We start from the raw sequence: 58,605 nt of genomic DNA, 5'->3' as shown, positions 1-58,605 counted from the left end.
CCCCCCCCCCCCCACAGCCCTGATGGGGGAGCTTCCCCTCGCCCCCTCCAGCCTGGGCACCGCCCCCACACACTCCCCTGATCTGGGAGCCTCCCCCCAACCCCTCCAGCCTGGGCACCGCCCCCCCACGCCCCCTCCAGCACGGGCGCCACCGCCCCCCACCCCCCCTGCCTGGGCAAAGCTGAGTCTGGCCACCGTCAGGCCTCCGCGAGGCTCGGGGCCGTTGGCCAGTGTGCCGGGGCCGGGAAGGGCGGCTTGGCATCGGGACCGGAACCCGAGGCCGGAGCTACTCTGGGCTCGGCAGCCTTGCTCTCCGCCCAGGTCGCACCCTCCCTGGTCTGAGGCTTCGCTTCTGAAAACGCGCTTTACCGGATTTGCGGGGTGTTTTTCATTTAAGGAGCTCGAGCTGCCGACGGTGAGCGGCAGGGACTGCTCCGGCAGGGCGAGCAAGCAGAGCAGCACTTTGGGGGGAAGGAGGAGGGTGGGGAGTGTGCAGCTCCCTCAGCCCTTCTCTCTCACATTTTTCTCTGAACGCAGGGAAAGATAGGCCTGGGTCCTGCTTGGTGAAGCCTGGCTGCTGGGGGAGTGCCCAGGGTCCCCAGAGAGAATAACCTGGGCCCCCAGCATCCGTGACTCGCCCCCCTCACCCACACTCTGGGCCAGCCTGTCTCCTGAGTACCCAGGAGTGAGGCTGCCCATTCCTGGCCTAAGCCTTAAGAAGGCCAGTAGGATTTCACTTTTGTGTTTGGGGGACCCCTACATTGGCCAGCAAGAAGTGAGAAGTCCAGCTGCCCTGCGGGAGAGGCCCAGCCATCCCGGCGCCCTGAGCCCACTTCCGGCTGGCCCTGGGGACACCAGGCCGTAAGGGAAGCTATCCTGGATGGTCCAGCCCCTCACACAGCCATGTGTGGGGCTCAGGATGTCTCCAGATGGGGACTGATGCTCAAATGCAGGCAGGAAGGGCAACGGAGTCTCTGCAAGAGAAACAGCACCACCGCTGAGTATGTGCGTATGCTTAGCACACATTGTTGAGCCCGAACGTGTCGTGTCTCTGAACCAGAGCCATGATATTCCCAGTGCCCAGGAGACTATCCTACTACACACCCTCTCAAGGAACCATGGGACATATGAGAAAACATGCTGGATTTTCCCACAATATGTGGCCTGGAGACCTGACCCGTTTTATGTGACCATCTAAAAGGGGTAACGCCTGAAACTGAGAGGAGAGCATCTGTTACTGAAACAATCAGATCTAGTGTGATGAACATGATGATAGAAATCAGCACTGGGGGGCGCCTGGGTGGCTCAGTCGTTGGGCGTCTGCCTTCGGCTCGGGTCGTGATCCCAGGGTCCTGGGATTGAGCCCCACATCGGGCTCCCAGCTCAGCGGGAAGCCTGCTTCTCCCTCTCCCACTCGCCCTGCTTGTGTTCCCTCTCTTGCTGTGTCTCTCTCTCTCTGTCGGATGAATAAAATCTTTAAAAAAAAAAAAAAAAAAAAGAAATCAGCACTGGGGGCTGGGGACCCGGGATTAGGCACAGGTCATGGAAAATTGACTTTCTCCTTGGGGACCCCCCATTACATGAAAATATTCAAACGTGCAGAAGAATATGTACAGTGCACACCGTGTACCCACCACCGAGATTCTACAATCGACATCTCGCCATGTTTATCACCTGTCCCTCCATTTCTACAGCCCTCCCTCTCCACCCCTACACAGGGCAGTGTGCATGTCATGAACGAGGTCCAGCGTTTGTTTCTCAGGGAACATTTCCACGATGAGCACGTGTGAAATGCACACATCTGAAGGATACCATCCAGCTGACATGTGTCCCTGAAGCCCTATCAAGAAGTGGACTGCTGACCCCTCCCTCACACCCCTTCGCGGTCAGTCCCCCAAGCACTGTTTTGTTGCTCTCTTTTGCTTACTGTAGTTTAGTTTTGCCTGCTCTGGCGTTTCAGAGAAAGAGAATCCCACAGTGTGTGCCTTTTGTGGCCGGCACCTGTCACTCAGCCTGCAGGGTTTGTGCTCCCCCCATGCTGCCGCCCCCCGTAGATGCTCCCACTCTGGTTAACAGGAACAAAGCTGACCTGAGCTCTCTTGCCCTAGTCTCTGGGAAACATGCGTTTCCCGGTGAATACCTAGAAATGGGGCTGCTATCCACCAGATACGTGGATGTTTCATTTTATCAGAGACTTCCAGTCCTCTTCCCGTTTTCCGCCCCGGCAGTGATGCAGGAGCATTCCGCACGTGGCAGCTTGCTGTGTGAACATCCTTGAAGAGATGGCCTGCCACAAGGGACAGTCAGCGCCTCCGCTCCCAAGGCTCCCGAGCAGGCAGGAATGGGAGAGGCTCGGAGAGTTGCCTCTCAGCAGCTGGGGCAGGGATGCCACCCCCTGATTACAGAGATGGTTGCTGGGAGGCTGGAAGCTTCCCGTTAGGAAGGGACATACTTCCTCAGTGACAGCCCAGCCCCCGAGGTGCAAAAGCTCTTCCTAAGACATCCTGAAAAGCAATGATTCTGCTGTTCACAAATGATTTAAAATGTTGGACTACGTGCTCCAAATCTGCAGCAAGCAGAGATGTGGTGGAGACTGAGGAGGACACAAAGCTGCCGTCTTTGGAGAGAAGACAGGGAACGGGTGGGTGGACTTAGGACAGATGCTCCAGCAGGGACAGCTCAAATGCTCTGCACTCCTGTGGCAGATGACACCTTCCAAAGTAGCCACGTCAATCAGCATCTTCCATCCCACACTCTGGGAAACATTTCCCAGAGACTAGGGCAAGAGAGCTCAGGTCAGCTTTGTTCCTGTTAACCAGAGTGGGAGCATCTACGGGGGGCGGCAGCATGGGGGGAGCACAAACCCTGCAGGCTGAGTGACAGGTGCCGGCCACAAAAGGCACACACTGTGGGATTCTCTTTCTCTGAAACGCCAGAGCAGGCAAAACTAAACTGCAGATGACACCTTCCAAAGTAGCCACGTCAATCAGCATCTTCCATCCCACACATTCTTCTTACAATGTGGCTTTGACACTCCTCCCATGGAGAGGTGCAGTCTCTGCCCCCTTCCTTTGAATCTGGGGAAGCCTGCCCTACAGCGCAAGTGACACTGTGTGACTCTGGGACCGCCTCCAGCTGGTTCTCTGGGGAAGCTCACTCTTGGGAGCCAGTCGCCATGCTGCTGGGAGGAAGCCCACGCAACCACATGGGGAGACCACGTGAAGACCACTTGTGCAGATGTTCCAGCTGACAGATAGTGTCACCGTCAGACTCCGTTGCCCCCAGCCTTTGAGACAGAGGAGGAGGGATGAGCCGTCCTTGATATGCCCACTCCCAATCCTTGACCACCCAGTCTGAGCATAACAGAATGGCTGACATAAGCCACTGGCTTTGGGGTGGTTTGTCCCGCAGCTGTACTAACTGGCACATTCTCAGACATTCTCGGTTCCCCCAGCACGATCCCAGCACATGGCTCTGGGGGCGGAGGGGCACAAATTAGGAATTCAAATAACCCTGTCGCACCCCCCAGCACCTTCGACCTCACATCACTGCCAAAGGACGCAGCACCTCCCTCCCCGCCACAGCCGAGGGGAGGCTGATCTCTGCGTCTCCTATCTCGAGGGGTGCAGTGGTGGGCACAGGCGGCATTAAAGGAAAAGAGAAAGAGGAAGGAACCGAATTCCGTCCTGAATTAGGGCCCATGAGGAGCCACACTTGGCTGGAATCAGATCGGGCCCCAGCCCTAATCCTCCACGGTGTGATCTCAGTCTGTTCCCCTGTAAAGTGGGGGTGATCACCCTGTCCACTTGCCTCCCAGGAACATCATGAGGGGCTGTGGGCGGGAACTGGCTTGTGTCCCACCCCAATCCCTGGGGGACACCTGTGCCAGTGGGTGAGACTTGGGGGTGCCTTCTGGGGAGAGGGGCTCCGCTGGAAGCTGGAGTCTCCTATGGCCACCGCACCACTGGGGCAGGCTGGGGCCACTCTTCTCTCTTTCTAGGGGCCCAGAGCCCAAGGACTACAGAAGGTTCCAAGGCCTAGGCTTTTGCCCCAACTGCCCTGTACCCCTCACCTCAGAGGTCACAGATGGATTCACGGGCCTCACTGTGTTGGGTCCTCTCCCCTCCCTGCCCCTATTTATCTCCTCCAGGCAGCCCCCCAGTCCTTCTCTCTCCCAGGGACCCTGCTAGCCTCAGCTCTGCACTCCCCACAGGAGGGCACCCCAGAGGGGGGTCACCAAGCCTTTCCAGGGATGAGTCTGTCACTCACCAGGAGCTCCACGGGCCCTGCTTCTGCAGAACTCTGGAGCCTAGGGCCCCACAATATGTTAGCCACCCCCCTTTCCACCTTAGATGGCTGTGATTCCAGAAGGGGCAGTATCTGCTCAAGGACACAGATATGGGGCTCTTCAGACAGGCAGATGGAGAGCTCCTTCCAGTTTGTAGACAAAAATAGCCATGCAGGTGCCAAGTCTGTCCCCAAATCAGCACAGCCTGCTCCTGGCTGGGCTGCAATCCCCCTCTATGAGTAGGAAACTTCTGGGGGACTTTAATCCCTGGGTCCCTGACAGCTGCTGACCACAGGGCTCCTGGATGCTCCCTCCACAGAACACAGCCTCCTCCCTGCTCCTCATGGTCCTCGGCCTCATCCACCAAGACTGGACTCGCCTCACAGCTGTTGAGCATTCTGGGGCATAGACCCCACCTACATGCCTTTGCCATCTCCTGCCCCAACCCCAGGACCTAGTGCAGGTTCTCAATAAATGGAGCTTAACTGAGTGAATCAGGAAACAACACCCCAGGTGATAGATTTCACACGTCCCTGTCCTCAGTGGAAATCCTGGTCTTCATCTGCCTCACCCCTCCCCAATTCCACCTGCAGGCGACCTTGGACTTCTGGATCCTGCCTTGGGGGTGGGGGGCTCTGTGTCCTGTGGCTTTCTTCCCTCTGCCTCTAGCTGGGATATAATCAAGTCTCAGCCTGGGTCCCTTTGTAGGAGGAGAAATTGCTACAGGAGTTCCAGCACTGCACCTTTGCACCTCACCGCCCAGAAGCAAAGAGGCTCGCACCCCCCCACCCATCGATCAATGTCCCAGGTCAGAAGCCCACCAGGACCCCCGCCTGGCCAGGAGCACACCTTGCACTGCCCGGCTTAGCTGATGGGGGCCCACCCTGGGAAGGTGCTGCTGAAGGGTGGGGGACAGGGAGCGGAGGCTGGGGGCAGCCACAGTCCTCCCTACAGGTGGCTTTCTGAGCTCACCCAGCCCTGTTCCCTTGGGCAGCACCCGGGGCGGGGGAGGGACGGGTTGCAGTGGGGCACCTCCAAGCCCAGACTGTCCGTGACAACACTGGTCTGGCTCGCCCAATCAGGTTGTTAAAGCTCCCTGGGGCCTGTGTCCCACCCTCTGAGCGGGCTTCCTCCTTCCCTCCCCCCAGCTCCCAGCTGTGCCCGTCAGGCCTGTCTACATAGGAAGTGCAATTATCAACATTGTTCACACTGGTTTCTTCTCTTAGTAGATGTCCTGGTCCCCGTATGATCTGGTGGATTCACAATCATGTTTGGAAGAAGAGGGTCCTCCCGCCAGAATCACGTCTGTGTTGGCCCAGCCGGGGGCCACATGACTCCAGAAATGCTCAGGAGAAAGGGGACCTGGGGGCAGGAGGCCAGCCAAAGATGGGCTTCGAGGGTCACCTTGGGAGCAGTGGACTCCCAGCCCACCCAGGCAGCCATGGCACCCATCCCCTGTGCGGAGGTAAAGGCCAGGCCTGGGGAGACCTGCAAGCCAGGCAGACCCAGGCCCACCCGCCCCCAGAGAAGGCTCTCAGCCCTGCCTGCATTCGGTGCCCTAGGATGAGTTCTGCCAGGCTCTGCTCAGCTCTGCAGGGTAGAAGGGGGGAGGAGGAAGAAAATCCACAAATGCATATATCATCACACCAGGCTAAAAAGGAAAAATGCCAGCCTTCAGAGTATCTGGGGGTGAGCCTGCCTCGGCTGGGCTGTGCCTGGGTCCCTATCCACTTCCCGTATACAGAAGCTCCGCGCAGACGACCCTGGTCCCATGTGTTCACACCCTTTCTCCATGAGCACCATCCCATTTTACAGATGGAGAAACTGAGGCCAGGAGAGGGGAGACCAGTCACTGACCAAAGTCGAGGGCCCACGTCCATGCTTCAGGAAGATTAAAGCATTTCGGGCACCTGGGTGGCTCAGTTGGTTAGGCGACTGCCTTCGGCTCGGGTCATGATCCTGGGGTCCCGGGATCGAGTCCCACATCGGGCTCCCTGCTCAGCGGGGAGTCTGCTTCTCCCTCTGACCCTCTTCCCTCTCGTGCTCTCTCTCATTCTCTCTTTCTCTCAAATAAAAAATAAAATCTTTTAAAAAAAAAAAAAAGGTTAAAGCATTTCCCCACGTTCTCAGCTCCGGAGGCGAGATTCAGGAAGAGATTTGGCAGGGCCTGCGGAAATTTTCATCTACTGATTCCTTCTAGAAGCTGCTGATCCATCAGACATAAATCTCATTCCCCTTTTGCAGGACTCCACATCGACTCCACCTTGTTCCAAACGCTGTGAGTTCCCTCACCGCGCTCATTAGCGCTAAGTTGGGAACCCGTCAGAGTATGTTTGCCGGAGCTGCTGTGACAGATGGCCACAAATGGGTGACCAAACAACAGCAGGCTATTACCTCACAGCTCTGGAGGCCAGAGGTCAGAGACTAAGGTGCAAGCAGGGCTGGTTCCCTCTGAATGAGGAGCGTTCCAGGCCTGTCCAGCTCCTGGTGGTGCCACCAGGAAGAAGGCTGCTTGGCTCGAAGACACAGCAGTCCAGCCTCTCTCCTCGTCACATGGCCTTCCATGGGCCTGTGTCACAAATCTCCCTCTCCTTTCTAAGGACACCTGTCGTTGGATGTAGCACCCCTCCTAAATCCAGGATGATCTCAGCCCGATATCCTTAATTACACCTGCAGAGTCCCTGTTTCCCAATGAGGGCACGCTCCTGGGTACAAGGGCTTAGGACAGGGACACATCTGGGAGCCACACTACGGTCAGCCCGTCTCCAGGAAGCAGACTGCTGATGCTCCATTCTACAGATGAGGCAAATCAAGTGCAGAAGGGGTCTCAGTGTGGATGCGTCCTAGGACCTGTTGAGGGGAGAAAGGATGTGCCCCATGCCCGGCTTGTCCTGGCAGATGCTGTGTTGGGGACAGCCAATACGGATCAGATGCTGCCTCGCCCGCTCCCGGAAGGTGAGCCAAGGGCCACTTTTCCTGTATTGGCAAGGCGCGTGGAGTAAACTCCTAAGAGAAACAGGGAGAATGGCAGGTGCTAGGGGCTGGGGTGGGGGACTTACTCAGAAAATGTTCACTGACTGGAACTTTTGAACAGGCAAAGCAGCTCACCTGCCAAAGGCCAGCTGGAATGTCATTCTGGGAGGCTGAGCCCATCCCACCAGCACAGTCCTGGCATCCGGGAGGGCTCTTTGCGCTGGGTCACACTCGCCCAGCCCCCGACTCCGACCGCGTAGACCTCTGGGGCCTGTGCCCACTGCAGCAGCACTGCCCAGTGGGAAACTAATGTGAGCCACAATGTCATTTAAAATGGTCTGGTAGCGGGGTGCCTGGGTGGCTCAGTTGGTTAAGCGACTGCCTTCGGCTCAGGTCATGATCCTGGAGTCCCGGGATCGAGTCCCACATCGGGCTCCCTGCTCAGCAGGGAGTCTGCTTCTCCCTCTGACCCTCTTCCCTCTCGTGCTCTCTATCTCTCATTCTCTCTCTCTCAAATAAATAAATAAAATCTTTAAAAAAAATAAAATAAAATGGTCTGGTAGCCACAGTAGAAAAGGTACAGAGAAGCAAGTGAAATTAACTTTAGAAATATATATACACATATTGTTGCTGTTTCTTCAGCAAATTTTATCAGATTTTTTTTTTAAGTAAGCTCCATGCCCAGCATGGAGCCAAACGCGAGGCTTGAATTCACAACCCTGAGACCAAGACCTGAGCTGAGATCAAGAGTCGGCCACCTAACCGACTGAGCCACCCAGGTGGCCCCCTGCCCTTTTAAAGTCAGCTCTATGCCCAACGTGGGGCTTGAACTCATAGCCCTGAGATCTAGTCGCATGCTCTGTCAACTGAGCCAGCCAGGCACCCCAGAGCCTTGATTCCAAGCTGCAGCTAGATGGAGGGGCCTGGCCAGGGGCCCTGTGCTGTGTGGAGAGGCCCCCAGGACGCCTGCAGGGATTCTGAGGATGCCCCGAATCCATGTAAATAAAGCTCTGAGAACCATGCCTGGCGGATATCAACATTTGCTTCCTGTTACCATGATTTGGTAAAAGGGCCAGGGGCCACAACTGCATTCGTTGAGCACATCAAATGGCCAAGGTCCACTGCACCAGGCAGCTTGGTGAGGCCCGGGTGGTGGAGGGGAGACAGAGACGAAAATGGACACAACTCTGCCCCCACAGGGGCCGTGTTCTTCGGGCTGGGCTCCTCCATGACCAGATGGTCAGATTCTGGAGGTTGCAGCCAGAGGCAGCAGGACCCTGTGCTGACAGGAGGTCCCACTTTCTGTCCACGCTGCAGGAGCTGGGTCGGTGCGGGTGGCTCTGAGAGGTGTCCTGCCATGTTCCTGCCAGAGTGGACATCCCGAGCACCAAAGCCAGGCTTGCAGAGGCACTGAGGACACACTGGGGTGCTGCTTTCTAAAATAAAAACCTTGGGGCACCTGGGTGGCTCAGTCAGTTGATTTGGTTTCAGCTCAGGTCATGATCTCATAGGTCCTAGGATGGAGACCCACATCGGGCTCTGCACTTAGCGGAGTCTGATGGAGATTCTCCCTCTCCCTCTCCCCCTGCATGCTCTCTCTCTCTCTCTCAATATTTATTTATTGTGGGAGAGAAAGAGAGAGAGTTCTGAGTGAGAGTGTGAGCAGGGGAGGAGCAGTGGAGAGGGAGATAGTCTCCAGCAGACTCCTTGCTGAGCTCGGAGCCTGACAAGGGGCTTGATCCCAGGACTCTGTGATCATGACCTGAGCCAAAATCAAGTGTCAGCCACTTAACCAACTGAGCCACCCAGGCATCCTAAATAAAATCCTATAAATACATATATATATATACACATAAATAAAATAAAAATCTTGTTTGCCCTCTGGTTTTCCTGGCAAATGGACTAACCTTTCACAAACCAGTGCCCACTGCCTACAGCTCTGGCCCTGTATTCATCTTCCCACTCTGCCCCAAACCGTGGATCTGTTTTGATGGCAAATTCATCTTTGGGTGTGTGTTGGGGTGGGGGCAGGGCTTATAACCCCCAAATACCTAGATAGAAACCGCGTCTGGAAGCTCCTGACCCCTCATCCATCCCTCTCACCCCCCCTCTGGGGCTCTTCCTGTACTTTTCCACCCCAGGACTGACTCTGGACAAAGTAGACAATCATCACTGCAAATCAATAGCCGAGTAGCTACAAATGCAGCTTGAAACAGCCTGAACATTTTTGGAAGATTGATCAATTCATTTTCCATGGCATGAAAGGAAAGAAATGACTTTCCTGAAGACTAAGAAGGGGCACTGCTCAGCAGGGAGGGTGGCTGTCCCCACCACCACGTGGGCGATCTCATCCACTGCTCTGCTCCCAGGGCTGAGCACAGGGCCCAGCATGCAGGAGGTGCTCTTGAGCATTTGCTGAATAAATGAGGAAGCGAAGACCGTGCCGTCCTCACAGAACTCGGAGCGGAATGTCTGAGGCTCGGAGGTTTAGGTGCCAGAGCAGAGACTGGGGCTGGTTTATCCGTAGACAAACCTGTCTGCACATGCTAGAGCACAGGTAAACTGAGGACATCATGCTAAGTGAAATAAGCCAGCCCTGAAAGAACAAATACTGGGGGCGCCTGGCTGGCTCAGTCAGAAGAGCACGCAACTCTTGATCTCAGGGTCTTGAGTTCAAGCCCCGTGTTGGGCGTAGAGCTTACTTAAAAAAAAAAAAAAAAAAGAACAGCACAAATACTGTGTGATTCCACTCACATGAGGTCCCTAGCGTGTTCAAATTCACAGAGAGGGAAAGTGGAAGAGTGGGCACCAGGGGCTGGGGAGGGGAGTTTCAGCTCAGGGATGGACAGTGGTGGTGGCTGTGCGGAAGTGTGAATGTGCTTCGTACCACCAACGGCACTGCTGAGAGGGGGTCTCATGGGACTTCCACGGCCCCACGGGCTCGGCTGCCAGTGGGGGGACTATGGCCATGACACGAACCTGCAGTTACCAGTGGGTCCCCCATCACGTGAGCTTTGTGAGCAAGAAGCCCCAGCCTCCCCTTTGGGGAAACTGATGCTCCATAAAGGAAGCTGTTCCTTCCTGCACTCGCTCTACTTCCTAACCAGAGACCTTGTTAAAAGGGTCAGCAGAACATGGCTAATCGTTTTACTTTCGTTTTTAAAAACAGAAAAAAGCAGGGATGCCTGGCTGCCTCAGTCGGTAGAGCATGTGACTCTGGATCTTGGGGTTGTGAATCTGGGCCCCACGTTGGGTGTAGAGATTACTTAAATATAAAATCATAAAAAAAAAAAAAGTCCCCAGGGATGCCTGGGTGGCTCAGTCGGTTGGGCATCTGCCTTCAGCTCAGGTCATGATCCCAGAATCCTGGGATCGAGTCCCGCATTGGGCTCCCTGCTCCGCGGGGAGCCTGCTTCTCCCTCTGCCTCTGCTCTGCCCCCTGCTCATGCTCTCTCTCTTTCAAATACATAAATAAAATCTTTTTTTTTTAAGATTTATTTGAGAGAGCGAGAATGAGAGAGAGAGAGCACATGAGAGGGGGGAGGGTCAGAGGGAGAAGCAGACTCCCTGCTGGGCAGGGAGCCCGATGCGGGACTCGATCCAGGGACTCCAGGATCATGACCTGAGCCGAAGGCAGTTGCTTAACCGACTGAGCCACCCAGGCGTCCCTAGTTTTTTTGTTTTTTTTTTTTAATAATCTCTACAAACCCAACGTGGGGCCGAACTCACAACCCTCAGATCTAGAGTCACATGCTCTTCCGACTGAGTCAGCCAGGCACCCCTGGCTTCTAATGGTCACCTACCCCCTGCCTGTGACTAGAGCTCATTTGAGTAAGTTTCTGTTCCTTGAAATCTCAAGACACTTGCCTCTAGGAGCCATGAGGATGTCAGGAGGTTAAGTTATGGAGACCGGCAAGGAGAGCAACAGTTGGTGAAAACTCTTACACAGCGTAAGTACTGACACTGGGTCACTAAGCCACCAGCTGAAGGGCAGAATCCATCGGCTCAAGGGTCCAGGGAACAAGCTTTCTGGAACACCGGGCTAACAAGAACCCTGAGACAACAGGATCTCAACATCGCAGAGTGTGATTCAGGATACACCTGTGTCTGAAAAGGCCTTTTACCAACAGCACACATGTATGGTTGTTCAATAGTCCCACGGGTTACAAAATATATCAGCTTTTCAAACCGTCCCTCTACCTTCACACAGAGTCACATACAACACAATGTGTCTTTAACAGTTTGTGATGATGTGCTCACACACACACCTTTACCACCCACTGGAACTCACCTTCCTGAAAAACCGATTTTCTTTCAGATGGTCCACTTGTCTTTTTTTTTTAAAGATTTCTTTCTTTCTTTTTTTTTTTTTTAAGATTTATTTATTTATTTGAGAGAGCGAGAATGAGAGAGAGAGTATACGAGAGGGGTGAGGGCCAGAGGGAGAAGCAGGTTCCTCGCCGAGCAGGGAGCCCGATGTGGGACTCGATCCCAGGACTCCAGGATCATGACCTGAGCCGAAGGCAGTTGCTCAACCAACTGAGCCACCCAGGCGCCCGATTTATTTCTTTCTTTTGAGAGAGAGAGAGAGAGAGAGAGAGAGAGGACTCCCCGCTGAGCACAGAACCTGATATGGGGCTCGATCCTGAGCTGAAACCAAGAGTTGGATGCCCAACTACCTGAGCCCCCCAAGCGCCCAGGTGGCCCACTTGTCTTTTGCTGTTACTGTGGAAAGTCACCCTCAGAGTCCTTAAGAATTGATGTGCAAAGAGAAGTAGAAACGATACCACTGCAAGTTGCTATTTATTCCAATGTGATACCATCCCAGACAAAGACAATGTTCAAATAACTTTCAAGTCAGTGAAGTTGATGGGATAAAGGAAGAATTAAAAGCTTGCACGGGACACCTGGGTGGCTCAGTCGTTAAGTGTCTGCCTTCGGCTCAGGTCATGATCCCAGGGTCCTGGGATCGAGCCCCACATTGGGCTCCCTGCTTGGTGGGAAGCCTGCTTCTCCCTCTCCCACTCCCCCTGCTTGTGTTCCTGCTCTCGCTGGGTCTGTTAAATAAATAAATAAAATCTTAAAAAAAAAAAAAAGGCTCGCTCCCTCATGGTTCTCCCTTTCCCTCATTTCTCTGAGGACGCACACAGTGCCACACACTCTGGTGACAGGTTGAGAATCTGAGCTCAGCAGGGGTATGGTGTGAATAAACGATACGGTGTTATTTCTATCCAACTCCATGTTCCACGCTGGTTGGTGCATGTCCGCCACCCTCTGGGGACCTGGGTTAACAGCATGGAGCATGACTGCCCCATGCAGCATTCCTGGGGACACAAGGCATTTGGCAGGGTGCAGCATGATGGCCCTCCTGGGCAGATGCGAGGCTGATGAGATTCTCAGATGCACCCCCATTCATCCGCCAGCCCTTGAAAGCCTCCATGGAAGGGGGGTGGTGACATTCTTCCTCTGGCTTCTGAGTTTTCTCCTTGGAAATCATCTTTGCTCCCAGCAGCTTAGAAGCCACAGAAGAAATCTGGGCTTATGACTGTATTATCATGCCTCGCTCTGTAATAGAAACTGTTTGCCAAGTAGCTTTTGGTTAATTCCACGTAACTCATGGGTCCTCAGAGGATATGCTCGCTAACAAGGCCTGGCTCCGAAGGCCGATTCCCTGCTGTCGAGGCAGGTATCTTCCTCTCCTGCAAGCCAGGATGCCCCCACATCACAGGGCTGCACAGGTGCAAGCGTCCCAGGACAGCTGGCGGTTCTTCAGGGCATGGACCAGGGCCTCCAGGAACTCACGGCCCGCCAGTCATGTGAGAGCATAGTACATACGACTGCAGCCAGCTTCCAAATTATTCCCATCAGTGGAGTCACACATGCAGGTCAAAGTACACTAATATTTTTATATTGTTCTATTTCAAATTGGTAGAATTCAAAAACACAGAACATGGGTACACAGTGCTTGTGTTTTATTTAACATCATGTCCATGACCCAGGGCTAGCTTGGAATCCACAGTCAGGACAGAGTCATATGGCCCACAGCTCACCAGGATTCCCATTCTCCCAGTCCACCCTGTGCTGACATAAGCCAAGGGGCCCCCATAAAGTAGGTGTGGGACTCAGTTCACTTACAGGTTTTTAGAGCCCTTGTAAAATGGATTCCCAGAGCAGCCGCTTCTCCCAGAAAACTCCGACAGCAGTGGTGGGAGGGTCAGAGTGGGCAGGTCAGGGTGGGTTCCTAGGTGCTGGTCTTTGGTTTTGATCTAAGCTTATTCCAAACTCTCTCCAGGGCCACTTTTCCCATGAAGAAGGTGATGGCAAAATTACGCTTGTACCAGTCTCTACAGAGAAACAAGAGAAGCACATGTGACCCCCCCCCCATAACTGAGGACTAGCGCCCAGGCCTCTGAGGGGAGTTCCTGGCCCACAGGCAAGTCCTCCTGACCACCCTCCACCTTTCCCCACTGTCTCTTCCCTTTTCTGCCCTCATTAAAGCTAAACTGGCCATAAGAGCCTTCCTTCCTCCCCCCGGGTTGAATAAGGCTGAGAATAAGGCTCAACAAAGTGAATGCCGAGCGCACCCCAACCCCCACCTTTTCCTATTCTGCTGCAATCCTCTGGTTTTTGCTAAAAGACTCCAAAAGAGAAGCCTGGGGCCTCCAGAGTCCCGTGGCATTCCTGGAGAGAGACAACTGTTGATTGATGGGGGCGTAACCACTGGGCAAACAACTGGCAGGACTCAGTGGGGACAATGCTGGTTGGGCATCTTATTTGCATAAGAAGCACAAGACAGAGTACTCCATCATGAGAAGTTAATTTACCACGAGTGCCAACATCATAAAGCTCCACATCATCTTTTTCTAAATGATCTGAGCTTTTGCGTAATCTGTGTCTCTAAGGAGAGAGTTCCAGAGCTTCTCATACAAATACTGGGATGGAGTTCACAGTCTCAGGCTCACTTGCTCATGCGTTACTGTACAAAACATGCCGAAAATTGCAAATTCACCCCACTGCTCAATGGGCCAAGCTTGGAAAGTTTCCACAATAGAATGCACACATTCCAGACTCTTATGATGCTAAGCCCTTGGAAGCTGAAATGCCAATTAGTACCAATGCTTTTCAGCCAAATGAGCTAATGAGTGCACATGGGACTTTTATTTCAGACTGGACTCAAAGGATTTACTGGGTCTCCATACAGAAGGAAGGAGAGTGACCAAGGGCTCAAAAGAAGCAGTACCAAGAGGTAAAAGTGCTCCTTTTCTGGAGCCTTTGCAGTGGCTGGATAGAAAGCCCCTCTCCTCATGAGAACGATCTTGTTTCTATCCACTTAATTGATGTTATAAATGGGAAGCAGTGCCATAAATGAACAAGAAAGGCTTCCATCCCATCGAGATTAAAGTTCTTATGTTACTAAGGAACAGCCAGATGCTACTCCATCAATACTCTGACAAAATGTAGGGAAACTCAGCTTTTCCCGCTTCCCTAGGGAAGGCAGGGCAGGAGGTGGCGTGGGCACAGAAGGGGACCCTGAGGCCCCTCTGCTACCTGCCATCCAGTAAGGCTGGTCCTCTCTGCTCTGAACGCCACACAGCACACACCCAGCTCACCGGGGATGAGGTGTGATGCAAACATGGTACGGTCCACATCAGAAATCAAAGGTCTAGAGAAATAAAACTTATACTGGCTTGACTGAATAACTTAGCTAGCTCAGGGTAACAGGACTACACTAGCCCACTGTGCACATACTGCGAGACTCATCTGTCTACTGTTGGTCTCTTGAGCTCGCCAAGCCTCAACCACTACCACCATCCGCTAGACCTTACCTCCCTGCCTGGCCTGACATCGCCACTGTTACCTTTTAAAGCAAATCTCAAACGTCATAGCCTATCATTTCACCTGGAAATACACATTATGTATCGTTAAAACCCTTTTTAAAAACATGTAACCACAATAGTACCATTGCATTTGATAAAATGAACAATAACATACCAATACAACCTAATATACAGCCACTGTTCAATTTCCTCTAACAAAATATCTTTTACAGGTGGTTTGTCTGCATCAGGACCCAAATAAGGACCATACACTGCATGAAGCCTCTTTTAATCTGAAGTAGGTCCCCCTCCTGTTTAAAATTCTAGTTACTGGGGCGCCTGGGTGGCTCAGCTGTTAGGCGTCTGCCTTTGGCTCGGGTCATGATCCCTGGGTCTTGGGATCGAGCCCCACATCGGGCTCCCTGCTCAGCGGGGAGTCTGCTTCCCCCTCTCCCTCTGCCTGCCTCTCTGCCTGCTTGTGCTCTCTCTCTCCCTCTCTCTCTCAAATATATAAGTAAAATCTTTATAAAAAATAAATAAAAATCCAGTTACTTGTTGAAACTGGATTTGTTCTTGCAGAATTTCCAACATTCTGGGATTGTACCTTCAGGCTATCATTTTAAACGTGGTCTTCTATGAACCCCTCTCACCCCCACCCCATACAGCCTTTACCTTCTTCCTGTGAACTGGTATTAAGTCTGGAGGTCTGCCTAGATTCCTCTCCGTTTTTTTGGTAAGAACGCCTCCCAGGTGGCACCCCCACTTCCTCCTGTACCTCACAGAGGCATGCAGCAGGGTCCACTGTGTACAGCAAGGTGCACTGGGGCTCAGGAGTGATCACCCTGACCCATGTATTATAAAGCCCCACCAGCTTTCCTACCCAATGGTTTTAGCAATTGTGAGTGACTGTGACCCAGATCCATTATTCATTGGGAAAATGTTAACTTTCTAACTCCTTCTGCATTAGCTGTCATCCTTCTACAAAGAAAAATGCTCCTTCATATGGCTACCCATAGAGCTGATGCATGAAAGGTGTGTATTCTTTGGATTCTTTTATTTATCAGTTTTCAGAATAATGAGTTGGCTGCCTAGCTATATATAGAGGTGACTATGAGCTTTTCTTTTTGTTTTTTTTTTAAGATTTTATTTATTTATTTGACAGAGAGATACAGAGAGAGCAGGAACACAAGCAGGGGGAGAGGGAGAGGGAGAAGCAAGCCTCCCGCGGAGCAGGGAGCCTGATGTGGGGCTCGATCCCAGGACCCTGAGATCACGACCTGAGCTGAAGACAGACGCTTAACGACTGAGCCACCCAGGCGCCCCTACTGTGAGCTTTTCAATATTGTTATGATTGCAAAGATCTTTGCATATTTGATATATATTTTAATCCACTGTGGTCATTCCTTTGTGCGGCTGAAGTGGCCTCACCCTAGGCCTAGGGGGGCCCAAGTTGGCTTTTACACCATTCTCATGTGACCCCGCTGGTCTCTGAGCCTCCCCACTTTCAGACACCAGGTGTCTCAACTCATCATGCGCTATTCCCACCCCAGAACCTTCTCCAAGGAGCCCAGGTTCCCTTTAGTGGAAAGTGGTGTTTAGAACCCACTGTCCAAGCATGAGGGGCACAAATTGCTATGGGGTTGGGCGCCTGGGTGGCTCAGTTGGTTAGGCGACTGCCTTCGGCTCAGGTCATGATCCTGGAGTCCCGGGATCGAGTCCCACATCGGGCTCCCTGCTCAGCGGGGAGTCTGCTTCTCCCTCTGACCCTCTTCCCTCTCGTGCTCTCTCTCTCTCATTCTCTCTCTCTCAAATAAATAAATAAAATCTTACAAATTGCTATGGGGTTGCCACACAAATATCTTTAAGCTGTCAACTTTATTTAAAAGTTATAAGCATAAATGTCACTAAATACAAATAAGAAAATAATCCTACCCAATATGGATATAATATTCAAGATTTTAGGGGCGCCTGGGTGGCTCAGTCGTTAAGCGTCTGCCTTCGGCTCAGGTCATGATCCCAGGGTCCTGGGATCGAGCCCCACATCAGGCTCCCTGCTCCTTGGGAGGCTGCTTCTTCCTCTCCCACTCCCCCTGCTTGTGTTCCCTCTCTCGCTGTGTCTCTCTGTCAAATAAATAAATAAAATCTTAAAAAAAAAATTCAAGATTTAAAAAAAAAATAAACACTTACCTGTTATAATACATGTGCTTCAGAAAATTTTTACGTAAAAATTCCTTGTAAAAGTCAGCCATTTCTTCTGCATCTAATGTTGCTTTTTGACCTGAAAATTAATTTCAATTTAAACATTAAGACTTGGGGTGCCTGGGTGGCTCAGTCAGTTAAGCGACTGCCTTCGGCTTAGGTCATGATCCCAGAGTCCTGGGATTGAGCCCCGACATCAGGCTCCCTACTCAGCAGGGAGCCTGCTTCTTCCTCTCCCTCTGCCTGCCTGATCCCCCTGCTTATGCTCTCTGTCAAATGAATAAATAAGATCTTCAAAAAATAAATAAATAAAAATAAACATTAAGACTTAACAGCGAGGAACCCACACACTACTATTGATTTAATAGAGGTCAGCAAGATGCAGGATACAAGATCAAAATACATACATCAACTGTATTTTTCTAAACACCAGCAATAAACAATCCAAAAAATGAAATTAAGAAAACAATTCCAGGGGTGCCTGGCTGGCTCAGTCGATGAAGCATGCAACTCTTGATCTGGGGGTTGTGAGTTTGAGCCCTACGTTGGGCATTAAGTTTACTTAATTAAAAAAAATATATATATAGCTTTCCGTGCCGATAGCGCTCTCGCAAACATGGTGAACGTTCCTAAAACCCGCCGGACTTTCTGCAAGAAGTGTGGCAAGCACCAGCCCCACAAAGTGACACAGTACAAGAAGGGCAAAGATTCTCTTTATGCCCAGGGAAAGCGGCGTTATGACAGGAAGCAGAGTGGCTATGGCGGGCAGACTAAGCCGATTTTCCGGAAAAAGGCTAAAACTACAAAGAAGATTGTGCTGAGGCTTGAATGTGTTGAGCCCAATTGCAGATCTAAGAGAATGCTGGCTATTAAGAGATGCAAGCATTTTGAACTGGGAGGAGATAAGAAGAGAAAGGGCCAAGTGATCCAGTTCTAAGCTTCATATTTTGTTAATATTACGAAGACAATAAAATCATGAGGTTATGTTCAAATAAAAAAAAAAAAAAATATATATATATATATATATATATATATATATATAAAGAAGAAAGAAAACAATTTCATTTACAATAGCATCAAAAATAATAAAGGACCTAGGAATAAATTTGAGAGGAAGTGTAAGACTTACACACTGAATACTATAAAACACAGCTAAAAGAAATGAAAGAAGACATGAATAAATAGAAAGACATCCCATGTTCATGGTTTTAAAGACTTCATACCGCTGAGATGGCAACACGTCCCAAATTGACACATAGGTTCAATACAATCCCTCTCAAAATCCCAGCTGGCTTTTGGCAGATTGACAGATCCTAAAATTCATGTACAAGAGCAAGGAAACCCAGCAGCCAAAACAATCTTGAAAAAGAAGAACATTGGAGGACTCACCTTTCTCAACTTCAAAACTTACCACAAAGCTACAGTAATTAAGACAGCGTGGTACTGACACAAGGACAGGCCTCAGAGTCCAGAAATAACCGCAAACATTTACGAGCAAGTGATTTTCAATGAAGGTAACAAAACAATTCAATGGGGGGTGGGAGGGTGGGAGACAGCCTCTTCAGCAAGCGGTGCTAAAATACTACAAAGTCACATGCAAAAATATAGAGTTGAATCCCTACCTCACACCATATACAAACACAACCTCAAAATGGGTCAAAAACCTAAATGTGAGAGCTAAAACTAAAAAACTCTTGGAAGAAAACAGGGACAAATCTTCATCTCCTTGAATTAGTCAGTGCATTTTAGGTATGACACCTAAAATACAAGCAAAGAGAAAATAGATGAATTGGACTTCATCAAAATTTAAGACTTCTGTGCTTCAAAGGGCATTATCAAGAAAGTAAAGAGACGACCTACAGAATGGGAGAAAATATTTGCAAATCACCTACTTAATATAGGTCTCACATCCAGAATATGTAGAAAACGCTGAAAACAACAACAAAAAGAGAATAACCCACTTTAAAAATGGGCAGATGACTTGAATAGATATTTCTCCAAAGAAGACGTACAAATGGCTACTAAGAACGTGAAAAGATACTATCATTAAGTCATTAGGGAAATTCAAATAAAAAAAACAATAAGATACCATTTCACACCCACCAAGACAGCTATAATGCTAGACTAAATAGACAGTAGTAAGAAGTATTGATGAGGACATGGGGTAACCGGACCTTCACACACTGCTGGGGGGAATGTAATATGGTGCAGCCACTATGGAAAGTAGCCTGGCAGTTCCTCAAAAAGTTAAACACAGAGTTATCATATGACCCAGCAATTCCACTTATAGGTATGATACACAGTTGCTCACAGCAGCAGTCTTTGTAATAGTCAAAAAAGCAGAAACAACCCAAATGTCCATCAACTGATGGATAAACAAAATGTGGTCTATCCATATAATAGAATATTGTTCAGCCATAAAAAAAACCTTTGAAATCCTGGTCCATGCTACAACATGGATGAACCCTGAAAACATGCACTCAAGTGAAAGAAGACAGACACTTGGGGCGCCTGGGTGGCTCAGTCGTTAAGCGGCTGCCTTCGGCTCAGGTCATGATCCCAGGGTCCTGGGATCGAGCCCCACATCGGGCTCCCTGCTTGGCGGGAAGCCTGCTTCTCCCTCTCCTGCTCCCTCTGCTTGTGTTCCTGCTCTCGCTGTGTCTCTCTGTATCAGATAAATAAATAAAATCTTAAAAAAAAAAAAAAGTCCGACTCTTGATTTTGGTTCAGGTCATGATCTTAGGGTCATGGGATTGAGCCCCACGGCAGGCTCTGTGCTCAGCACAGAGTCTGCTTGTCCCTCTGCTCCCCCCACTGCCCTGCTGTTTGCATGCACTCTCTTTCAAATAAATAAGTAAAATCTTTAGGGGCACCTGGGTGGCTCAGTTGGTTAAGCGACTGCCTTCGGCTCAGGTCATGATCCCAGGGTCCTGGGATCGGGCCCCGCGTCGGGCTCCCTGCTCCGTGGGAAGCCTGCTTCTCCCTCTCCCACTCCCCCTGCTTGTGTTCCCTCTCTCGCTGTCTCTCTCTCCGTCAAATAAATAAATGGAATCTTGAAAATAAATAAATAAATAAAATCTTTTTTTAAAAAAAAGGCAGACACAAAAGACCACGTATTATATGTTTCCATTTATCTGGAAAGACCCAGAAAAGGCAAGTCCATAAAGACAGAAATAGATTAGTGGCTGTCAGGAGCTGGTGGGAGGAAGAAATTGGAAGTGACTGCCAGTGGGAATAGGGTTTCTTCTGGGGTGATGAAAATGTTCTGGAATGAGATATGGTGATGGCTGTGCAATCCTGTGAATACTAAACACTACTGAATTGTAAATAAAATGTGAATTTTAGGGGTACCTCGGTGGCTCAGTTGGTTAAGCGTCTGCCTTCAGCTCAGGTCATGATCCCGGAGTCCTGGGATCGAGCCCCGAGTCAGGCTCCCCCCTGAGCCGGGAGCCTGCTTCTCCCTCTCCCTCTGCCTGCCGCTCCCCCTGCTTGTGTTCTCTCTCTCAAATAAATAAACAAAATCTTTTTTTAAAATGTGAATTTTATGGCATGTGAATTCTATCTTGGAAAAGGAAAAAGTCTTAGGGAGAAAATGATCTATCACCAGACTGGGACAGTTCCAGTGTAGCTCAATTTCCTCATGACTACTGCAAGTGCAGGTGTGCATCTACCAATGCGCATCATGTGAGATATGCTTCATCGTGTCTACTCCAACGCCTTCTGAAGCTTCCAACAAGAAACGCGAGCGATCCACATAAGGGAAATGGAATACTTCCTCACTTTGGATGCATCCTGGCCTGGAGCAGACACCAGCCTAACTGTTCAATCTCTGAGCCAGTGAGCACACACTGAACCAGGTAATGCATTAGGTGCTGGTGGGGACTGGTGACACACAGGGACTGACCCAGCCTCCTCCATGGTGCTGTGTGGTGGGAGGTGCCAACCATGGCATGGCGCCCACCCTCAGAGCTCCCCCACCAGATTTAAAAAGGCCACACAGGACAGGAACCAGAGAGCAGCCCACAGGTCAGTGTCAGGACACCAAGTGATGGCTCAGAGTGAAGGCACTCTGGCTCTGAAGCCCCAAGCCCCAAACAGGTCCCACCCTCTCTGCAGGAGCCTAGAACTGCCCCCGGGGGTTCCTGCACATGCGGGGAGGCCCATGTTCAAGCTCCGACCTCAGCTTTAGCATGCTTGCCCTTGCAGATGCTGTCTCCAGGTGGAGGCCATGTTTCCCAGCGGCACAGCTGAGGTCGGTGCTCCATTCCTATCAGGATCTGGGGGAGACAGAGCTGGGAAGGTAACTCAAGGGCACATTTCCACAGAAGAAGGGAAAATGGCTGACCTTTTATATGTACAACATAGACGCTAACACTCAGGTGGCATGGCCCAAGCATGTGTCTGTCCCCTCACAGAGGATGAGCACACACCCCTTCCAAATCGTAACCCGGGGCCTGCCTGAGTAAACAGCAGTGTGCTCCACACGTCCTCACTCCTCTGACCCAGCCTCCTGCAGTTCCTCAAAACCTCCATCTGGGGGAGGAGCAGCTCAAATTTCCCCTAGCTGCCTTTCCTCAGCCAGGCCTTCTCTGAGGCCTTGGTACAACACCCACTCCCCCCTCCGCTTCCCTGTTGTTCTTCATACCCTAAGAGCGTGGCACGCGTCCACTGAGCTACCTGTTTGTGGGTCACACTCCCAGCGCGCGTCAGAGTGTCAGCAGCACGAGGCAGGCTACAGCTGTCTGTCTCACCCACTACAAGGTCCCGGGGCCTAGCTCGGCACATGGAAACTACTGGGCAAGTACCTCAAATCAACAAATAGATCGATGGTAAGTGGGACAAGAAAGAGAACCACCAGCTGCCCAAGAAGGGGAGGGAGGTGTCCCCCAGGGAAGGTGACATTTGAGCTGGGTCTCATAGGATGAACAGGAACCCACAGTGTAGAGAAGGGAGAAGACAGGTCACAAGCCATGGACCAGCATGGAGGAAATAAAGGGTCGGGAGAGGCACAGATGTGACTGAACAGAGTGAGCGAGGAGGAGGGTGGTCAGGGCCTGAGCGCAGTGACAGGGCCAAGGAACAGAACCCCTGGCTCAAGCACTGGGGTCTTCTGGCCAAGGAGTCTTGGGAGGAGAGGCATGTGTGCACCCTCACCTCGGCTTCCTGGCACATGTCTCTGTGGCCTTGCCCGCGCCCACGAGAAACTAAAGACGTGCCAGGGGTTAGTGCCCCCCCTCAGATGAAGCTCTGTCCCTCACTGGCAGATGGCCCAGAACTTTGGCCCCTCTCAGATCTAGAACGTGGATCACAACAGCACACATCATACGGCTGCTCTGAGACCAGATGAGCTGTGGCCAGTGTGGTGGGCAGGACGGGGCCTGGCACGGGGCGCTCACTTGTTACCACCGCTGGCAAAACGGCAGGAGCCCCAGGGTTCTAAGGAAGGTCAGGTGCCATCTTCATCTGCTGGTCTGGTGCGGTGTCTTGTCCAAACACCCCAAAGCCAGAGCTCAGCACAAAGCAGAAGCACCAGAAATGTGCGCTAAGTAATTCAGATCCTGTGCCTACCAACATTGCAACGTACTACTGAGCTCTAATGAAAGCAAGCAAAGGAAGGTAGGCAGCATAACCTACCTCATTATACGTCTACTGAAAACCCGGTGCGGGGCTCATATATACCAGCTGGCTTTCCCACTGCATGAAAACTTACTTTTGCAACAGAAGAAATTAGAGGCAAGAATCCTCCCACTACACTGCTGCTCTACAAATGAGACTTAATTTGGGGACAGGCAGAGCTGAAATCATGATGTTCTGCTTCTTGCACTGGAAATCCAGTAATTTTTCTACATTGTTGCAGAATATTCCAGTGAACATCCACCAGGTGGGAGGGCCACTTATCTAATCTGTGATTACTGGAATTTAGATACTTCCTCCCAGCTTTTTTTTTGCAATTAAAGGTAATGCTGTGGGGGCGCCTGAGTGGCTCAGTCGGTTGAGCATCCGAATCTTGATCTCAGCTCAGGTCTTGATCTAGGGGTTGTGAGTTCGAGCCCCGCCCGTGTTGGGCTCTGGTGCTGGGTATGCAGCCTACTTAAAAAAAAAAAAAAAAAAGATAACATTGCAAGGAACCAGCGGCTGACTCGTCTCATGTTTTCCTCTAGGATGCTTTCTTAGATGTTCTGTGATCAAAATTCTCCTGCTTCTTGGCATATGTGTGCTGCCTGCAGTCACGTCCTTCTGGAAAGAAGGCTGGAACGTTCTCCTGCCGCCGACCACCTCTGAGCGCTGTACTGCACTGTCCCTCCAGCAGCACCGAGGCTGCTCACGGGAGACGCCCCAGGAGTTCAGTGAGCACACAGCGACTCCTGGGTGCTGGTCCAATACACACTGTAATCTGCAGCCACACCCCTCACCCATGCGTACTCTGTCATTTCTACAAACTAGTTCATGCTCTTCAGCAAGACTGCCCCCGGCATCTCTGCTCTATCATCTGCTGTTCCCGTGTCACTTGTTTCCTGGACGCAACCCTCTGTCCGGCCCCCTGGTTTACACTGGCCTTGCGCCGCCACCAGGCCCTGTTTCCACAGCAGCAGCCGCGCTCACTCAACACAACCCCCCGAGCCTCGGCCTCCCCGATTCCAGGGCTCCTCCCCACGGGCCCCCAGGCCCTGCCCCAGGAGAGCCTCCAAGACTGCGCCCTGCCCTTGAACTAGGGAGGTATACTGAGAGTTGGAGAAAGCCCATTCATGGCAAGAGAAGGCTGAGGCCTGGGATGGAGTGCTGTTTATGGCTCCAGCGGCTGAGAGCAGGCCACGCCTGGGCCAGGCTCTACTCCAGCCTGGGCCTGAGCCACCTGTGTCCCCTAAGCACACTCCTTTACAGAAAGATCAAAAGGAGTCCTCCCAGGGCACCTGGCTGACTCAGTCAGTGGAGCATGTGACTCTTGATCTTGGGGTTGTGAGTTCGAGCCCCACATTAAGTGTAGAGATTGCTTAAAAATAAATTTTTTTAAAAAATTTTATTTATTGGGGCGCCTGGGTGGCTCAGTTGTTAAGCGTCTGCCTTCAGCTCAGGTCATGATCCCAGGGTCCTGGGATCGAGCCCTGCATCTGGCTCCCTGCTCGGCCGGGAGCCTGCTTCTCCCTCTCCCATTCCCCCTGCTTGTGTTCCCTCTCCCGCTGTCTCTCTCTCTGTCAAAAAGTAAAATCTTTAAAAAACAATAAAAATAAAATGGCAAAAGTAGCAGGACCTACTTCGTTTGGTCACTGTGGGAAATAAAAAGATGACACAGGCAAAGGACTTAGCATAGTACCCAGCAGGGTCAGGGTCTGAAATGGTGAGCCATTATTCTACACTTACTGTTAGGACCCAGCACCCTCTCCTGCTGGCTCCCGCCCACCAAGACAGCACCTTGATGACAGCAAATAGCAGAGCCCATCATCACCAGCTCTGTAGCCTAAATAGATCCAGGTGAGGTGAAGGATTAGCAGGGAGAGAGGGACAGTGCTTTAGCCCAATGACAGACATGCCTTTTGGGGTCAATGGCTTCAGATTTTCCATGAGAACAATGTTTTAACAGTAGAAATCTGTTTAACAAACAGTATGAAATGTTATTCAGGCCGAACATCAACAGCAAGAGAAAATGATCAAAGGTTTTTTTGAGCACTAGATCTTCTATCCAAAAAAGAGCAGGCAGGGGTGCCTGGGTGGCTCAGATGGTTGGGCGACTGCCTTCGGCTCAGGTCATGATCCCGGGGTCCTGGGATCGAGTTCCACATCAGGCTCCCTGCTCCTTGGGAGCCTGCTTCTTCCTCTGCTTCTCTCTCTCTCTCTCTCTCCCTCTCTCTCCCTCTGTCTCTCATGAATAAATAAGTAAAATCTTAAAAAAAAAAAAAAAAGAGCAGGCAGCTCAGTAGACAGAGGGGACCGAATGGAGCAGAGCATTCCTGTCTGTCAAGCACACAGCACGGGGGACGAGACATGACAGAGGGGAGGCAGGCTGGGAGCACAGCTGCCATTCTGTAGTCATGGGGGTCTGAAAACCTAAGCTGGGCAACAAATGTCAAATCTGTATGTGGGGAAGGACAGTCTGGCTACACTACAAGGAATGAATGTGAGGAAGGAGTTGATAAACTACAGCCTGCAGGCCAAATGTGGCCCACCACCCCTGCTCTTGTAAACAAGGTTTTACTGGAACACATTCATGCCCACTAGTCTACGGATTTTCCATGGCTGCCTTCCCACAACAGCAGAGCTGAACAGTTGAAACAGAGGCCCCACACGGCCCAGAAAACGAAACTATCTACTATCTCGCCCTTTACAGAAAGTTTGCAGACCCCTGATTTAAAGACTGGAGGTCAAGGACCCAGTCAGAAAGCTGCTGCAGTAGTCACAGAACTCACAAAGGCCTGAAAGAAAGCAATGTTTCAAGGACAGGGAGTGGTCAGAGTACTGAGAAATGTTTAATAGGTCATCCCACAGAGAAATGGGAGGTGAGGGAGGGGAATTTTTTTATTTTTTTTAAAGATTTTATTTATTTATTTGAGAGAGAGAGAATGAGAGATAGAGAGCACGAGAGGGAAGAGGGTCAGAAGGAGAAGCAGACTCCCTGCTGAGCAGGGAGCCCGATGCGGGACTCGATCCCGGGACTCCAGGATCATGACCTGAGCTGAAGGCAGTTGCTTAACCAACTGAGCCACCCAGGCGTCCCGAGGGAGGGGAATTTGAGGCGGACTCCCATGAGGTTTGCGGCTCCTGGGGACTGGTGGGGCTCTGAGCTGAGGTCAGGAATGCAGGAAGTGGAGCTGGTATAGGAGAGAAAAACGCTGCGGAAGCCATGGGACCCTGGGATAGATGTTCAAAGGTCGGAGGGAAGTCATCGATCAGAATGACCTAAAATCGGGAGAGGGATGATCTCCCCCAAAGGGGAAAGAGGGCGCAGGAGGAGGGCAGGCCCCCCGTACACTCAGAGCCCCTGCCCCGAAGGAGACCACAACTTGCCCCCTCAGCTGTCTCTCCTTCATCTGACAGCCTTTCTTTTTCTCTTTTTTTGACGGGGGTCAGGGGGAGGGGCAGAGGGAAAGAGAGAATCTCAAGCCGACTCCCCACCAAGCGTGGAGCCCGACAATAAGGGGCTCGATCTCACGACCCTGAGATCAGGACCAAGAGTTGGGGCACTCAACCGACTGCGCCACCCAGGCGCCCCTGACATCCTTTCTTTTTATCTTCTTACGCAGTTACTCAAACAAACACAATGTTAGGAGAAAAAGGACAAATGAACTAACCTGATCCAGCTCTCAGTTCCAGGCCTCTAGCTTTTAGCCTTGAGTGAATAAATTCTTCTTTTTCCTAAAAGAAGAAAACCATCAGAATGCCCTTTCTTCATCTTTCCATCTGTCCTTGGCTAGGACACAGCTTGAAGTGTTCTGGACAAGTGTGGATGGAGATTTCTAAGAACAGACCCATCTCCAAACCTGGTTTAAGCCATCCGAATATGGTTTAAAGTCCCCTGCTTAAATTAGGATTTGAAAACAAGATGTTTAATAAACTTTGGGAGGTACTGTTTATAAATCCACAGAATAAAATAAACATAGTCCATTTGACATAGCCCGCCCAAACAGTAGGACATATAAAGCTTAAATACGTTCCTTCTGGATTAGAATATTTCTACTTCTTTCTCATATAGTTCATTTACAATATGCTGTTAAGAATTCTGAATCCTCAGAATGAAATCACATCACAAAAACCCATATTCTCGGGACGCCTGGGTGGCTCAGTTGGTTAAGCGTCTGCCTTCGGCTCAGGTCATGATCCCAGGGTCCTGGGACTGAGTCCCACATCAGGCTCCTTGCTCAGCGGGGAGTCTGCTTCTCCCTCTGCCTGCCTCTCTCTCTCCCTCTCTCTCTCCGACAAATAAATAAAAGCTCTAAACAAAAACAAACCCATATTTTCATAAACACACACACACAGACCTGTTCTAGCTCTGGCTCTGCTACTCCTTTTAACTACTTGAAAGCCTCAAGATCTGTGATGTTACGATGATCAGTATTTCTTATGTACAGTTACAATACTGACTTAAAAATTATATGCGTACATACATTCACATATGTTTATCCATGTGTGAGAGGGAAGGGAGAGAAAGGAAAGGGAGGGAGGGAGGGAGGGAGGGACCAAGGCTGACCAAGTAACAGAAAGGCAAAGACTAAGGATTTAGCGCCCCCACGTGGCCACCTGTTATTTCTTTCTCACTTGGCCCTCTGATCTAAGCTTACCTTTCGAAACGTCAAATTCTGGTTTGCCCAGAACTGTTGGTTCCATTCTTGTGTTTCTTGTCTTAATTGTCTTAGCTTTTGTTCCAACGGTGATTCGTTTTCGGGGACATAAAAGTAAACGGGTCGAAGGTTTGAATGTTTATCTGGGGGTCCTATCCAATCATGGCAAGATTTTCTTGGAGGGCAGAATCCTGAGACCTTTAACAAAATGCACAGGGTTAACATAAACTAAACGAATCCCTAGTAGTATAAAATGAACAGTCTAGATTTATTAAAGTCCCTCATTAGTTTCCTCTGTTTAAGACTATCTGTCAGAGAATATACAAGTTAAAAGAACTATAATAAATATATTTTATTTTTTTAAGATTTTATTTATTTATTTGACAGACAGAGACACAGCAAGAGAGGGGAATACAAGCAGAGGGAGTAGGAGAGGGAGAAGCAGGCTTCCCACGGAGCAGGGAGCCCAACGTGGGGCTCAATGCCAGGACCCTGCGATCACGACCCGAGCCGAAGGCCGACACTCAATGACTGAGTCACCCAGGTGCCCCACTATAATAAATATTAACATGAACGTTATAGAGAACGTGTTCAAGAATGGCACTGGGGTAATTCAATCCTAATGCAAAAAAAAAAAAAAAAGCATCTCAAGCTTACTTTGTACTGTATACAAAACTAACTCAAAATGGATCAAAGACCTAAATGTAAAATCTAAAACTATAATACCTCTAACTTCTAAAGCAGTAGAAAATGTTTACAACCTTAGACTAGGCAACAATTGCTTAGATACAACACCAAAAGCACAATCCACAAAATAAAACAGACAAGCCACAGACTGGGAGAAAATATATGCAAATCTGAAAAAGGACTTATTCCCAGAATATATAAAATTTCTCAAAACTCAATAATAAGAAAACAGACAACCCAATTTAAAAATGGGCAAATTAGCCAAATAAAACTTTCTCCAAAGAAGATATATAGATGGCAAATAAGCACATAAAAGCATGCTCAACATTACCAGTCCTCAGGGAAATGCAAACCAAAACCACAATGAGATATTACTACACATCCTTTAATATGGCTAAAACAACCCCCAAAAGCATTTGACAATAGCAAGTGCTGTTGAAGATGTAAAACACATGAGCTCTTACACATCGCGGGTGGGAATGCAAACTGGTGCAGCCGCTTTGGAAAAAAGCTGGCAGTCCATTACACATTAACCATACACCTCACATATAACCCAGCAACCCACTCCTACGTATTTATCCAAGATGAACAAATACATATGTTCACACAAAAGCTTGTATGTGACTGCTAAAAGTGGCTCTATTTATAATTGCCAAAAGCTGACAAGAGCCTAAATGTTCTCCCACTGGTGAGGGAAAAACAAAGTATGGTGCGTCCACACAATGGGTGCTCTTCAACAATAGAGAACTATGTGCAACACAGATGAATCTCAGATGCATCGTGTTCACTGAAAAAGCCACATCAAGAGGTTGCATACCGTAGGATTCTACTCATAGGACATTGTGGAAAAGACAGGTACTGGGTGGAGGAAGGGGCTGACTACAAAGGAATTTTCTGGGCTGATGAAAACGTTCTCTATCTTGAATTGCGGTGCTGGTGCACACGTCTGTCAGCAGTGAGTGTTGCTGTATATAAATTGGGCTTCAATAAACTCGATATTAAAACAAAAAGATGGGGCGCCTGGGTGGCTCAGTCGTTGGGCGTCTGCCTTCGGCTCAGGTCATGATCCCGGGGTCCTGGGATCGAGCCCCACATCGGGCTCCCTGCTCAGTGGGAGGCCTGCTTCTCCCTCTCCTTCTCCCGCTGCTTCTGTTCCCTCTCTCTGTGTCTCTCTCTGTCCAATAAGTAAATAAAATCTTGAAAAAAAAATTCTCCACACTAGAAAAAATTTTAAAAAAATAAAAATAAAAAAATAAAAAGATGACTTGAGTAGTCAAAAGACTAGCTTCTCCATTTGTCCGTTAAAAGAAAAACTCATGGGGAAAATATCACTCAATTTAGAAATCTCTTATAAGTTACTTAAAACAACAACACACTGCTGACCGTGACTTCTACCTCCAATAACAGAGCATCTCCCATGCACCCTCCCTGCATCAAAAACTGGAAAACCAGCAGCAACACAAAGGAACATGGATGAGTCTGAGAACAATATACAGACCAAAAGAGCCAGGCACAAAAGAGGATGTGCTATGGGATTGCACTGTGTGGCATTCTAGGAAAAAAATTAGTCACATCAGTGATTGTCAGAGTTGAGGGTGGAAGGGATTGCTTTTATTGGGGTGGCAACTGCAAAGATTCATGTTTGTTAAAACTCATCAGATGTACACTTTGAATGGATGTACTCATTTCACTGTATACAAATTACACCTCAAAGTCAATTAAAAGAATGGTTAAAACTTACAAACACCAGGAGCACCTGGGTGGCTCAGTGGTTAAGTGTCTGCCTTCGGCTCAGATCATGATCCCAGGACCCCGCATTGGGCTCCCTGCTCAGCGGAGAGTCTGCTTCTCCCTCTCCCATTCCCCCTGCTTGTGTTCCCTCTCTCGCCGTGTCTCTCTCTGTCAAATAAATAAAATCTTTTAAAAAAAAAAAAACTTACAAACACCCAAAAAAGGGGTGCCTGGGTGGCTCAGTTGGTTAAGCAACTGCCTTCGGCTCAGGTCATGATCCTGGAGTCCTGGGATAGAGTCCAGCATCGGGCTCCCTGCTCAGCAGGGAGTCTGCTTCTCCCTCTGACCCTCCCCCTCTCATGTGCTCTCTTTTTCTCTCTCTCTCTCATTCTCTCTTTCAAATAAATAAATAAAAATCTTTAAAAAAAAAAAAAACACCAAAAAAATACTACAATGAACACAATTAACATTTCTTTTCCCTTGGGAAGGCACTTCATTCAGGATATTTCAGTACTTCATGATCATCATTACAAGATGCAACTTCCAAGGAACTAAAAAGGGTGATGCAGGGCTTGCAAATTTTAACCTAAAGCAGATTTTGTCTATGTGGCTACTCACTGATAATTTCATTTGAAAAAGTAAAAACAATAGCTAATCATTTTACCAATAGAATGTGACTAGCGTTTAATGACGGCCCACCTGGCACGAGCAGCATGGGAGGGAAGGAGAGGCCCTAGCAAAAGAGTTCCCATCTGCTCAGCTCCGTGTCTAATCCTCAGCCTTCCTGTCGCAATGTGGGCTGACATTCATTCAGGTCCCTGGACTCAACCTTGAGAACTGAGCTAAAGAACCAAGTGTAGGGGGGTGGTGGGATGGGGTAACTGGGTGATGAACATTAAGGAGCACACATGATGTAATGAGCACTGAGTGTTATATAAGACTGATGAATCACCTCGACCTCTGAAACTAGTAATACATTATATGCTAATTAATTGAATTTAAATTAAAAAAAAAAAACATGGTCACTCAAAGCCTGTTACACAAATGTTTAACTTACAATGCATGTCAATAATCACAGATTAAAAGTACCGTTATTTCGGGACACCTGGGCAGCTCAGTTGGTTAAGCGTCTGCCTTCGGCTCAGGTCATGGTCCCAGGGTCCTGGGATCAAGCCCCGCGTCGGGCTCCCTGCTCCGCAGGAGGCCTGCTTCTCCCTTTCACTTTCCCTCTGTGCTCTCCCTCCCTCCCTCTCTCCCTCTCTCTCTCAAATAAATAAAATCTTAAAAAAAATAAAAAAATAAAAGTACTGTTATTTCATAGAAAAAATATGCTTGGAAAAGTCTGGCAAGATAGATGTGCAGAGATGTTCCTGAAATTCAAGCAACATTTCCAGAGCAATGATGACACCGAAGGAGGCCCCGGACGAGTGCGAGGAAGGACCCCCCGCCCCCCACCAGGCCTGCTCTGGGGGGGCAGAGAAGCCAGGAGCCTTCCTCTGCTGTGGCTGGGGGTGATCTGCAAGCTGTAAGGTGGAGGAGCAGGGAGAAGCATGGGGCAGTGGTGAGGAATCGATGGGGCCGCCCCCTGAGCAATGTGCTGGTACGTGTTCAGTACACCTGAGGGACGTATAGGATTATAACTCTGCTCATATAAGGATGTGTGGCACACACTTCACAAATAATAATAATAAACTATGATACCTTTCCTTGTAAATTCCACATAGCCAATTGATTCTTACAAACTGTTTTCATTGTTTTAACAACAGCTTTGGTAAGAAATGATTCACATACTATAAAATTAACCCCAGTAAAGAATGCAAATCAGTGTTTTTAGTACGTTCCCAGAGGTGTGCAACCACTGCCAATCCAGAACACTGTCGCCACCCCGAGAAGAAACCCCGTCTCTATGAGCTGTCACTCTCCGTTCTCCCTCCCCCAGCTCTTGGCAACCAATGCTCTACTCTCCGCCTGAATGGATTTGCCTATTGTGGACATTTCATGTAAATGGAATAATACAGTCTGTGCTCTTTAGTGACTGGCTTCCTTCACATAACGTGTTTTCAAGGCTCATCCATGTTGTAGCACGTGTCAGTACTTCGTGCCTTTTTATGGCTGACTGCTATTTCATCTTTTTATGGCTGACTGCTATTTCATAGTATGGATGTAACACATTTGGTTTATCCATTCATCAGCTGAGAACATCTGGGTTGTTTCCATGCGGGGGCTATTTTTTTTTTTTAAGATTTTTATTTATTTATTTTTGAGAGAGCAAGAGTGAGCGAGCGCACACCAGCAGGAGGCGCAGAGGGAGAGAAAGAACCCCAAGCAGCCTCCAAGCTGAGCATGGAGCCTGAGGCGGGGCTCGATCCCATGACCATGAGATCACCACCTGCACCAAAACCAACAGTCGGATGCTCAACTGACTGCGCCCACCAGGCGCCCCTTGGGCTATTATGCATGCTGTGACCATTCGTGTACAGATTTTTGTGTTTTCAACTCTGAGTGTATACATAGGAGTAGAATTTTGCTGGGTCATATGGTAACTCTATGTTTAACCTTTTGAGAAACCGCCCAACTTTCCCAGAGCAGGTGCGCCCTTTTACATTCCCTCCAGCAGTGAGTCCTTCGTTCTCACTGCAACCATTCTCTAGGCACAAGCATTATCTCACTGCAGTCCTTTCACTGATTTCTGCCAACATCTTCTATTACTAGCCAACCCGGGGTTGCCCGGGACTAGTTTGTGTACTTCAGACACAAAGGTTACTTGATAGTCAGGATAAAAGTGAAACACACAGGGCGCCTGGGTGGCTCAGTCGTTAAGTGTCTGCCTTCGCCTCGGGTCATGGTCCCGGGGTCCTGGGATTGAGCCCTGCACCGGGCTCCCTGCTTCTCCCTCTCCCACTCCCCCTGCTTGCGTTCCCTCTCTCGCTGGGTCTCTCTCTGTCAAATAAAATCTTTAAAAAAAAAAAAAGTGAAACATGCCCTATTTGTCAATGACATGTATAATTGCTTTTGAATCCCTGAGGAATACTTCCTCCTTTGGGGCTACTCACAATGTAATGGCAACAGACAACATATATTTGTTCTTTGTTTTAAAGATTTTATTTATTTATTTGACAGAGAGAGACAGCGAGAGAGGGAACACAGCTGGGGGAGTGGGAGAGGGAGAAGCAGGCTTCCCGCCGAGCAGGGAGCCCAATGCCGGGCTCGATCCCAGGACCCTGGGACCATGACCTGAGCAGAAGGCAGACACTTAACGGCTCTGAGCCACCCAGGCGCCCCAAGATATGTTTGTTAATGCAACCTCTCTTACTACGTTTTCTCCTTCACTTTCCTAAGTCAAGACAATCAACAAAACAATAAATCGAGCCCTGATTTAGCATGTTTGTGAATTTCCGTGGTGCAAATACTTCCACCATGGATAATTTCAGGCAGCATACCATTATATGGTATTTCCCCCATGTAGGTACAATAGTCATAAATAACCTCACAAGCAGAGATCATTGTAAAATGTAGTAAAATAAACAGAAGTGATACAGTTTAAGTATGTATTATCTTTGCTTTTAATAGAATTTATTTCAGTATATAATTTTTAGAAACGGCCGTTTATGAGCAAAATTCCTGAAAACGCAGGGAGCGGCTCCCTTCGGGCAGGGGATGAGTGCTGGCTGGGTATGAGAACACACTCGCCACTCTGCGTCCTGTCACAAATGCACTCGCCCAGTCACCCCAATTCCCTCCTGCCTTTCTTCAAAACGGTGCATAACATGCTCCAGACTACCTTAACCAGGTTACTAAAGATGATTTATGGAAATGGTAGTCAAAAAGTAGTTTAAATATTGATAGTTTTGTACCAGTGGGGACGGCAGAGCCTTCCCTCCCGCACTCCCTTGGGGTCTGCAGCTGGACCTGAGAGTTAAATTGATCCAAGACAGATCCACACAAGACAAGCACCCAGGTCTCATGTGTGCACAAGGCCCACAGGGAAATGAAGACCCAGATAGCGGCCATGGGCTTATACACCAAGTTGAACAAAAAGCACCAACTGTGGAAAAGTAACTGAAATATATGGGAGACTAGAGAAGGTGAGAATTATTTTAATCAAGAAGGTTCCTTTCCTGGGCACCTGGGTGGCTCAGTTGGTTAAGCGACTGCCTTCGGCTCAGGTCATGATCCTGGAGTCCCGGGATCGAGTCCTGCATCGGGCTCCCTGCTCAGCAGGGAGTCTGCTTCTCCCTCTGACCCTCTTCCCTCTCGTGCTCTCTATCTCTCATTCTCTCTCTCTCTCAAATAAATAAATAAAATCTTTAAAAAAAAAAAAAAAGAAAAAGAAGGTTCCTTTCCTCCTGGGAGAGGGAGGGCATCTTTCACCAGGAGCTTCAGCTCGGGGCCTCCTGGAAGAACAGGAGGGGTCAGACCACCCTTTTAGTATCTACTGCTTCTCAAAATAACCCTGATGCCAAAGCAGCCTGCCGGAGAGCGGCATATTCTGCCACCCTTCAGCACTGTAGAGAGCTACAGCTTACACCATTAGCTCACGTACCTAGAAGAGTTTTACTTTCCTAAATACAATTTATGAGAAAACAGATGAAACCAAACAGAACTTCTAAAATTATCAACATAATGAGCAAAGTTTGTTTCCTATACGCCTTCTAGAAGCAAGCAAACTTAACTGTATGTGTATTAGAAAATTAATAGGGAAAATATTTTTAAAGAAACATTTCTAAAATTCACTGTACAGTTTTTGCCTTAAGAGCTCTGCCCCGGGGCGCCTGGGTGGCTCAGTCGCTAAGCGTCTGCCCTCGGCTCAGGTCATGGTCCCAGGGTCCTGGGATTGAGCCCCATGTCGAGCCCCATGTTGGGCTCCCTGCTCAGCAGGGAGTCTACTTCTCCCTCTCCCACTGCCCCACTTGTGTTCCCTCTCTGTCTCTCTCTGTCAAATAAATAAGTAAAATCTTAAAAAAAAAAAAAAAAGAGCTCTGCCCAATTAGCCTCCCTTTCTGAGCAATGCCTCTGAGCAGGCTCTGCTGCGTCCCCCAGTACTTTTCCTCTGGTATCACCTTCAGACTCTGGTGGATGATGTTGCTAGACTGACAACTTTCTACCTGTTTCAAGTTAGCTTATTTCATGATCACTACCAATACTTTCACTTTTTCTTGCAGCAACAGATGTAAGAACCTACCGCTGATCAAAGTTAAAAAGAGTCACATGCTATCCTTTGAGAAGCCTCCTCCTCCGGGGCTGAAGCAATAAGCTTTGCACAATCCTGGCCTGGGTTCTGCCCTGGCCCCAGGAGACGCTGAACTCTGGCATCCCCACACCAGGACTCGAAGGATTCAAAAGCCGCACCCATCTCCTCCTGTGGTGAGGTTTACAGTGTGCGCGCGGAGCGCCCCGTTTCTGCCTCCATGACAATTCTGTGATGGGCCGGTCTGAGCAGCTCCAGCTGCCTCGGGACCGCACCCTCCCTGTCTACTCTGTCTCCACACCCACCAATGCAGCGAAGCAATCTCTCCAAAACCCCCGATCAAACTATGCTCCCCCTTCCCTTAAAACCTTCAGTGATTGCTCATTACCCTCGGGAGAGAGTCTAACCCCTTCCTGGGGTCTGGCAGTCTGGGCTTTTGCGCCCCCCTCCACAGGAACCTCCTTCAATGACACACCAGCCTGCTTCTGTCCCTCCTCAGACTCTGCGCATGTTCTCCCTGTGGTTCCCCCACCCCCATCATCACAGACCACAGGTTCAAGGGCACGTCTCCAGGTGCTCCCCGTGGCTCCTCACAGTACTTGGCTTGTTCATGCCTGCTTTTCCCACTAGACTGCGAGCCCATGGCGGCACAGACCGCGGCGTCTGTCTGTTCTACGGTTGGAACATGCACTTGTTGGAACAATGTTCTTCCCAGTCTTAATCTTTCCTGTTGACTCTGTTTATGCAAGAAATCCACTCCATCTTCAAAAAGCTCAATATATATGAACTATTTGGTGGACAGACACCTAACAAATTAGAGATGGCAATTATTGATGAACTAGCATCAGAATGTTCAGGAGTTCTGAATGAGCCAAAAGTCATTGCTGTCGAGTGTTCTTTACATTTTGGGTTCTTTTTTTTTTTTTTAAGGCTTGATTTATTTATTTGACAGAAAGAGAGACAGCAAGAGAGGGAACACAAGCAGGGGCAGAGGCAGAGGGAGAAGCAGGCTTCCCCCTGAGCAGGGAGCCCGATGTGGGGCACCTGAGCCGAAGGCAGACGCTTAAGGATGGAGGCACCCAGGCGCCCCTACATTTTGGGTTCTTGAGGATCCTTAACTGTTAGTTCCTGACAGTTTCTAGATTTTCCAAAGTCTAGATAGAGAAGCAGAGCCTCCCTGAGCGTTCTGGAGTAGACTCACACACAGTGGGAGAACAGGGAGGGGCCAGTGTAGGTGGACACGCCAGAGCTGCAGGGGACCTGGAAGCCAGACTGACCGGCTGACTGGGGGGGGGGGGGGGGGCTCAGTCCAACCACTGCTGTCACCACTGCGTGGCCACGACTGCTAAAGGTCCCCACCCACACCGGACTGCTGCGCCCTACAGACCTGCTCAGTCTGACTTCATTCTGCATTCATTTCTTGCAGATTCTGACATCCCTACATTTGATCGTGTTTACTTCTGCCTAGTTCTTTTTTTTTTTTTCTTTTCAAAGATTTTATTTATTTGACAGAGAGAGACACAGCAAGAGAGGGAACACAAGCTCGGAGAGTGAGAGAGGGAGAAGCAGGCTTCCCTCTGAGCAGGGAGCCCAATGCGGGGCTCGATCCCAGGACCCTGGGATCATGACCTGAGCCGAAGGCAGACGCTTAACGACTGAGCCACCCAGGCACCCCTTGCCTAGTACTTCTGAAGTGTCTTTCTCAGACAAAGCTGGACACTTTGGAAGAGACACAGTCGGGCGCCTGGGTGGCTCAGTCGTTGGGCATCTGCCTTTGGCTAAGGTCATGATCCCAGGGTCCTGGGATCGAGTCCTGCATCGGGCTCCCTGCTCAGCGGGGAGCCTGCTTCTCCCTCTCCCACTCCCTCTGCTTGTGTTCCTGCTCTCACTCTCTCTCTCTCTCTCTGTCAAATAAATAAATAAGTAAAATCTTAAAAAAAAAAAAAAAAAAAGAAGAGGCACAGCCAAGGTGGAAAGTTCCAAATGAAGGGCCAGCAAGTCCACAGAGGGGATTGAATTCCTCCTTCCTGTGTGACAGCAACAGGACCCTGCTGGCAGAAAGACACCCTAATCAGCTTCCCTAAGACCTGAAACTGCTGCTTGTCATCATCAAATACTGATCTGATACTAGACGGGCCTAACAATCCTTTTCAGAAAGCAACAGCAGGATGGCAGTATGTAGATCTTTCACATTTTATCCATCATTCTAAAAACAATATATGATCTCTAGTTTCCATTTTATTGGAAAAAGCCTTTTAAAAAAAACCCCCCACGAATATTTCTGGACTTCTGCCCCAAAGCCTTTAGTCTTAGAAACTAAAGGTGATTCACACAAAGGGACCCAGTGGGTGGAAACAGAGATGGCCAGCCCGGGCTCACCCCTGTGGACTTCCATCCCAAGCTGGGGGCTCCTCCCCTTCCCCAAGCTGACCGAGGACATTGAAGGACAGCAGCAAGGGGACAGACGGGCAGGCTTCACCCTAACTGTGCTTCACCAGTTTTACCACCTTTCAGACCTGGACCCATCTCTTCTTCTTGCAGGCTGCCTATCAGGAAACGTCAAGGAGCCATCCCAACAATTCATGGCTTTTTCAAGAGACCCACATGGAACGAAAGAAGCTCAAAGTGGCACCAGGAGAGTTCAGTTACTCTTCCGTCTGTCGCTTCGTGATCGCTCCAGTACTCTGTGTGACCGGGTGAGCTCTGTCAACCACCCTCAGTTCTCCATTATAATCTGAGAGATCCTATCTTAATTGTAGCAGAGGTAGCTCCTCTCTCTCCCCTATAAATATATGTTCCGTCTTTGTACATCCAAGAACAGCTATTTAAAAGGGAGGAGAAGGGGTTTGGGGGAGGAAAAAGTTCTTCTGTAAAAAGGAAGAATCCCTTTGAGGTTAGAGTAATTACTGTAATTTATGGTTCTTACAGCATCAGCATGTAATGCACGGTTTGCTCGAAGTGGAGCGGCTGTCTTGGTGCGGGGCAGGAGGCGGGCGCCATGCAAGCTGGAACCCAACAGCTCCGCTGGCAAGCGGCCCGACAGTTTCTGCTCTTCACAGAGGAAGGACTGTGCGTGCAGCTACTTGTCAGACTGAGTTTTCATCACTGTGTCTGGTGGGGCACTAACCTTCCACTCTTCCCTCTTGAAGTGCAAACTGCCAGCCAGGCAGCCCCGTGCTGGGCTTCTCCTGGTCCCACTGTGTAGGCCCCACTTCACTCTCCACCCCTTCCGCTTCACAGCGGGCCCCTGAGCTCTCCCGGCACACTCCTGCTCTGGGCCCTCCCCCCAAGCCAGGATTTGGAACGGAAGACTTTCCCCCAGGCCCTCCTTCCCAGAAGTGCCTATACATACCACAAAGCTCCTGAGTTAAGGTGTCACACTATCGGCCACTGGGGAAACCCATGGGCAAAGATGAAAGAACAAATGTTGGCCAATTTTAGTGTTCCTGCAGGTGTTTCCTGGTCTATCATCCTGACACTTCTGAGATGGGAACTGAAAGTCTGACCTTCTGGAGGGCTGGGATCCCCTGCCTCCCATCTAGACAGAGGCTAGGTGCCTCGGCAAACCACTGTCAGCAGTACATAAAAAGACCAGCACATCAGGACCAAACTGGGTTTATATTGGGATTGAAAGCTTGGTTTAACATTAGAAAATCAATCCATCCTGATGGAAGAAGACAAATTCCCAATGAAGTAGTCATCTCAAAAAAAAAAAAAAAAAGTCAAATCTAAATGTGGTCAAGGCTCTAGATTGCAGCTGTCCATTTACAGGAAACATACAGATGGGAGGTACACATTAAATTACACCAGCGGAAAGCCAACAGCAAAATGCAGACTGTGGGAAATTCTACAGGATACATCCTTCCCCTGCTCCCAATAAACTGCTTTGAAAAATGGAAGGGGATGGTCAAAACCTACAGATCAAAAGAGAAGTAAAAGAATATCAATCAGTTGCAACGTGTAGACCTTATTTGCATCCTGATACAAGCAAATGTAAAAAAAAAAAAAAAAAAGACTTCTAAGATAATCGGAAAAACCTGAACACTGAACATTTGCTGGAACTAAGGAATTATAATATTTTAGTTATTATGTTTATATGTATTTTTAAAATCCGTGTCTTTTATATGTTTTATTTTTTAAAAAGATGTTATTTATTTGAGAGAGAGAGCACAAGCAGGGGGAGAGGCAGAAGCAGAGGGAGAAGCAGGCTCCCCGCTGAGCAGGGAGTCCAATGCGGGACTCAATGCCAGGACCCTAGAATCATGACCTGAGCCAAAGGCAGACGCTTAACCAACTGAGCCACCCAGGTGTCCCTTTATATACAAGATTTTATTTATTCATTTGTCAGAGAGAGACAGAGAGAGAGAGCACAAGCAGGGGGAGCAGCAGGCAGAAGGAGAAGCAGACTCCCCACTGAGCAAGGAGCCTGATGGGGGGCTCGATCCCAGGACCCTGGGGTCACAACCAGAGCTGAAGGCAGATGCTTAAACAACTGAGCCACCCAGGCGCCCCTAATCCGTATCTTTTAAAGACATATATGGAAATAGTTACAAATGAAGTATGCAGTCTGACATTTGCGACAAAATTATCTGGGAGGGGAGGTTGGGATGGGGTAAAGATGAGATAAACACCCACAAGTAGATAACTGTACAAGCAGGGTACTGGATACACAGCAATTCTTTATAATCTTCTATTTTTGCATGTTTTAAATTTCCTAAGTAACAAGAGATGAGTGCAATTGCCCACATTAACAGAATAAGGGGAAACCCCGTAATCACTTCACTTGATGAAAAAGCATGTGGCGACAAGAGAACACCAGACTGAGAGTGAGAAGAGCTCCCTTTAGCCCTGATTCTGCTGGGTAACACCAGGCCAGTCACTCCACCTCTCTGGGCCTTGGGCCCTTGTCTCAAGAATAATAGAGTTTAACCACACGATTTTTTCTTTTTTTTTAAGATTTATTTATTTGAGAGAGGGGAGGGGAAGAGGGAGAGGAAGAGAGAATCCCACAAGCAGACTACCCACTGAGACTGGAGCCCCGACAGATGTGGGATTCAATCCTAGGACCCTGGGATCATGACCTGAGCCAAAGGCAGACGCCTAACAACTGAGCCACCCAGGTGCCCCTTTTCTTTTTTTTAAAGATTTTATTTGTTTGAGAGAGAGAGCACAAGCAGGGGAAGTGGCAGGCAGAGGGAGAGGGAGAAGCAGGCTTCCCACCGAGCAGAGAGCCCAATGTGGGGCTTGATTCCAGAACCCTGGGATCATGACCTAAGCCGAACGCAGGCACTTAATCGACTGAGCCACCCGGGCGCCCAAAGAGCTGACTTTTCTTTTTAAATTTATTTATTCATTTGAGAGAGAGGGTATGGGGGAGGAGCAGAGGGAGAGGGAGAGAATCTTAAGCAGACACCGCTGAGTGCGAGCCCGAGCCCGACGTGGGGCTCGATATTGTGACCCTAAGATCATGACCTGAGCCAAAATCAAGAGTCAGATGCTTAACTGACTGCGCCACCCAGGTGCCCCAAGAGCTGACTTTTTAAGTTGGGTTTGGAAGAAAAAGTGGTACAAAGATAGGAGATGGGAATAAATCATGTAGACCCTAAAAGCAGCTCTCCTTAATTCCAATGGAGAACAAAGAACTAATGAAAAACATGTAGGGTGAAACAACAGGTGTTGGTGAGAATGTGCAGAAAGGGGAGCCTCCTGCACCGTTGGTGGGAGTGCAAGCTGGTGCAGCCCCTGTGGGAAACAGTACGGAGGTTCCTCAACAAGTTAAAAATAGAGCTACCCTACATCCAATAATCCCACTATGGGGTATTTACCCAAAGAATACAGAAACACTAATTCAAAGGGATACATGCACCCCTGTGTTTATAGTAGCGTTATCTACAACAGCCAAGATCCGGAAGCAGCCCAAGGGTCCACTGATTGATGAATGAAATCTTGCCATTTGCAATAACATGGATGGATCTAGAGAGTATTATTATGCTAAGTGAAATAAGTCAGTGAAAGACTCGTGTGCAATTTAAGAAACAAAACTAATGAGCAAAGAAAGGAAAGAAAAAAGCAGACAAACCAAGAAACAGCCTCTTCTTTTTTTTTTTTTTTAAAGATTTTATTTATTCGAGACATAGAGATACAGAGAGAGAGAGAGAGCATGAGCAGGGAGAGAGGCAGAGGGAGAAGCAGGCTGATGCGGGGCTCAATCCCAGGACCCTGGGATCATGACCTGAGCCGAAGGCAGACGCTTAACCATCTGAGCCACCCAGGCGCCCCAAGAAACACTCTTAATTACAGAGAACACACTGATGGTTATGGGGGGGGTGGTGGTGAAGGGTGGGGGAAACAGGTGATGGGGCCTACGGAGCGCACTTGTGATGAGCACTGGGTCATGTATGGAAGTGCTGAATCACTATATTACATACCTGAAACTAATATAACACTGTATGGTAACCATACTGGAATTAAATTTAAAAAGTTAATTAAAGGGGCGCCTGGGTGGCTCAGTCATTAAGCGTCTGCCTTCGGCTCAGGTCGTGATCCCAGGGTCTTGGGCTGGAGCCCCGCATCGGGCTCCCTGCTCAGCGGGAAGCCTGCTTCTCCCTCTCCCACTCCCCCTGCTTGTGTTCCCTCTCTCGCTGGGTCTCATTTATTTGAGAGAGAGAGAATGAGAGACAGAGAGCACCAGAGGGAAGAGGGTCAGAGGGAGAAGCAGACTCCCCGCCGAGCAGGGAGCCCGATGTGGGACTCGATCCCAGGACCCTGGGATCATGACCTGAGCCGAAGGCAGACGCTTAACCAACTGAGCCACCCAGGCGCCCTAAATAAATAAAATCTTAAAAAAAAAAAAAGTTAATTAAAAATATGTTGTGTGAACTAAACATACAGGATTAAAATACATCTATTTAAATAAAGAAAACAGAAGGTTTACAACCTGTTACTTTTAAGAAGAGCTAATATTTAAAATCAAAGTCTAAAAGACAACAATCTCTCTGTGCTGCAGGAATTTAATTACCTGGAGAACCAGCCATATACTCAGCAAACACTCAAAGACAAGACCAAACACATAGGAAATACAAAATGCCCTGAAGTAAGAACTGTTCCTTTAAGTTCCATATAATATCTAGCATAATGGGGCACACATCCTAAAAAGCAAAACAAAACAAAAAAACACAACACCACAAGTCATAATGCTAGAACAGAACAAGGTCTGACTCATGGGCCAGCTGCTTCACTTTTCAGCATCATCACAATCAACATCACAGGCTTAGACAGGTGAGTGGCACCAGCTTCCTAGTCACTTGGGACTACAATAGGAAGAAAGGTCTCATCTTGAGGATTAGACCCACGGTAAGATTTATTTTAACCAAAGGCTATGTGACAATAAAGAAAACTCTGTGTGGTGTGGTTTTTTTTTTGTTTTTTTTTTTAAGATTTTATTTTTAAGTAATCTCTACACTCAATGTCGGGGCTGGAACTCACAGTCCCGAGATCAAGAGTTGCATGCTCCACCGACTGAGCCAGCCAGGTGCCCCTTGTGTGTTCTTTTTTCCAGCACTAGTTCACAAAACAAGCTAAGGTAAGTCCTCATCCTAGGGACACTTGTTGATGTGAAGTTTGCCCTTCCAGAGCATTTCCAAATACATGAATATCTTCCTGCCCAAAGACTGAGATGCTGGGTGGGTTTCTATGTTGTAGGAATGTAAGTCACAGCTGCGGCCACTGTAACAGGGAACTGAGTCAGGTGACCAGTCGCCCTGCTAACTTCTTGTCTAAACTAAAAACTAGACAGAACTTCAAAGCTGCCTTTATAAAAGCAGCTAGCAGTAACAAACTAAAATAAATGAAAATTTACAGGCAGGCACATTCTGGAATTCTTAACTGGCTTTTCTACCCCAGGTTCCCCCGCCTCCATCCTTAGCCTGTTGGCAAATTCGGGGTTAGTATACGTATGCTTTGTTTAAATATTTTATCTGCAGCCCATTCCACACCTGTCAACGTTTTCGTATGACGGTTGGAATCAAAGCCTAGGGCTTCGTGGACAAAACATCCTTCCCCAAAGAAGTGCAATTTATAAAAACTGTCATTCTTTGTTGCTACAGGTTATTAACCATTAACCTTCCACCCGTGAAATGCACGTATGCACGTAGGTTCCAAACAAGAAAAACTATTCAAGGGGCAGTCCTACAAAATACAACGATTAAGTGTGCCGTCGCTTGAAGAAAACCACTAATGACCTTAACGAAGACAAAACGCAGACCCAAACAACAAAACATGCTGTGCACATCAAGAGCTCAACTATAAGAATTATTTTCGAGGAGCGGAAAGGTGCGTACAGACTCGCCAGCCGACTCTGCTGCATTAGCAAAAGTTCTGTCAACGGTCCCCGGGTGGCAGCGACACCCTCGGCTCCATGACACCAAGGCGGCTGACGCAGGACACCGGGGGGCTCCGAGGCCGGGAGGTCGGGCGCCCCTCGCGCGGGGGACTGCCCACCCTGCGCGCCCCCGCCCCCCGCAGGCCGCGGGCCCTGCTCCTGGAGAGTCCGGCTGACGCCGCAGCCGGGCACAAAGGGGTGCGGGGCCCACAGGTGTCCCTGGGTCAGTCCTCTGGCGGCCCGCCCTCCCGGCCCGCCCTCTGCAGGACCCCCGCTTACCCGGCCGGACGCCGCATCCCTGCGCTCCGCGCCGCGCTCAGGGGCGCGCTGACAGCCGGGGCCAGCGAAGGCACGGCAGAGCGGAGGGAGAAAAGCCCCCCCCGGAGGCCGCAAGGCCGCCATGGCCAGTGTCCCTCGGCTGCCGCCGCGCACGGCAAAGCCGCGCCCGCGCGACGGGCTGCCTTACGGCACGGTCGCAAAGCCGGAGGGAGGGAGCGGCGCGGCCGACCGTGCGCTCTCCCCGCGGAAGACCGGCCTCGCGGGCGACGCGGCGCGGGGGCGGGGATCGGCGGCTGCTCCTGGGCCGCGGGCCGTTCCGGGCCGCCGTGCCGGGCGGTAGTGGCGGCGTCGGCGCGGGCGCGGGGCGGCGCGACGCCGGAGGACGTTTTCCCAGGGCGAGGGCTGCTCGGCCGGGGGCGGGGCCGCGGGACTGGCGACGGCGGGAGCCGCGGAGCCGCTGGACGTCGGCGGCGGAGCGCGCGATGGCGCGGGAGGCACAGGTGAGCGCCGAGCGGCGGCTGGAGGGCCCGCGAGCCGCCCCCGCCCCGCTCCCGCCCGACCCGGCCTCGGCCAGGCGCCGCGTCCTGCCTGCGTCGGGCGCGGGCCGGCCCGCTCGCTCCTCTCCCGGGGCTTCCAGTCCCGCCCGGGGGGCTCGGCGGCGCGGCCGAGCGCGGCCGCCCCCTCCGCGCGCGGGCCATTGTGAGGTCAGGGCCGGCGGGCGCGTCGGGGGTCCCGGCGCGACGCCCGGAGCGGCCGCTGAGGCCAGTAGCTGCCGCGCCACCGCCGGCCCCTTCACCGGCCGCCCGGTTCAGACCTAGCCGGCAGGGGTGAGAGGGATGCAGCTAGGGGCCCAGCTCCGGTGCCGCACCCCGTGAAGGGCTGACCCTCCACCTCGCCACGTCACCCACGGGGAGCCAGACTAAACCAGCTTAGACCTCTTCTGGGTAAAGTGCTGGCAGGGAAGGGCGAGAAGGGGGGGGAGAGAAGCCGGGCAGCCCGCCCTTCGTGGGCCTCCAGAGACATGTTCCTGGCCCGAACACCCGCAAGGGATTGGTGTCAACGGATCATCCGTCCTCGTGCGTGAGCCGGCTGGTAGAAACTCGGGAGCATGGGGGAGAAGACCTGCGTGAAGCCATTCCGGACTCTGAATGGGAGGCTAATGAATGAATTGTTCATAGTCGTCGCACTTGGGGGCGGGGGGAGGTACTAGCCCCCCAAAGGCCAAGGCGGTGCTTTTAACACAGTGCCAGTTCACCTTTCCTTTCCTGTGGAGGGAGGATTTGCGAGGTACTCAGAGGGGGCCGGGGGAAACAGGGTGGCTTTGTAGAAGCGTGGGAAGGGTGGAGAGGAAGGGTGGAAAGTCCCGCTTCTGCGGGACTTTCGGGGGTGACTGGGATCCCCTGCTATTTCACTTTTTCTGGAAACGAGGCATAGCTTTTGGGCCAGGGGGGTGCTGGGATGGCACTGTTACCTTTGAAGGTTAAACGAGCTACTGTTTTACATCCACAAAGGAGCCCTGCTGTTGCCAACAACCAGGGCCAATGTTAATATTATGTAAGATACTTGTGCTGTCTCCAGGCTGGTAGTTGACCTCGTGCGGCACGTGTAAAGACATATGCTACTCTCTTCCAGCTGTGGACACTGGAAATTCACAGGCTCAGAGCTCCAGCTCATTCCCCACTGCAGTATGCTGTCTGTTCTTTTTTTTTTTTTTATAAATTAGTTTCTTTATTATTTTTTATTTTGTTTAAAGATTTTATTTATTTATTTGAGAGGGAAAGAATGAGAGATAGAGAGCACAAGAGGGAAGAGGATCAGAGGGAGAAGCAGACTCCCCGCCGAGCAGGGAGCCCGATGTGGGACTCGATCCCAGGACTCCAGGATCATGACCTGAGCCGAAGGCAGTCGCCCAACCAACTGAGCCACCCAGGCGCCCCTGCTGTCTGTTCTTTAATCACTGCTTTGTGTAGGTGATTTTCAGGAAAGTGGATTAGTCACACTCTGTGTACTTGAGTATGACTGTTGTTTAGATAACAGTAATGATGGGCCCTTTTTCTTGAATATATTTTTTTAAAATGATAATCTCAGAATAAATGAACATACGATTACTTTTCTGTAGAGACTTTGTGTAATTTGGCCTTCTTGTCATTTTTTTAGTGCTTGTAAAACCGAACACAACAAAAGTATGGATATGGGAAACCAACATCCTTCTATCAGTAGGCTTCAGGAAATCCAAAAGGAAGTAAAAAGTATAGAACAGCAAGTAATTGGCTTCAGTGGTCTGTCAGATGACAAGAATTACAAGAAACTGGAGAGGTTTCTAACAAAACAACTCTTTGAAATAGACTCTGTAGATACTGAAGGAAAAGGAGATATTCAGCAAGCGAGGAAGAGGGCGGCACAAGAGACAGAGCGTCTTCTCAAAGAGTTGGAGCAGAATGCAAACCACCCACACCGGATCGAAATACAGAACATCTTTAAAGAAGCCCAGTCCCTGGTGAAAGAGAAGATTGTGCCATTTTATAGTGGGGGCAACTGTGTAACTGATGAATTTGAAGAAGGCATCCAGGATATCATCCTGAGGCTGACACATGTCAAAACCGGAGGGAAGATCTCCTTGCGGAAAGCAAGGTATCACACTTTAACCAAAATCTGTGCGGTGCAAGAGATCATTGAAGACTGCGTGAAAAAGCAGCCTTCTCTGCCACTCTCCGAGGATGTGCATCCTTCAGTTGCCAAAATCAACTCGGTGATGTGTGAGGTGAACAAGGCCAGGGGCACTCTGATTGCACTTCTGATGGGAGTGAATAGTAATGAGACTTGCAGGCACTTATCCTGTGTGCTCTCGGGCCTGATTGCGGATCTGGATGCTCTGGATGTGTGCGGGCGTACGGAAATCAGAAATTACCGGCGGGAGGTTGTGGAAGATATCAACAAATTATTGAAATATTTGGATTTGGAAGAGGAAGCAGATACTACTTATGCATTTGACCTGGGACAGAATCATTCCATTTTAAAGATAGAAAAGGTCCTCAAGAGAATGAGAGAAATAAAAAATGAACTTCTTCAAGCACAAAACCCTCCTGAATTATACCTGAGCTCCAAAACAGAATTGCAGGGTCTGATTGGACAGTTGGATGAGATCAGTCTCGAGAAGAACCCTTGCATCCGGGAAGCTCGGAGAAGAGCGGTGATTGAGGTGCAAACCCTGATAACCTACATTGACTTGAAGGAGGCCCTGGAGAAGAGGAAGGCGTTTGCTTGTGAGGAGCACCCGTCCCATAAAGCGGTCTGGAACATCCTTGGAAACTTGGCCGAGATCCAGGGCGAAGTTCTTTCATTTGATGGGAACCGAACTGATAAGAACTACATCAGGCTGGAAGAGCTGCTCACCAAGCAGCTGCTGGCCCTGGACGCCGTCGACCCACAAGGAGAAGAGAAGTGTAAGGCTGCCAGGAAACAGGCGGTGAAGCTCGCCCAGAACATCCTCAGCTATCTCGACTTGAAATCCGACGAATGGGAGTACTAAACACTACCCATCTCACGGTTGATACTTCTTGTTTTGCACTTTATACATACTTCTATGTATTTATAGAGAGCTTTCAGTTCGTTGAGCCTAAATGTGATTTATACATGCAGATTTCAATCTCCATTTTTATGATTTAAGCAAATTATATTCAGTATCTCTGCTGCTTTTGATGTTGCCAAACAAATGTCATTATAGCACGTTAATTTTTCCATTTGGATCATTATCTGTATGTTGTGTGGTTTTGGGGGGTTTTTTTAATCAGAAAGTGGAATGGGCAGCTTTTGTCATTTTTAAGTGGGTTGTGGAAGCATTGAAATGCAGATCTTTCAGGATCTACATATAGACATAACCTGATAGAGCACTAGAACAATTATGAGAAAGGGGGAAATTTTTGGTTAGGTAGAAGTAAGGTCCAAACACAAAAGCAAACAATGATATGTTCTATTACGCTACATAAAGCAGAAGGGTTTGGGTTTTTTTTCTCTGTTTCTAAGGCCTGATTGGTCCAACCCAAGTTAATAGGGTGGGGGTTTTTTTGTTTTCAGATTTTCTGTTTTTTCATAAGCATTTTTTGTTCGGAAAATGGTGTCTGTGTTTTCCCCCATACTCTTCATTTAGAGGAGAAAATCTTACGTGCAACAGAAAATTATGAAAATTAATAGCAAAAAAACCTTTGAGATTGCCCTGAAGAAGGGAAAAAACACCAACTAATTACCTTCAGGTTTTGTTGTAAACTCTGAATTTACAAGTTTCTTCCGTAGTCATCAGTAAGGATGGGAACATTTAAGTGAAGTTAGGAGATCTTTTAAAAAAAGAAAAAAAGGAAACACCCATCCCTGTGGCAAGATCATGAAAGCTGGAGATCAGTTACCGATGTCAGGTTGTGCTAAACCTAAGCAGACTTGTCTGTAGCATGTCCCGGGCTGCTTCTATTCAAGGCTGCATCACGGACAAGCTCCTTACACACACCCAGTGCTGTTTTATAGCGGCGGTGAGCAGAATCCACCAGTGGCTCTGCAGGACCAGACCTTGCTAGCTTGTCCGAGGAGGTGAGCTCCTCCTAGCGTCTGAACACCTCGCACCCTGGGACTGAGCAGTGAAAGCAGCTCTAAGCATCTGCCGGGCTCCATAGCTCACGTCCCCGGCACGTGGAGGTGTCTCTAGGGCCAGAAAGAGCCAGTAAGCTCTGTCTGTGTGTGGTGTTTTTCCTTCTGCTGAAGGGTATACAGATTTCTGTATGTGCTCTCTGAGGGTCCAGTTCTATGGCTGCCAGTTGATGGGTCAAAAGAATTTCCCAAAGTTCTGAAGTGCCTTGATAACGTGTTGGTCCCAGCATGATGACGAACAGACTGTTGTCACCTTTCACACAATAACCCTTCTAGAGTACGGCTTTGGACTCTGGTAGTCTGTAATGTTCTTTCAGAGATAATGATTTGGTAACTATGTAGGCAGCTAAAAATAAGAGATAAGGGAATAGCCCTAAATACCGAAAAGATGATAAAAGTGTGGCCCTCAAGAGACTTTTCCGCCTTGTCTCAGCATTGCCCAAGTCAAAAGGCATTTGCGTCTTTGGGCCTTGAGCCCCTCCCGTGTGCGCATCCAGCCCCTGGTGCCTGCAGGTCCCTGGGAGCTCATTTTGGCCGAAGTCCTTTTAGGACTGCTATTCTGTATCATCATTTTCGGGTGCTCTTAAAAGGAGTTTCTAAACTCAAGTGCTGCCTCAGTTTACTCCCCTGGGAAATCAGGGCTTCCTCTCAAGCACTTGAGGCATGTCCTGCCCCAGGCTCTACGTCACTTTCAATGTCAGATTTGAAGGTTGAATGTCAGCATTTCCTTTCAAAGTATCCATTGTTCTTCCAAAAGGGAACTGCCTGTGCTCTTCATTTCAAACAAGGTGTTCTGTAGCCTTTCCAGTGCCGCTCAGCTCTGCCTTACAGCGCTGCCTGTAAGTGGAGGGAAGTCTCGAGCGCCATTGCGGATTTCTCGCGGGGGCTCTTTTGGTCATCGAGATGATCAGACCATCCTCAAGTGACTTGAGGCGTGGCGTCTCCTGTCCAACCCGTTCTAGCTCCTTGCACCTGATGACTTTCCCATAAGGAACCCTAGTGACACGGGATTTGGCTTTTCTTGTCCCCAGCTGGGAGCTGTCTGTGTTCATAGGGGCTGCCTCATGTAACTTTAAATTGGGCTCATGACACTGTATTGTATTTTTATGATCTTACATGAAGAGAACCTGTAATGGAAGTAAAACCTACCCCCAAAAAAATGTTTGGCCTTGGGTCTGCATTAAACGGTATAATCCATGTTCATGCAAAAACTGGCTGGGAATGTTTGCTTTCTTTACCTCACATGCAGACAGCTTTGCTTTCAGGTCAGCCTTTACCCAAATTAGACTAAAGTCAGTCGACCTCTAATGAAGTAGTTATGAAAATAAATGTAATGAATAAGTCTCCTAAGTACAGTGGGATGCTTTATTTTGCTACAATGCCTTGGTATAGTGTATGTGATACAAGTTAGTAGTATGTGCGAGATGCTTCACCAGTGTGGCTCATTTGTTTTACTTTGCCAATTTTTATCTGGTTTTTGAAGGTCTAAGCCTATCCTGTACGTACAGATTATTTTTAAGCAAAGCTTTTCAGCTTCTAATGTGTCTAGTATTTTTCTAAGAATAAGTGGAGAAATATTTGCCATTGATTTTGATGTACAATACAGATGTGTTCCTCCAGTGTGTTGGTTCTATCCCTACTCTATTCATTGTATGACTATTGTAATCGTATGTCTGAAATAATCAGTATTTTGAGATATTAGTATACCCTTAATTATTAATGCAATAAAAATCTCTTAGCTTATCTTTGCAGTGGAGAAAGGATGTGAGTCTGAGGTGTGAGTTCTGTTCTGATTCACCTTCATATACTATCCAACCCGGGTGAGGAATGTTGTCTTGGAAGAGTGGGCCCGGCATGGGGAAGGTGGGCTTTGTCGGTCCAGTTGGTGGTAATGGCCTAAGGAGGTGGCCAGGTGAGCACAGACCAGGGTCCCGTGGCAGGTGAAGGGGTAACCGTTCCATGTAAGCAACCCCAGAAGTGTGGGGACCAGAGAACGGGAGATATGGTCTCCCGTTCTGCCCATGGGCCTGTGCACACAGGTGACCTTACCTGTAGCAAAGAGGGGAAAGTCTAGGAAACTCCTCTCCCCGGAGAAAAGGCTTAAGGTGTGCTATTGAAGCTCATCTTCTCATTAGCAGAGAACTGGTATTTCTGACCAGTTAGTCCTTCCAGGGCTCCTGAGCCCTCGGCCACCTCCCTGTTCCATCTCCAGTGAGGACGAGCCCCACTCACTTGGGCAGTTTCTCTGCCCGTTGTACACCTGTTCATGAAAGCAGGACCTTGTTTGTTCTGCTTCTAGCCTTCTACGAGCACGTTTCTGCTGTCTTCTCTCTTGCTGCGAGTGTCTTCCATGTGACCCACATGCTCAGCCATGCAAATGTGGCCTAGGCCCAGAAGTGAAAAGAAAGAAATTGTACAGGTTAAAAAAGAATACTTTGGGGGAAACTGGAAATTTTTTAATAAATTCTCTGCCACACACTGAGATGCACTGTATACCACATTAGGCTTTGATTCCTTGTGGACATTAGAACCAGTGTCGTCAAGCTCCTACTGCGTGCCGCATGGCCGTGCTAATGGTCAGAAAATATCCATCACACCATGTGGCCCCAAAGAAACGACAGTCTGGTTAAGGTGGTAGAGGACATGCTGTGCTGGGCGCTCTGGATCTGTCTCTGGCATAAATGCCTGGGCATCAGGAGCTAGGAGGGTGCTTAGTGTGCACTGGTGAGGCCAGGGGATGTCATGGCCCAGGGAGGCTGAGGGAGGGGGCTCAGGGGTCCCTAACGGCACTGGACAGGAGGAACCCCGGAGGGGGCTGGGGTGAAGCCCTGGCATGCAAATGTGCCAGCTGGAGGGCAAGCAAGGCCCAGATTGGGCCCTTGGATGCAACTCTGAGGTTACCCAGGTGGTCAAGATGTGTCAGATGGTGGCTTCTGCTGTGATTGATTGATTTGAGAGAGAGTGAGGTGGGGTAGGGGCAGAGGGAGAATCTTCCAAGCAGACTCTCCGCCAAGCTCAGTGAAGACCTGAGCTGAGATCAAGAGTCGGACACTTAGCTGCCTGAGCTACCCAGGTGCCCCCACTTCTGCTGTAATGTAAATGCTTCATTTTCCAAGCCATCTCTGACTGACTGAACCAGTGCGCCAGGCCCTGTGTGAAGCATGTTATACACACACTTAATTCTCAGAAGTGTTCCAAGGTAGGTTTAGTACTCTGTTTCATAGATGATTCAGACCTTCGGGTGATCACTTGCCCAAGGAAATGCCCTGGGTCACAGGGCACATAGGAAAGGCAGTCACTATCCAGGACAGCGCCAACTCAGCAGAACTCCTGCCCCAGTTTACCTGGAGGGCAGGTCCTACCTGCAGGGCTCCTGAGCACACTGTGCACAGCCCAGGAGCTCATGATGGCCCACCTGGGGGAGCAGCTGATAACTCAGGCCCAGCAGTTGAGAGCTCAGGCTGGGGCCGGAAATCTCAGCTCTTCTGCCAAGCTCCAGCACCTTTCTGCAACGTGGGCGCTTAGCACCAAAGGTTGAGGCGGACGCTACCTAGTGCACGCCACGTTGGGCTCCAAATGTCAAAAAACCCTGCATCCTTTTTTTTCTTTTTTTTTTTTTCAGATTTTATTTATTTGACAGAGAGACAGGGAGCGAGGGAACACAAGAAGGGGGAGTGTGAGAGGGAGAAGCAGGCTTCCCGCTGAGCAGGGAGCACACCTCAGGGCTCAAACCCAGGACCCTGGGATCATGACCTGAGCCGAAGGCAGACACTTAACGACTGAGCCACCCAGGTGCCCCCCCCGCTTTTTCTAAGATTTTATTTTATTTTTTTTTAATATTTTATTTTATTATTTGACAGAGAGAGAGACAGTGAGAGAAGGAACACAAGCAGGGGGAGTGGGAGAGGGAGAAGCAGGCTTCCCGCCAAGCAGGGAGCCTGATGCGGGGCTCGATCCCGGGAATCCGGGATCATGACCCGAGCTGAAGGCAGACGCTTAACGACTGAGCCACCCAGGCGCCCCACTAAGATTTTAAAGTAATCTCTATACCCAACATGAGGTTCAAACGACAACCCCGAGATCAAGAGGGGCTTGCTCAACCGACTGAGCCAACCAGGCGCCCCACCCCCCACCCTGCATCCCTTTTGGTGGGAAAACTTCATAAGAAATACTGTCTTAGGGGCGCCTGGGTGGCTCAGTCGTTAGGCGTCTGCCTTCGGCTCAGGTCATGATCCCGGGTCCTGGGATCGAGCCCCGCATCGGGCTCCCTGCTCCATGCAAAGCCTGCTTCTCCCTCTCTGATTCCCCTGCTTGTGTTCCTGCTCTCGCTGTGTCTCTCTCTGTCAAATAAATAAGTAAAATCTTTAAAAAAAAAAAAAAAGAAATACTGTCTTAAACCAGCGTCTTACTCTGTCCTCATGTCTCTTCATTGTGAATTATAACTGGAAAAATACCTCCTTCCTACTTATCCTCAAAGTGAAGTTAATATTTCTCCTCTTTGGATCCGTACACCTTCCTGAGCTGCCAGGAGGCCATGGCTCCCAGTTTGAGGAGCACGGCCTGCCTCCACATCTTGTCTTCACTCTGTGGTCACAACATTTCATTTATACAATAAACAAGCCATTTTGGGGTGCTTGGGTGGCCTAGTCGGTTGAGCATCCGACTCTTGGTTTCGTCTCAGGTCATGATCTCAGGGTCATGGGATCGAGCTCCGTGTCTGGGTCTGCGCTCAGCACGGAGTCTGCTTGAGACTCTCTCTCTCTCTCTCTCCCTCTGCCCCTCGCCCTGCTCACGTGCTTTCTCAAAATAAAATCTTTAAACTCTTGAGCCATTTCCCTGTAGCCTGTTTCCCGAGTGAACACGGCCAGCCCTCATGCTGACATGAGTGTCGCCGTCCCTGTCCTCCAGGGGCCTGGGACACAGGGCTGAGTGGCCCCGTCACCTTCCTACCTGGCCAGACTGCAGGCATGGCCTCCACACCTGCCCTTCCTCCCACAGCTCCCTGGCCTCTGGCTCACTTGTCACCCCTCGCCGGGCCACCCCACACTGCCTTCCAAACTCACCATGTCCTTTCAATGAACTCTTCTTGGGAAGTGGTGCTCTCGGCTCCTGCTACATAATACATATTCAAGAACTTGCTGACTACATGAATGGAAAGTCTCAGATTGCAGAGAGCTCCATCGAGTGTTCAGAACAGCTGCCTTGGGATGCCTGGTGGGTTCAGTCGGTAAAGGATGCAACTCTTGTTCTCGGAGTCATGAGTTTGAGCCCCACGTTGGGCATGGAGCCTACTTAACACTTTAAAAAAATAAAATAAAGGGCGCCTGGGTGGCTCAGTTGGTTAAGCGACTGCCTTCGGCTCAGGTCATGATCCTGGAGTCCCAGGATCGAGTCCCGCATCGGGCTCCCTGCTCGGCGGGGAGTCTGCTTCTCCCTCTGACCTTCTTCCCTCTGATGCTCTCTCTCTACCATTCTCTCTCTCTCTCTCAATAAATAAAAATCTTTAAAAAAATAAAATAAAATAAAATCTTAAATAAAAATAAAGCTCATTAGGATTCAAAGAACTATGGTCTACTGCACCTGAAGCTGGGATCCTGGTGTCACGGTCAAGAACTCGCCCTATAGCCATCTCATCCCCTGGGCACGGTCAAGAGTGCCCCAGACCAAGGCCCGTGTGGTGAGAGGCCCAGCCAGGCTGGTGTATCGCCACCCCTGCCTCTGACCAACTGCCCTTGGCTGAGCACCTAGCCAGGTGAGGAGCCGAAGGGACACAGGCAGCCCTCACATGAGGGAGCCCCCCCTCCGGGGGGTGCACACTGTGGCCTCCTTGGTCATATCATCTTCCTGGCCAGGTCGGGGGGGCTGGACAGCAAGGTGCCCAAGGCCCAATGTGTCAGGCAGAGGCAGGAACCTTCTGCCAAGAGGAGCACTGCACCAGAGCTCACGAGGTGGAAATGGGCGTGGAGGGTCCCACCAGGACCCCTGAGGTCTGGGTGCAAGCCACCCTTCTCTCTCACCATCCTGGGATGCTGTTTTCCTGGGGAGGGCAAAGAATGGAATTGCTCCCATCTCATGCCTGGTCACAGGCAACCCTGCGAACCCCTGGTGGCCAGCCCTGCAGAAAGGATTGGCTCCTGGGCTGCTGTCCCCAATCCTTGGCACGTCCGGTCGGACTGCTGAGTGGCCAGTAGCCACCCCAGGCTGCAGACTGAGTCCAGCGAACCCCAGGGGCAGTGGGAACTGACCGCATGCGCCACCTGCCAGGAACCCAGTGGCAGTCCAGCCTGGCAGGCCCGGCGGAGAATCCCTCGGCCTGAAGCCACAACACCTGGCCAGTCACTCTTGTCTCCACATGGACCCTGAGATCACGAAACTGGTTTCTTCCTGGCAGTATCGTCAGTCCCTAGGACATCACCTGGCCCAACCAAAGAAATGTTTGTCAAGTGAGTGAATGACCGGAAACAGCACCACCGGGGCTGGCAGAAGAGCGGGGGGGGGGGGGGCCGGGATGACGTCCTGAGTCAGGGATGGCCTCCTGTGTTCGTGTAGCACAGTTCCATGGGCCCTGTCCTGGGAACCCGGGGGGTTGGCAGCCCCAGCCCCAGGAGTGTCCCCGTGTCTGGGGAGAAGGCAGACAAGGGTCATGGAGCACACAGGTCAGGGGCAGGGTGAGTGTGTGCCCTGCACATGTGCCCCTGGTGGGGGAGTCAGAGAACGCCCCTTGAGGGGCACACCTTTGACACCAAGCCCCTCGGGCTGGGAAGGCCTCCCAGGTGAGGGAGAGGCAGGGGTGGAGGCCCAGAGCCCGGTGCCAGGCATACCTGAGGGCCTGGCGGAGCTGGGCAGGGAGCAGGGGTGGAGCGGAGACGGAGCCGACGGATGGCAGGCGCCCAGGGAGCCGCGGGAGCCGCTGGGTCTTTCAGGACCGGGTGATTTGCTGAGCGCTCTGCACCCCCCCACACACGCCCCCCCCCCCGGCCAGTGGCAGGGGCAGGCGCTGGACTGGGCGCAATGGGACCAGGGCAGGGGGCCCAGGAGGGAGGGCGCCGTAAGAGTAGCAAGCGGAGAGAGGGACCCAGGGAGAGGATTTGGGGTGGGGCAGTGAGGGCGGCCCCAGGGGTGGGGGCTCCTGGGGGTCTGGCCTGCCCCCGCCCCTCGGCGTGGGGACAGAGTTGCTCAAGAAGGCAAGTGGAGAACTCCCCGGGTCTAGCTAACAAAAAGAGCTGGTTATTAAGGTGCAAAGATGCAACGGGCCACAGGGGCCAGCGCACGCCTTGGGCCTGGGGCAGCGAGGTGCCGGCAGCCCGCCCTCACCCTGAGGTCTCGCGCGGGCACCCCCTGCCGGCCTCCTGGCGTTTCCCTCCCTGCAGGCCGGCTGAGGCAGGCCCAGGGCACTCCCGGCGACCCTCAGCTCCTGGCTCCCGATGCCTTACTTTCCCTGGGACACCCGGTTGCCCGCCCTCGCCCCCCACCCCCGCCCAGGCTTTCAAAGGAAAGGAAGGTGTCCTGGGACCACCATGGCTATTGGGGCGGTCCTGAGAGCAGGGGTCATACAGGATCTGGGGGAGAGTGTGCAGGCGGAACCACCACCCAGGCAAAGGCCCTTTGGAGCTGTGGGTGGGAGGTCAGGTGAGAGTCTGCGGGACAGGACCCCGGGGCGCCTTGTTGGCTGTGCGGGGAGCTGTGGGCGCCTTGGGCAGCAGGATCGCCTCTGGATCAGAAAGTCCCCAGGAACAGAGAGCCAGGTACGATACAGCAATACGGATGGCCCTCTGGGACCGCGCGCTTTCCCCTAGGCCCAACCCACCGCAGCGCCAAGCCTGGCGCAGTGACTCATCCCATGGGTGTCTATCCAGACGCTAGGCCTGAGCAACGGCAGGCTTGGGAGGGAGCCCCAGGGGACCCCTCCCAGTGAGACCTCTAGAGGAGAAGGAGGACCCAGCCAAACCCTCCCCCACCCCCATCCCCTCCAAGCCCCCGGCCCTCCGCACAGTCCGGCCCTCCCTGCTCCCGCACCTGCTTGGCACGCGGCCCCCTTGACCTTGGAGGTCTCTTGAGCTGGTCGTGTATTGTGATTGTGGTTGCGATAGCGGCCGCCAGGCGGCGCCCGAGACCCGGCCTCCGGGACCCAGCGCCTCCCAGGGTGGAGGGAGCAGCGGAAAGCGAGCAGCCGGCTGGCCGCTCAGCTGTCGCTCCTGGGTGCCCGCCGAGCGCACCTGCCCTCGCGCTGCTGGACAGGTGGCCGCGGCTTCTGCCCCCAGTTGGTTGCCCGTGGGGCCTCCGTGACCCGTCAACGCCACGACCATGCACCACGGCGGGAGGTCCGCGCAGAGCCCTGTGGTTCTCGCAGCTTCCGACGCGCCCCTCGGAGCTGGGGTCTGGCGGACCGCCTCACACCGTCAGGGTGGAGCCCCCACCGCCTGGCAGGCAGGGGGGCCCATGCTGCCTGTCTGTCCACGCCTCCCCGCAGGCTGGTCCCCCATCCTGGGTAACCCCAGCTCGACCTTCCAGACCCCAGCCCCATGTGCTGGCCCCTTGGGGCTCTGTGGTGCTCTGGCCTTGGACAGACACCCCCTTGCAGCTGGGGAATCTCCACCCCCTCCTCTGTCCTCAGGCCCCACTACAGCTCCTGTGTTTGGGGCTCTAGGGCAGCAGGATGGAGAAAGTCAAGGAAAGCTGAAAAGAAGGAAGCACATAGGTGTGCCTGGGCTGGGGTCTGGCCCTCAGGGTCAGGAAGGGCTGCTGGGAGAACGGAAGGCTGGTCGTCACCCTTCCTGCGCCTCCCCCTTGTGCTTTTGTGGCTTAAGGACCCCTGTCATCCTCTGTTCTTCTCCGGGCCTCAGTTTCCCCCGCAGGCCTCCCAGGGCCGTCCCCAGGTGACCGGGCACCCACACTGCACTGTGGGGTCAGGGGCAAGCAGTAAAGCACAGGTGGCGGTGAAGCAAAGGTCACCTGTCCCCAAGCAAGGCAGACCTCTGGAGGCTGGTTTCGTGCCGCCCACAGCAGCCGGGGCAAGGGAGGGGCAGGGGCTGGGGGGTGATGGCACCAGCCCCAGCAGCCTCATTTGCTCTTCTGGAGCCTGGCGGTGACCCAGGGTACAACTGGGGGGTGGGGGAACCTTAACTCCTGGCCTCCAGTGTGGCCCCAACCGTGGCCGTGACCTTGGCACAAGGGAAGCCGCCTTGCCATCAGTTCTGCCCCAGGAGCAAGGAAGGCCCTCTTCCCGCCTCCTCCCCTGATGTCCACTGACTCCTGCCCTGCCCCAGTGCCCTGGCTCCAGCCCATCCACCTGCCCTTCCAGGAAGCCCCCCTCTGCCACCCCTCACCAGACCCCTGCCCAAGGAAGCTTTCTGGGGCCTCTCAGCAGCCACCGCCCTGCCCTGCCCCCAGCCGGGCCTCTGTCCCTGCCCGCCCTCAGTGGGGTCCTGCACAGGTTCAGGGGCCCTGGCTCCCTCCCCTGATGCCCAGACTCCACGCTTCGACATCAGCTGACCATGGGAGTCAGGTCGGGCTGCCCAGGGCCCCAGGGCCTCTCTGTGCTCCCCTGGCCCCGGAGTCAGCCCGAGGTCTTGGCCAAGGCAGCTACCCATCAGTGAGTCTCTGGGCCACTGTCTGTGAAGGGGGCCCACGTGGAGCCCTGGGGTGGCAGCAGCCATCGTGTGGGAAGAAGCCCAGCAGGTCCCAATGCGTCCCGGAGGCGGACCTCATCCGAACTCAGTGCCACTCACGTCCTCGCTTTAGACCAGTGTGTCCCCTAAGTCCTAAGCCAGCAGAGCCCCCTCCTCTCCTCCCCACCCTCAGAGAGCAGATGAGGCGAGGCGGGCCCCTTGCTAAGCCCTGCGAAGCCCAGCTCTGGGAGCCCAGGTGGGTGTTGGAGCTGAAGCTCGGCACTGACATCTTGCCCCACACTTCGCCGGAGCGTGGTGGATGTGACGCTCTTGGGGACTCCAGTGCAGCGGCTAGGCAGCTCCACCGAGCGCCTCGGGTGGCGGTGCATGTGTGTGCACGTATGTGCTGTGCGCGCGCGCGCGCCGGGCTTTGTGTACGTGCGCGCGCGCCGTGCTGTGTGCGCGTGCACGTGCGTGGTATGTGGGGGGTGTGTGTGGCGGGGTGTGTGTGTGTGTGTGTGTGTGTGTGTGTGTGTGTGTGTGTGTGTG

The 58,605-nt window shown here is 50.8% G+C and overlaps 3 protein-coding genes across 9 annotated transcripts; 2 read left to right on the top strand and 1 right to left on the bottom strand.

Annotated features, from left to right (window-relative positions):
- Positions 1–13,216: 13,216 nt before the first annotated feature.
- On the bottom strand, positions 13,217–43,994 carry COA8 (cytochrome c oxidase assembly factor 8). 2 transcript variants are annotated; one of them, XM_025869306.2, is made up of 5 exons: positions 43,814–43,991; positions 27,549–27,746; positions 26,562–26,625; positions 17,266–17,356; positions 13,217–13,605 (listed from the first exon to the last, which is right to left on the bottom strand). In XM_025869306.2, exons 1-5 carry the CDS (start codon positions 43,934–43,936, stop codon positions 13,503–13,505), a joined length of 579 nt encoding a protein of 192 aa, XP_025725091.1. In that variant the 5' UTR covers positions 43,937–43,991; the 3' UTR covers positions 13,217–13,502. The 2 variants fall into 2 exon arrangements, with proteins under 2 accessions (XP_025725091.1, XP_025725092.1); XM_025869307.2 differs by lacking the exon at positions 17,266–17,356 and having other exon boundaries at positions 43,814–43,994.
- Positions 17,870–18,276, top strand: LOC112821999 (large ribosomal subunit protein eL42). The gene has a single exon (XM_025869308.2). It carries the CDS (start codon positions 17,894–17,896, stop codon positions 18,212–18,214), a length of 321 nt encoding a protein of 106 aa, XP_025725093.1. The 5' UTR covers positions 17,870–17,893; the 3' UTR covers positions 18,215–18,276.
- On the top strand, positions 43,463–50,211 carry BAG5 (BAG cochaperone 5). Of its 6 annotated transcripts, none has more exons than XM_025869298.2 (2): positions 43,463–43,485; positions 45,971–50,211. In XM_025869298.2, exon 2 carries the CDS (start codon positions 45,999–46,001, stop codon positions 47,340–47,342), a length of 1,344 nt encoding a protein of 447 aa, XP_025725083.1. In that variant the 5' UTR covers positions 43,463–43,485; positions 45,971–45,998; the 3' UTR covers positions 47,343–50,211. The 6 variants fall into 6 exon arrangements, with proteins under 6 accessions (XP_025725083.1, XP_025725082.1, XP_025725081.1 ...); XM_025869297.2 differs by lacking the exon at positions 43,463–43,485 and adding an exon at positions 44,074–44,313; XM_025869296.2 differs by lacking the exon at positions 43,463–43,485 and adding an exon at positions 44,523–44,757.
- The last annotated feature ends 8,394 nt before the right edge of the window (positions 50,212–58,605 follow it).

Source organism: Callorhinus ursinus, unplaced genomic scaffold, assembly GCF_003265705.2.
Source record: "Callorhinus ursinus isolate GAN/ISIS: 27379988/994484 unplaced genomic scaffold, GSC_fseal_2.0 scaffold8, whole genome shotgun sequence".
Taxonomy (NCBI): Eukaryota; Metazoa; Chordata; class Mammalia; order Carnivora; family Otariidae; genus Callorhinus; species Callorhinus ursinus.
The sequence above is the reverse complement of the archived record's forward strand: the minus strand, read 5'-3'. Positions and strand labels throughout refer to the sequence as shown.

Excerpts from the sequence above, each read along its gene's own strand:
- BAG5 (XM_025869298.2), top strand. The coding sequence starts at position 45,999 with ATGGATATGGGAAACCAACATCCTTCTATCAGTAGGCTTCAGGAAATC.
- LOC112821999 (XM_025869308.2), top strand. The coding sequence starts at position 17,894 with ATGGTGAACGTTCCTAAAACCCGCCGGACTTTCTGCAAGAAGTGTGGC.
- COA8 (XM_025869306.2), bottom strand. The coding sequence starts at position 43,936 with ATGGCGGCCTTGCGGCCTCCGGGGGGGGCTTTTCTCCCTCCGCTCTGC. Across the intron at positions 17,357-26,561 it reads GGAACTGAGAGCTGGATCAG|GTCAAAAAGCAACATTAGAT; the intron begins GTTAGTTCATTT and ends ATTAATTTTCAG. Across the intron at positions 13,606-17,265 it reads AAGCACATGTATTATAACAG|AGACTGGTACAAGCGTAATT; the intron begins GTAAGTGTTTAT and ends GTTTCTCTGTAG.